General features: G+C 44.1%; 3 protein-coding genes, 1 long non-coding RNA gene and 1 pseudogene across 5 annotated transcripts; all 5 read right to left on the bottom strand.

Moving 5' to 3' along the window:
* Nucleotides 1–21,650: 21,650 nt before the first annotated feature.
* On the bottom strand, nt 21,651–22,748 carry LOC120680977. Its single transcript, XM_039962539.1, has one exon. It carries the CDS (start codon nt 22,746–22,748, stop codon nt 21,651–21,653), a length of 1,098 nt encoding a protein of 365 aa, XP_039818473.1.
* A 7,137-nt stretch (nt 22,749–29,885) lies between these two features.
* LOC120683018 lies at nt 29,886–32,655 on the bottom strand. 2 transcript variants are annotated; one of them, XR_005678664.1, is made up of 7 exons: nt 32,439–32,655; nt 31,622–31,723; nt 31,483–31,549; nt 31,340–31,374; nt 31,160–31,250; nt 30,449–30,543; nt 29,907–30,276 (listed from the first exon to the last, which is right to left on the bottom strand). It is a non-coding gene; the product is annotated as an uncharacterized LOC120683018 (long non-coding RNA). The 2 variants fall into 2 exon arrangements; XR_005678663.1 differs by having other exon boundaries at nt 29,886–30,276; nt 31,622–32,652.
* Nucleotides 32,656–37,041: 4,386 nt separating this feature from the next.
* LOC120682223 lies at nt 37,042–38,999 on the bottom strand. Its single transcript, XM_039964030.1, has 2 exons — nt 38,434–38,999; nt 37,042–37,856 (listed from the first exon to the last, which is right to left on the bottom strand). The coding sequence occupies exons 1-2, from the start codon at nt 38,868–38,870 to the stop codon at nt 37,481–37,483; spliced, it is 813 nt and encodes a 270-aa protein (XP_039819964.1). The 5' UTR covers nt 38,871–38,999; the 3' UTR covers nt 37,042–37,480.
* A 3,892-nt stretch (nt 39,000–42,891) lies between these two features.
* LOC120680976 lies at nt 42,892–44,371 on the bottom strand. Its single transcript, XM_039962538.1, has 4 exons — nt 44,264–44,371; nt 43,589–43,784; nt 43,271–43,510; nt 42,892–43,111 (listed from the first exon to the last, which is right to left on the bottom strand). Exons 2-4 carry the CDS (start codon nt 43,753–43,755, stop codon nt 42,892–42,894), a joined length of 627 nt encoding a protein of 208 aa, XP_039818472.1. The 5' UTR covers nt 43,756–43,784; nt 44,264–44,371.
* A 3,199-nt stretch (nt 44,372–47,570) lies between these two features.
* On the bottom strand, nt 47,571–64,630 carry LOC120680975 (annotated as a pseudogene).
* Nucleotides 64,631–72,089: the final 7,459 nt, after the last annotated feature.

Here is a 72,089-nt window from a genome sequence, read left to right as displayed (position 1 = left end):
AAATCAACCACTCAGCACACATTCAATAGTAAAATCAGAAACAATTACACCAAATAGAAGGTAAACAGAGTGATCTACCCTGCAAATTTCATACCAAAACATGCAGCCATTTATCCAGGACAAATCATTTATTCAGACAACTCCTAGAACAAGATTGAATTATATAGGTTAGACCAGAGCAACCTAGAAGCTAGAAATTTAACAAGAGGTCTACACAGAGCTATCTTAGCTACTGTAAATTTTGTAAGATTTAATCTACAAAGAATTTATGGTTAGTTGGATCCATGCCACTCCAATTTCTTGAAATTGGATCTCATGTTGAAAATCATGCCATTGAGTGGCATGATTTTCAACATGACACCCAAATTCACGGAGTTGTGGTGGCATGAATCGAATTTTCCCAAGAATTTATTCTGACAAAATAAACAAAACTGACAGCAAACTAACAAGATTCATTTGTAGCTTCTGTTATATTAATGAACTGGTGCTGAAATTTTACAGACAGTAACCTATGACTAAAACAAGACTCTAAAAAAATTACCGGGATTTGCTAAGCAAGGAAACTGTTTAACATGATTAAAGCTCACTTAATAAGTATTAAATCAAAGAAATAGCTAAACAGAAGGAATGACCACAAAATTTTTATAGCAACACTAGAGTCACATGAGCATCTCACCATAAACATTTCAGAGCAAGATATTGTTTCAAACATCAGTTAAGGAAAAGATAAAAACAACTAGCATTTAAACACTAGTAACACAAATCTATTTCTACAGCAAAAACTCTCAACTAACACCCAACATATTATGATTCTACTGCAAATATCTCTTCAAGAGGATTCCAAAACATCAAGATTTATATTTTTCTGATTTTTCTATGGAATTTCAAATTTTACAGCAAAAATAACAAAGAAGTCCCTGCTGACACTATTCATATGAGTCTAGGGCTATTCAGATAACCCCCTAGAATTCTTTGAATTCTAACAGAGAGGTCCTTGGGCGTGGTCAGAGATGGGGCGCGGGGTTGACCGGCCAAATCCGGCGACGGTGCTCGCCGGCGGCGAGGGTGGAGGGGTGTGGAAGATTCACCAGACCCGTGCGCACCGGTAGATGCCCGGGATTGAGGTCGGGGTGGATTGTACCGGCGGCGCGACGAGAACAGGCGGGTTGGCGGCGGAGGAGAACGGCGGAGGCGGCGCTACGGTGAGTTCTGGGCGAGGAGGAGGGGTGGGTGAGCTGCGCGAGGTCGAGGCGCAACTGATGGAGGGGTCAGCGTGGGCGGAGAGGAGCTGCAGTGGCGGGTTCACGACGGCGTCGAGCTCGCCGGCGTTCCGGTGGAGCAGCGGCGGCGTTCTGGGGTCTGGGGTTAGGGAAAATGGTGAAAGAACGAGGGGAATGAGTTGCTGGGGTATTTGTAGTGCTGCTGCGCACGAGAGATCGAGCTCTGGGGTGCTACAGCGAGCTATCCACGGCGGCAGCGAGGTGGCGGCCGGCGGTGGACTGCTGCTGCGTGGCAAGGCGAGGAGGGCACAGCGCGAGTGATAGAAGTGGTGGAGAGCTTCGGCGCGACGCGTGGGACGGGCACGTCAAGCAGGAGGTGGCCTCCTAGCCATTCCACGACGGCGGCGGCGCTGAACAGCGGCGGCGGCAAAGAAGCAGAGCAGGCAGGCAGGCTGGAGGAAGGGGAAAACGGACTGAAACATAATTTCAAAAATTCTAGGGACCCAACTGTAAACTAGCAATAACTTTTAATCTAGGGCTCAAATGAAAAAGTAACCAACATGAAAGTTGTTCAACTTTTCAAGATCTACAACTTTGATGTTGTGCAAAAATTTATTTGATCAAAGGTTAAAGAGTTAGTTTTGAAAACATAAGGAGGATTTGAATTCAAAGGACTTTTGTCTTTTTCAATGCAAAATCTCTTTAAATCTAGGCTGAAATAAAAGATTTCCTGCCAAGTAATGATTACACTAGATTTTGCAAATAAACCCTCCACAAAAGCTATAATCATGCAACCTATTCAAATAAAACTATACAGTTGGGAGATAAGGAAGCATGTCCCATCCGTAGATCGAGTACCTTAGTAGTCGAGCAGTTCATCATCTCATGGATGAGAAAAAATCTTCTTTGGGAGATAGGGAAGCATGTCCCATCCGGGGATCCTCTTGGGAGATAGGGAGCATGTCCCATCCAGATATCGAATACCATAGTAGTCAATTAAGTTGTCGTCTCATGGACGAGAAGAAGTCCTCTTGAGATATAGGAAGCATGTCCCTCCGAAGGTCGAGTACCGCAGTAGTCGAATAAGTCGTCATCTCATGGACGAGGAAAAAATAGGGAACATGTCCCATCCGGAGATCGAGCACCGAAGTAGTCAATCAACTATCGCCTCATGGACAAAGAGTTCCTCTTGGGAAATAGGGAGCTTGCCCCATCGAGTACCGTAGTAGTCGATCAATTGTCGCCTCATGGACGAAGAGTTCCTCTTGGGAAATAGGGAGCTTGCCCCATTGAGTACCGTAGTAGTCGATCAATTGTCGCCTCATGGACGAAAAGTTTCTCTTGGGAAATAGGGATCTTGTACCATCGACTACTCGATTTGTCGTGCCTTTGACTCTGAGTGAACAAAGAAAGGTTGATATTCGAGGTAGTCGAAGGAGTAACCGCACATGTCTCTAGGTTCAACTCCTGGTAGAGAACTCATCTCTTGGGCCGCAAGGCACATGTCCCTTAGCCCCAGTTACTCGATTTGCCGTACCTTTTACCTTGAGTGAACAAAGAAAGGTTGGTATTCGAGGTAACTGATGGAGTAAAGACTCCTGAAGAAGTTACCCCTTGGGAGGGGGAGCTCATGTCTCCGGCGACGAGGTCTTCTTTTCCAATGCAATTTTGAAGCACTCTATTTTCCATTTTGTCCTTTATTGGGTATAAGACCATTGATTGTCTTGAAAAAAAAATCTCTTCTGCCAACTTGAGTGGTTTGGGAACTGAGTCAGAGCTCGGGCAAACCCCATCCTAGCCTTTATTGGGTATAAGACCAGAGGTGGACTTGAGTATTTGTCTTCTGCCAACAGGAGTACTGAACTGAGTCAGAGCTCGGACGAACCCATCCTAGCCTTTATTGGGTGTAAGACCAGGGGTAAGCCCAATAGATGACTTGAGTCAGAGCTCGGGTGAACCCATCCTAGCCTTTATTGGGTGTAAGACCGGGGGTAAGCCCAATAGATGACTCTTTTTAATTTCTGCTTTCTGTCAACACGAGTAGTGAACTGAGTCAGAGCTCAGGCGAACCCATCCTAGCTTTTATTGGGTGTAATACAAGGGGTAAGACCAATAGATGACTCGATTGCCATTGCGAGTAGTTTTGAGGTTGAGTCAGAGCTCGGGCGAACCCATCCTAGCTTTTATTGGGTGTAAGACCGGGGGTAAGCCCAATAGATGACTCAAGCCAGAGCTCGGGCGAACCCATCCTAGCCTTTATTGGGTATAAGACCGTGGGTAAGACCAATAGATTACTCTTTTGAGTAACTGGCATGCTGAATTCCTTGTTGGAAGGGTATATTGCTCGTGTTGACTTTCTCTTTGTTGTCTTTGTTGGCAGAAGGTGGAGGTGCTCCGAGTGCTTTGCGAAGAGTGCTGCATTGGAAGGTCGAGTGCTTTCCTTTTGGGTGCAGGAAGCATTTTGAGTGGATCTTCTGATGAGTAGAATCAGTCATCGACTGCTTTGGTTGAGAAGGAGGTGTTGTTTTGTCGCGATGCCTTTTTCGCGAATTGTACCCGTAGATATTAGGTATCCGGTAATTAGATGTCGGACTATAGGCTTCGACTTTCTCATGGTCTTCTCTTTTGTTGATGATGACTGTTCTTGCGTTGTGGCCAACGTTGATGACATTGTGCAAGTCATTGTTCGAGTGGTTGAACGAGTTGTTGTTGATGTTCTGTCTTGAGAATCATCTTTGGGTTGTTGTCTAGATGGACTGTGATTGTGATTCCTGGAGGGGGATTTTCGCAAGTGGCTGCTGCTGTTTCAGTTGTCTCCGGTTCAGAGAGGAATTCGTCGTATTCCAAGTCTTCCAAAGTTGTCGGATCACTCTCTCGGTTCGTAGCATCCGAAAGGAGAGCCATGAAAATTTCGCGATTGTGGTTGCAAATTTTTGAATTTAAGTTGTCCTCCTTGAGCGGAAGGCTTTGCTGGAATGGTAGTTCTTCGTCTTCTGAGAATTGCTCCACCTCTCTGGGCTGTAGTTCTATTTTTGTAGTAGCTGTAGAAGTCGACTCCTTATCGGATTCATTCTTCTTGTCCGGGTTGAGTTGTAGTGTGAGTCGGCTTCCTTTGAGGACTTGATCCAAAACCGGGTAAGTTTCGCTGTCTTGCTTGACTCGGGGAGGGAGTCCGAGGGTGTGTCGCAGAAGGTCTCCGTCGTGTGGGATGTGGTCCGCTGGGGGCCATCCGCCTTCTACTCGAACTGAGAGTTTGTTTATGAATTTGTTGTATTTGTCCAAATTGTTCCGTTTTTCCGAGAAAGATGTCTGCAGCATGCGGTGATCCTCTTGCGGGGTAGGGGAATTCGGAGTTTGGGCAAAGTTGCACCAGCGATTCATGTAATCTTCGATTGAAACAGAATCTTCTTCAGGGCGGGATTCAGACAAGTGTTGGTCCAATTGAGTTGGCAACTTGCTTTGTGAATCGTCCCAGAGGTTTTTTGCTTTGGACTGCTCCCAGAGAGCTTCAAGCTTGTCGTGATTGCTTAATCCTTCCATGAACAAGTAAATGTCATGTGACCAATCAGCTAATTCGTCTTCGGGAATTGGTTCATCCAATTGTTCGAGATATTTGATGAAAGCTTGATCTTGTTCTAGTTCTGCAGAATTGAGAGTCCATTGAGTGGAGGATTCTCCGAGGGTAGCATTGATGCTTAGTATGTCTTTAGCTTTTTGGAGGCAGTGCTCGATCTTGTCATCGATATCATGGATGTTTGAAAGAGTGTTTTTCGACTGCTTCTTTTTGCGAGTGGTTTTCTTGAAGTTAGTCCTTGACTTTTTCTTCAGAAAACTTAGTTTGGCAAAGCGAATGGAATTGGAAAGTGTGGTCTTTCCATTTATGGAGGTTTCCTGCTTGGGATCTTCTAGCAGTTTCTTCAGATCCTCTTCGAATTCGGAAAGTGTTTTGGTTTTGATTGCGTCGAATTCGGGTTGAATTCGGGCTTCATTGTTGAGGTCCGAAACTCCGATTTCTTCGAGTTGATCGATGAATTCGTCGAATTCACATCATTTTGCAACTTCTGAAACTTCTAGAGGATCCTGGTCGGTTGAGCAGCTTTCGAAGCCGCCCTATCCATCGGTGATGAAGATCCAAGAGTCGATGCGAAGGGAGGTGCCTTTTTCGAGTGCAGGATTGTCGTCGAGAGAAGCCATCGAATTCTTCTGACGATCTTTGGCGAGAGGCCCTACGGTAGGCGCCAGCTGTCGGTGTTTTACCGTCAAGTTCTCCAAGGGGTATCCCGAGGAGAGTGGTTATGAGTAGGGACTCGGTGAGATCAGAACACGATGGTTCAAGGAACACAAGGATTTAGACAGGTTCGGGCCGCCGGAGCGTAATACCCTACGTCCTGTGTGGTGGTTTGTATTCCCTCTGGTATTGTTTGATGTTTTGGAGGGGTCCCTGCTCACCCTTTTATAATCTGGGGGAGCAGGGTTACATGGGAAGTCCTAGTCGAGTGCGTTTAGGAGTCTAGTCCGAGAGGTTCGGCTAGTTCCCGTGTACGTCGACTAGTTCTACTCCTATTCAGGTAGATACAAAAGGAGGTAGGCCATATCCATATGCTACTCCCTACTCTAGAATATTCCACGCCCGTGAGCAGTCCTGCTGCCCCGGGTCTGATAGACTTGACGAGTCCTAATGCTTGAGCAATATACTCTTTGGAGTTTTTAGTCAGGAAGCTTGCAATCTTTTGAGGAGCCCCACGTAGACGGTCCGCCAAAGTCTAGCTAGTCGATGAAGCCTCCTCGACTGGATCTACAACATCAGCTACAGCCTGGGCAGCGGCCTTGAGCTCCGACAGCTCTTCCTTCAGGAGATCCCTTTTAGCAGAAACAGCTTTGCACTGCTCCAAGCTCTTGGATAGATTACTTTGGGCCTCCTCCAAGGACTTCTGGTGGTTCTCAGTTTCATCTGTTGACAACAAACATAAAACATCAGCAATCGGAACAACTTAACAACCAAATTCGCAAATGTTACAGGAAGTTACCTTGATTCTTTTGAATTACTTCCTTCAACAACTCAATTTTCTGCTCGAGAGATGCTTTTTCCTTTTTCAGGATGTCATTTTCCTTCTCGAGCAGCTTGATCCTTTGACGATCCGCAGCAGTCTCCTTCAACTTCTGTGACTTCAGATACGACCGATTGGCTAATTGCTGCATCAAAAGACTACAATCAGTTTCTGACTCTTCATATTTAAAAGAAGACGAAATTCGAATTGTCACTTACCACAGAAAACTTGGAGAATTCACGGATATTCGCCTGGAATTTCTTCAAATTGCCAAGCGTCAACTGCGGATCATCCTCAAGGTCTTGGTTGTGATGGTACTCACAAGGAGGAGGCGATGCTCTTAATCTATCTACCAAGTCATCATCTGATTCCCCTTCCTCGTCAAGCTCTTCTGGTGCACCTATTGGTTTTTCTACATAAACTTGTAGAGCAACTGGAAGTTTCACAGAGTCATTATATGGCGGCACGATGGGCTCCCCAGTTGGGATCTCTTGGGACGGCGGGCCTGCAACACCACCATTCCTTCTGGACGTATCCTACACATCAGGAACTTTCTCGGCATCTTATGTAGCAGCAGCTGCAGTGGGTTTTTCTTCAGTCTATTGCTTCCGTCTTTGCAACTCATTAGGACTATCAAGAAGGAATAGCACGAGTTGATATCAACAAAAAGGACTAGCACTTCAAGGGTAAAAAGTCTTATGGATCCACTACTTACCTGGTGACAGCACTGTCTTTTCTCTTCCGGACAGTTCTCCTCAGTTTCTTAGGTCAACTCGACCCGGCTCCTTCACCAGGAGATTCTTCACACTCAAAAGATTCGACACCTCCTGTTTTACCCTTCAACCTTTCTGCAAGGGTAGCATGATCATCGAAATCAGAATTGGACAGCGCTCTTGTTACATTGGGATCCAAGTTCTGACGATAAAATGGCTGATGAGCACTGGGTGTCTGATCAAGTGGTCTGAAAACTTCAGGCAAAGGGGTATCGCTTAGAAACACCAACAAATCATCCTGAAGGACAGATAACAACTATCAGTTTACAACAACGACCACAACTCAGTATAACTACTCGATGAGTCAGAAAATTACCTGATTTGGAAGATTTCTACAATGATACAGTTGCGGGATCTTTGGAACAGCATCCACCCCTTCAAGAACACCATGAACAACTACCATTGCTTCTTCCTCATAAATTTTCTCTGAAGAAAACTGGGATGGATCCGTCAGACCAGTAAACTCAAAGCCAAGATTACAGCGATTCTGTAGTGGCTGAATCTGCCTCCTAAGCCAAGACAAAATCATTGTCGCTTCAGTAACACCATTATTCCTCAAAGCAACAATCCGTTGCAACAATTCATCCTCCTACTCCCTATTCTGGCCATGAGCATACCACTCGGCACATTGCTGAGGAGGACCAGGAAGTCTTTCAGGGATAGAAGGAGCGTGATTATCTACATAAAACCACTCGGCTTTCCAATCTCCAATTTGACGACGAGGAGTATATGGAACATATTTGTTCGCCATCTCTGGGTGAAGCTGTAGGTCAGCACCCCCCACTCTGGCAATGTTTTTAACATTTGAATGGGGAATCAAGGAAAAGAGGCTCTTGAAAAGATCGAAATGGGGATGAATTCCAAGGAAAGCTTCGCACATGCACAAAATAGAAATATGGAGGATGGAATTGGGGGTCAGGTGATGAAGTTGGATTCCCCAATGAAACAATAATCCCCACAAAAAATCGCAGATTGGGTTAGCAAGGCCTTGTTCAACAAGAGATTTGAACAGAACCACTTCCGCAACCTTCTCAAATGGCCTGTTGTGCCCTTCCACAGATTGCCATTGGATAATGGATCGTGGTTGCAGCAGATGACGACTCAAAAGAGAACAAATTTCAGACTCTGATAACTTACTTTTCTTCCAGCCATCAGCCCTGGTTGCTTCCTTCCCCGCTCCCTGACGACTCAATTTCTTGGGTGCCATCTAGAATGTCACGAGCTTCTTCTCTCGCATATGCTCGAGGGTGACGGAGTGGTTTGGGGAAGTGATGGAATGCAAAAGAACAGACTGATTCAAGGAGATTCGCAAATGGCAGCTCGAATTGCAGAAGGCAAGAGCAAGTGCGAAATCCTAGATGGGTTTGCGCAGTTAAATAATTTGTTCAAGGGCAATTTTGTAAAGTCTAGGAAAATCAAAGGGCACGCACCAGTCATGGAGCATCTTTACCAGTAAAAAGCATGCCACGACTTTGGATCCTTAACCCCAAATCACAGGATTTAGATTCAAGGTTCAGAGGCTACGGGATATGTGTCATAAATGGCATAATTTTCAAGAAAGATTTGAATTTCAAATGAAGATTTGGAAGATTTTCGTAGACTGATTTGACCCGCAACCTGATTCTGTGATTCAACCTAAGGCTCGGGGGCTACTCCATATGGAGCGCGAGTACATCACGCACCATATATGAACAAAGATTCGGGGTTTGAGCACCTCATAGCCTCGATGCAGCCAAGGAAGTACTCGGAAGACTACTCGAAGCACTCGACGAAGCAATGGAGGATTCCAGAAGCACTCGAAGCACTCGGCAACGCCTTCAGAAGTACCCGATGCCTGCAGGACTCGATTATGAAGAGCTCGAGGGCATGTCAGACCCGGGCAGTGGGACTGCTCACAGGCGTGGAATATTCTAGAGTAAGAGATAGCACATGGAATATACCTTATCTCTTTGTAACTACTCGTACGACAGTAGGACTAACTGATATACAAGGAAACTACTCGACCTCATTGGAGTAGAACTCTACTAGTACTCGGCTAGGACTTTCCATGTAACCCTGTCCCCCCAGATTATATAAGGGCGGGCAGGGACCTCTCCAAAATGTCTTAACACCTAAGGCAATACAAACAACCACACAGGACGTAGGGTATTACGCTCTGGCGGTCTGGACCTGTCTAAATCTTTGTGTTCCTTACACCATCGCATTCTGATCTCGGCGAGTCCCTGCCTACAATCAATCTCCTCGGGGTATACCTCATAGAGCTTGGCGGTTAAACACCGACAGGTACGTTTGTGATTAACGATCACTTCGTTGTTGTATTATTTGATTCTAGGGCATCTCATACATTCATTAGTAAGCAGTGTGCAATAAGACTTGGGCTGGAGGTAGAATATATGCGAACTCCGTACAATATTCACTCGCCTGGGGGGCAAATAATTACCAACCAAATTGCTCGCCGAGTACCTCTATAGTTACAAGGAAAAATCTTTACCACACATCTTATAGTTTCATCAGCTCAAAAAGTGGATATTATACTTGGCATAAACTAGATGGAAAACCAGAGAATTCTTTTGGACACTCTATCACATGCTATGCACATTAATTCTCCCATTTATGGTTCCATGACCTTGTATCTTACGAGCCATAAATCAGTGACCCATATGGTTGTTGACGGTCCTTAAGTCATAAATAAAACCATCAACTCCTGCATCTTTTCATGACAATTAATCACCAAACTTAGTTTTAGGGCTTAATTCTAACCAATTCCACAAGTTTTGGTGATTCTTGATTTGCAGGCACCCATACGTAAAAGGAGATGAAAACATACACAAGGCGCAACATAAATGCACTGAAGATCACATTCTGCGTCACACTTACAAGAAGGGACCATTTGTCAGAACAAACCGACATACACAGCCCTGACACACACATACCAAGACAAGGACCCACCTGTCAGTCAACCAGGCAAAGGCGGTGACGAGAGGCGGTGCCAGGGGGTCGACCGACCACCTGGTTCGGCCGAACCTGTACTGAATCCAGTCCAGGTGGCCCTAGGCGAGAGATCTCCCCTTATCCTCCTAAAGGTGGTGCTTAGTGTTTCCATATGGAGAGATGGCGGGAACCGACCTTTCAAGTTATAAAAGGAGCACTACTTACCCCTCTCAAAAGAATCAACAAGATGCACAACACATTTGAAGAAGAAGGAGTAGAGGGACTTCCACTTGTATCATTAGAGTAGGGCGTGTGAGGAGGAGGATCGGAGAAGAGCTGGACTTGTCGGCTTCTCTTCGTGTTTGTACCTCGATGGATACGAGTCGTTTGAGTAAGTATCCAGAGTTCATCAACGGGTGAGTTCTTGGCTAAGTTATCCTTAAGTTATCATTCGTTTATAGGTTCATCGTCCGTTCTTGTAGAGGATACTCTGGTATAGGGCCCCTGATAATGATGGGTAACCCTGCGCAACGCTAGAGTAGTAATTGAAGGCATAAATATGGTGTTTAGGCCTTAGATTGCCTTTGTTTGCCTCGTGCTCCACAGAATTACGGGGTAGGCCGCGGGAGGTGACAGCCCCGTTAGTCCTCTACGAAGCTACTTTGTGGTTAGTGTAGTCCCCCCTATCCGAGTACGGCGTAGAGCTAATAGCCAGAGGTCCCTAAAAGTACCTAGGTCAGACCGGTGCCAGAAGTGAACGAGTGACATCCTAAGTTTATCTTACCTTGATCCTTATCTTTAGGTTAACCACGCTACCCAAAGCTCTGCTACCTCTTGTTCTTCAAGGGTGCACTAGTTAGAAGGTCGTTACACCTCCGTTCCCTGAGAAAATACGATACCCTGAATACTCTTCGGGTGAAGTGCTACAACGGTATCTTCCATGCGCTGGCGGATCTTATCTGTGAATGTTAAGAAATACCAACAAGCATTTCTGGTGCCGTTGCCGGGGAACGGTCACTGTAGTTATCTTCGAACCTAGTTTGCCCGTGTATCCTCTTCCTTTACCTTTCTCTTCTTTTATCCTTTTTGTTACCATGGAGCACATTTCGATCCAAAACCTTTCTGCTCCCAAGGGCGAGTTCGTAGAGCCACCACAATCATCAAAGACATTCATAGCTTCCAGCTTTGAGCTCTGCCCTGGTTTCATAGCCATGGTTTGGGAACAAACCTTCTCGGGTTATGATAGCGAAAATCCTTACCACCACCTACGAGGGTTCGAGCAGCTGTGCTCATGCCTGACAATCGCAGGCATGGCACAAGAAACACTTCGGTGGAAGTTGTTTCCCTTCTCTCTTAATGTGAGGGCGAGACAATGGTACACCCATAACATAGGAAAAGTAAACGGAGAATGGGAAGAACTACAGGATAGGTTCTGTCTCGCGTTCTTTCCCATTTCTCACATTGCTTCCCTACAAAAAGAAATCCTTGACTTTCATCAGGACGAGAAGGAGTCCATAGGTGCAGCATGGTCTAGGTTTTCACAACTCACTCACGCCGGCCCAGACTTGTCTATTCCCGACCACGTGTTACTTCAACACTTCTGGTTAGGGCTTAGCAAGGAATCTGCCCTACAGCTTGATATCACCGCTGGGGGGTCGTTCACACATAAAACCACAGCCGAAGGAGAAGCTCTCTTAGACTGTATTCTAGAGAACACATCCTTCACAGAAACCGTTCCATCAGCGGGATCCTCAAGCCATGAGGAAGTTCTATTGGTTGCTTCTACACCCCCATCACCTACTCACCTAGAACCAACCTCCAAACCTTCCCCCGAACCAGAAACAACATAGGAAGAAGAAATTCAACCTCCAGAGTTTCCCTTCAACATCGAGGAGGACATTTTCAAAACTTTAGAAACACCTCGATGTATCCTCATGAGAAGAGACCACCAGTTCCTAAAGACCCAATTGATCCTCTAAATAAGGCTTCCCTTAAAGAGGCAATCAAAGGGGTAATAGCTGTCATGAACAACGAATGGGTACACGAAGGGGAAATGTCACCCAAAGCAATTCGAATTCAAGCCCCCTCATACACCCTTCCATGTTTCATCCAAGGAACTGGTGTCTCAATTCTCTATGGCCCCACGGTTGGAGCAAACATCATGTCCGCATCTTTTGCGCTTAGCTATCTAAGCGAAAACCCTTTGCTCCCAACCTCAAGATCCCTATGGTCTGGACCATGTTCCACCATTGAAGGGATCGGGTTCTTGCACAACGTACCAGTTTGATACGAAAAAGTTGAGATTGCCCTAGACTTCCACGTCTTTGAAGTCCAAGACTTCGACGTTTTAATCGGGCACCCTATCGAGAAGTTGTTCCAAAACATCTCCCCTTTAGGAACTCTCGACGTAACCTTTGGGGGTAGAGCTTTGAGCTTGCCGATCCTTCGGTCAAAGGATTCCTTGGCCGAACCTATCCCCAAGAGGAAATAGTTGGTGAAGTGCAAGCCGTTCTCCCTACAGAAACTCCTGAGTCTGCTTTAGAAAAAGATGTTGAACTCTTCATTCAAGAAGAAGACGATTAGGATGAAACTCTTGAGCTACCTGCTCACGAATGGCCCACACATCAACCCATTGAACTTAAGCCCCTTCCTTCTAGCCTCCCGCTATGCCTTCTTGAATGGCGACACTGAAACTCCCGTCATCATTAGTGACAAGCTATCCGACGAAGAGATGACCAAGCTAATCACCATTCTAGAAAAGCATACAGCCGTGTTCGACTACTCACTCCAGGACCTCAAGGGAATCAGCCCTACTCTCTGTACACATTGCATCCCTATAGATCCTTCTAAAACACCTTCTAGAGAGCCTCAGCGAAGGCTAAACAATGCGATGCGAGAGGTTGTTAAGAAAGAAGTCCTGAAGCTCTTGCATGCTGGGTTAATCTATCCGTGCCACATAGCGAGTGGGTTAGGCCTGTTCAAGTTGTGCCTAAGAAAGGAGGCATGGAGTTCATTGATAACAACAAAAATGAGCTTATCCCTCAACAAACCGTCACGGGATGTAGGATGTGTATAGATTACCATAAACTCAACGCGGCCACAAAGAAGGATCACTTTCCGCTTCCGTTCATTGATGAGACGAAGAGCTAGCAAAGCATTCCTTCTTCTATTTCCTTGATGGGTACTCGGGTTATCACCAAATCCCCATCCATCCTGACGATCAAAGTGAGACCACGTTTACATGCCCCTACGGAACTTACACTTATCGTAGGATGTCGTTTGGGCCATGTAACGCTCCTACATCATTTCAACATTGCATGATGTCTATCTTTTTTGACGTGATCGACGAAATTATGGAAGTTTTCATGGACAACTTTTTCATCTATGGAAAAACTTTCGATCATTGTCTTGAAAATTTAGACAGGGTCTTACAAAGGTGCCAAGAAAAGGACCTGGTACTAAACTAGGAAAGGTGTCATTTTATGGTCCATGAAGGCATCGTCCTCAGGCACCTTGTGTCCAAAAGAGGAATCGAGGCGGACAAAGCTAAGATCAAAGTCATAGAACAGCTTCCACCTCTAGTGAATGTTAATGACATCCGTAGCTTCTTAGGTCATGCAGGATTCTATCACCGTTTCATTAAGGGCCTTTTACAGATCGCTAGACCCCTTACAAACCTGCTGGCTAAGGACGCACCTTCGAGTTCACTGATGAGTGCTTAAATGCTTTTCACGTTCTTAAGAAAGCACTCATCTTGGCTCCAATCAACCAACCCCTGATTGGAGTCTTCCGTTTGAGATAATGTGTGATGCTAGCGATTTTGCTGTTGGGGCGGTCTTGGGCCAAACCAGAGATAAGAGGCATCACGCAATCTCTTACGCTAGCAAGACACTAACTAGAGCTCAACTTAACTATGCAACCACCAAAAAAGAGCTCCTAGCTGTTGTCTTTGCTATATACAAGTTTAGATCTTTCTTGGTTGGAGTAAAAGTTATTGTTTATATTGACCATGCAGCCCTAAAATATTTGCTCACCAAGAAAGATGCTAAACCACTGTTAATAAGATGGATTTTCTTACTCCAAGAATTTGACCTTGAAATAAAAGATAAAAAGGGAGTAGAGAACACGGTTGCCGATCATCTATTGCGTATGCAGGTCACTAATTTGCAGGAACCTCCTATAAACGACCTCCAATGCGACGACATGCTTCTAAAGGTGACAGAATCCACCCCATGGTACGCAAATATTGTGAACTTTATGGTTTCAGGGTACGTGCCACCTGGGGAGAATAAAAAGAAGCTCATCTTTAAGAGTCGCCGACACCTTTGGGACAACCCATACCTGGGGATGGTTTGCTAAGAAGATGCGTACCAGTAGCAGAAGCCATACAAATCAACAAGAAATGCCACACTGCAGCATATGGAGGCCACTTTGGTGCATTCAGAACACAAGCAAAAATTTGACAAAGTGGTTTCTTCTGGCCAACAATGTATGAAGACACCAGAGAGTACATTCGAAGGTGTCAAAGATGCCAGATGCAAGGTGGCATAACATCTCGCAATGCAATGCCCCTCACATACAATCTTCAAGTCAAAAAGCCCTTATTTGTTGAGGAAAAATGAGTCCAATTTGTTCGACATATGGGGCATTGACTTCATGGAACCATTTCAAAAGTTCCAAAATTGTGAGTACATCTTGGTAGCTGTGGATTACGTATCCAAGTGGGTGGAAGCACAACCTTGCAGAGCCGTTGACACCAAACATGCCCGGAAGATGTTCCATGAAGTCATCTTCCCCCGTTTTGGAACACCACGATGGTAATAAGTGATGGGGGATCACACTTCGTCGACAAGACCTTCCAAAACTTTCTGAAGGAGTTGGACGCCAAGAATAACATTGCAACCCCATATCACCCACAAACCAGTGGTCAGGCAGAAACATCTAATAAGCAAATCAAGAACATTCTGCAAAAGACAATCAACGAGATGGGGAAGGAATGGAAAAGCAAGCTACCTGATGCACTTTGGGCATACTGGACAGCGTACAAATCCCCTATCGGCATGTCACCATACTAACTTGTTTACGATAAAACATGTCACCTGCTAGTTGAGTTGGAACACAGGGGCCATTGGGCCATCTGGCAATGGAATATGGACTTGAAGTTGGCCAAGAAGAACCGACAGATCCAACTTGAAGAATTGGAAGAATGGAGAGAGAAAGCCTATCACAGTGCCAAGATTTACAAGGATAGAACAAAACGATGGCACAACAAGAGGATCAAACCCGAGGAGTTTAAAGCTGGAGACAAGGTATTACTGTTTAATTTCAGAGTAAAGATCTTCTGTGAGGGAAAACTCCATAGCAAGTGGAAAGGGTTGTACACCGTCGTCAACACATCTTCACATGGGGCAATCACACTCTAGGATGACCACAGTAAGATCTTCAAGGTAAACAGCCAACGCCTAAAAGTTTTTCATATGCCAAATGATTCAAATGAAGAGTTCGATGTCATAAAATTAGTAAATTTTGACCTCTTCACCATGGCTTAGAAAACCAAAACCACTTGCACTTGGGCCACCCTCTGGCCCTCGACCCATGAGAAGAAAGCAGAGCCCAGGGGGGTTCGGCCTAACCCTAGGGTCGGCCGACCCCACCTAGCAGCCCGAGGCCTCTAATTTTCAAATTCAAACTTTTTCGAACGGCCTCTTTTCCTTTCCTTACGAGCTGGGCTAAGGAAAGGAAGGTTTCCTTTGGGATTGGCCTTTCTTCTCCTTAAAATGACCCTCACCATCCTCCTTTCACCCTCACCTCCATTCTTGATCCTCTTGCTCTCATCCTCTCCTCATTGCTGCAAAGATCCCATGGCCGGCAAGGCACTTGTACCTCTCAACGAAGCCTCGTCCACCTTCGCCCTCGAGGGCAAACCTTTGCCGGCAAACCACGTGCCGGTGAACATGGACATCGGGCAGGAGGCCGAACACATTACCACAACACCTCTGGCGATCCTCCCTGCACTAGTGTCTGAGGGGACGCTGTTGACACTTCTTAACATCGCTACCAGGTTTGTTACTCCCTGGCAACGGCACCAGAAATGCTTTGTTGGCATTTCTTATGCCCAATAGAATATTATTCCGCAAGCGCACGGAATCACCGCTGTAGCATTTCACCTTGAAGTATTCCAGGATATCGTAATTTTCCTCACGAAAGCAAGGTAAAGAGTATCGTAAATTGAATGACAACCTTACTGGTTCAATCAACCCACTATCTTGATGGGGGTAAGCCAGATAAAAAGATAGGATAATGGCCAGTCAATGACTGAGCGACACACTCGAGACTCAACAACTTAGAGAGGTAGAGCTGGGAGGACAACGATCAAGTAAAGACACCTGATACACTTCTGAACTATTGAGCTAGCCTCTCTAGATCAGACTAAACACCTAACTGGTTATCGGGAAACTAGAGCTTACTTCGGCGGCCTCAGGGAAGGACTCAGAATGGGATGAGAAGGGAGTCCAACGGCAGTCGGCAACTACTGCTATGAAAACACCCAAACGTGGTGGACTACAAGGGATGGACAGGGCTGTCACTACCTGCCGCCTACCACAGCAGAACCGTGGAGTGGACTACACTTTCTAGTTAACACTGAGCTCAGATACCACGTCCATACTCAGTGTTAGGATTTCTCTCGAGGCCTTCGAGAGAAATCCCCCTCAACCTAGAGAACTAACTTGAGCACTCTAGTCCGGGCGAGAAAACCCTTAAGGTAAGATCCCGATAAACAAGCAAGATAACTTAGCCTAAGCTAAAGGAAAACTTACTTTCGTGCACAAGCTCAACACTCAGACTTGAGTAAATAAGAAATGCAGAAGGTAAAGCTGACTCATATAAATAAAGAAGATAACCATATTTGATAAAGTCAAAAGAAAGACACAAGAGCTATACCAGACTTCCGACGACTTCGGGTCTGAGGTCCTGCAACACTCCTGCGTGCTGGCTCCTTCTTCTACATCTACAATGTTAGTCTCTTCACCGAGTAGAGAGAGAGTCTCGGGCATGGAAGCTTGATCTCCTTATCATACCCGGGATAACTGTTGACGCTCCTTAGCGCCCCAATTTATATACCGCAAGCGCACGGATCGTGGTAGCTTTTCCCTTAGAGTATTCCCTCAAGGTTTATCAATCCATGGATCAACAAAGAACTACCTAAGGTTTTCCATCTAGTCTAACGGATCTATCCTAACATGAAGCATGAATTGCACATATAGAGTAACCTTTAATAGATATGAGTGTTGTGTAAAGGTTGATCTCATCCATGAACATAGGCGTAACCATAGCAAAACCAAAGACATGACTAGGCCTATTGTCATCTAGTTGTAGTTCAAGCTAACGAGCAAATAAGTCATGCATCTCAATCAATAGTATCCTTAAATCAAAACCTCCAATCCAACCCCTCGGGAACCCTTCTACTCAGGCCACGCCCTGTCACGACGCTCCCTTTGGACAAAAGCACCCTGAAGCACGCTAGATGTGTCGAACCCCCTTGGGTAGATCAGGTATGAACTCCTAGCCACCATAGCTACAAGAACACGCCATGCAATCTATCTCGAGAATAGATCTAGGAATAAGCGCACCCAAGGCAAGAACGAAATCAAAAAGCAGAGACATGATCGCTAATAGATTCGGAAGACATGATTATCATTACTTACATAATAGATTCATTTGGATCGTCACCACCAAGTACATACCATTGACGACTCCAACTAGCTCATGAACTCCACCATGGCACAACCACGCAGGGAGGCCATGTTGGCTAGGGGCGGCCTAAGCCATCTCCTAGACAACTTCGAAGACTTGCGGCGGCCGTCGTCTCCCTTCGGTCTTGGCCCTAGGTTTTCGTCAAGTTCTGGGTGGATGGATGCCGCGAGTTGAATAAGATGCGAGCTATTTATGAGCCGAGGAAGCCATCGGTCGAAGGGGAGGCCGAACCGCCTCGGAAACGGGCTAGGCCGGCCGGCTCATGGGCCTAGGCCGGCCGGCCACCCTCTTTCGGGCCCGCCTCGGTCTCATCTTTCGCGTGTAGACTCCTCGCATCTTCTAGAGTTTATGTCCTTCATGATTGCACCCCTTTGGATGTCGTTATCTTGGAGATATCTTCGAGGAAAGGATAGGATAGGATAGGGAATCCTTCCTTAAATCTTTATTTGCTTTGCTTAATCCCAAAGTATCTTGATCTCATCTTCGTGGGCTTGGTCCTTTGGGCTCTCTTGGAGGATGGATGTGCATGAATGGGCTTCGAATCAACATGGGCTTTGGTCCTTCCTTTGGGCTTTGGCCTTCGTCTTTCTCCGTGTTAGCGCTCGATCATGGGCCTCGTCATTTCATGTTCCAAAATAGGCCAACAACCTGCAAAAACGAAGTTCCTCCAAAATATATGTGTAAATGTGAAAATGACCAATAATTAGGCCGGGGTTAGGACGGTTAGTGATTTTGATATTAAATTCATGCCATTATCAAGGGTAAACAAGGGATAAAATGGGTACTTAAGGAGCGCCAACAATAACACATGAATACAGAATTTCTGGGCCCTTCACGCACCATGTGACCCTGCACAAAGTGCTCTAAGCCGACCTCATATATGTACACCTCCGTCAGGGGCAAGTAGGTGACCTGGGCATTTTCCAACGCACCGACATAGTTTGCAATGCGAGTCACCAAAGAGGTGATGTCGATAGTGCTTTTGCCCGAGATCATTTTCTGCCAATGAGCGAGCATGCTCCTGATGGCAGAGTAGTGAATTTTGTTGGCCATAGCGTACAGACATTGCAGCTCAGGCAAGCTGCAGAGGTGGAGGTCTGTGCGGGAATGCACAACCATAGCAAGCCACTTGGCGAGGAACCTTAGAGTAGGATTATGAATTGAAACTATATTGTTCTTACTACTCACTGGTTCATCAAAAATTAGACTCCGCCATGAACTCCTTTCATAATGGTAGTTTGTAACAAGTGTGTTGGGGTCAAGGATGCATCTTTTGTGAAACCCCAATGCCACACTAAACTGTTTTAGGTTCATTTCAAACTGTTCATTAAAGAAACGGAAGTAAATTTTAGTTTCAGAACCGGTTTCTTCAATGTTCAGAGAGATAAGAAATTCCATGGTGAGAAGATGCGAACCTGCCTCGTCGATGTCAGCAAAATTATCCCAACCGGCAGCGGTGAAGGCTCGATTCATGTCTTGCTTGAGTCCTATCTTGATGAGGAAGCTTGACTCAAATACTTTGGCATGAGCATAGCTCTGCCTTCTTAGTAAGTTGAGGGCCTCCCGCTCATAGTGATTCCTGACTACGATTTGCTCGATCTACATCAGAACCCTGATGCGCAGACGGCATCTCGGAACTGGAGCTGCATGAATTTCCTCCTCCTCCTGGGATACATTAGTACGGCGATCGGAATCGACTGATATGTCATCTCGGGACGATGCAGAACTCCATGAGCTCTTCGATTGAGAGGAGAAGGTCCTCTTGATCTTGTCCTTGACGTTGTTCAGCATTGCTCTTGCAAAATGATTAGCACAAGCAAAATACCCGAAGGATAATAAGATCAGGGGTTAGCGGTTAGTCATTCTTATGGGGCGTTTATACCACCACAAATGTCCGTTGTTCAGCATTCCATAATTTTATTCAAGAGAAATGTTTTTGGTATTTTGGTTTAATGAACTTCACTACACTAAGTGCTACTGAATTTATTTGTTTCCGGTTGAGCTAGCACTTGAGTTCCTCACTTAATTAACTCAAAAGAGCTTGATTAAGGAAGAAAACTTCAGAGAAGGAGAAGGGAACTCGTGTTCAGGAGCTGAGCAAGCAAACCTGAGCTTGTGGTGCGAGGATAAACGTCGCGCTCGTCGGATTTTATAGGCGCGCGCAGAGGCCAGGTCGGCCGGCCAAAGGCAGGCCGGTCGGCCTCTGAACAATGGCGGGCGTCCCGCGGTGGTAGTCTAAGCTCCTAGGCTTGTAGGTGCTGATGCTCTAGTGGTTGGCGACGGGACGCGAGCGGAGGAGGATGGCCGGCTGGCCTGCATGGAGCCGATCGGCCTGTCTCCATCACGCTGAGTGCCCAGCCTTCCTTCCTTGCTTCACGTGCACGGTAATTCTCCCCATCCTTTGCTGCTCCAGGACAACTCAGTGGAAGAGTGGGGCCGGCCGGGCTAACATTTGGCCGAAAAATTTTGAAAATTTTTGTGAAGTTCTAGTGAATGCAGAAGTTCTAATTTTGAACATGCTTTGCTCTGAATTCAAACATGCTATGCAGAAAGGAAAACAAAATTTATGCAAGGAAGTAAACTATCCTATATGCAAATGCAAGAAAGGATACGTACCTTGTACCTCATGGCGAGGACTCGGGTTTTGAGTCCGGAGCGGGACTCTCCATACCTTGAGTATGATTGTCGTTGCTGGGTGGAGACCCTGATGACGACACCTTCTTACGCCACACTTTCTTGGGAGTGGGCTTTGCTTCGATCTCTTTCTTTTTCGAGTCCAGAAATTTCTTACGTTGAATTCTCCGTCTTGCATTTCTGTGGTTATGAAGCTTGATTTGCCCTGTCTCCTCTTGAATTCGAAAGCTTTCCATGAATACAATGAGGGCTTCAATAGGAGGGATGGATGGCTTCTCCGGCTCTTTATCGGATTTCTTCTTCTGGCTGAAGGTTTTGACTTGGGAACACTGCTCAACCTTCGGTATGAAGGCAAATTTCTCCTTCTATCCATTGATATTGAGCCAAATTTCTTTAGCTCCTACATCAATGTGTGCATTTGCAGTACTCAAGAACGACCTTCCCAGAATGAGAGTCGCCTTGGTGTCGACTTCCATGTTGAGAACGACGAAGTCTACGGGGATAAAGAAATTCTGGATTCTGACCGAAATGTTCTCCGCAATCCCCGTGGGGTAGCGGACCGATTGGTCTGCTAGCTGCAAGCACATGGCAGTAGGGGCAAGCGCATGATGGTTAAGTTTATCGTAAACTACCTTTGGCATGACGCTAATGCTTGCTCCCAAGTTGCATAGAGCATTGGTGAAGTGTTGGGTCCCGATTGAGCACGTGATGGTGGGGCATCCTGGGTCCTTCTTCTTCTCTAGGAGAGGATCGAGTATAGCTGCGCTACACTCTTTAGTTATCTGCACGACCTCGGTGGTGGGCATAGTCCTCTTGTTTCCAAAGATATCCTTGATATACTTGGCGTATGTGGGTACCTGCATTGCATCAAAAGGCAGTATATTGACATAAAGCTTCTTAATTACCTCGATGAACTTGCCGAATTGTTCGTCGGTCACTGGCTTCCTTATCCTCTCCGAAAACGGTAAGGCAGTTGTATCGTGGTAGTCCCATGAAGTTCTAGGGGGTTCCACAGAGTCTTCCTGGGTTGCAGAAGTGTTGGATTTGACTGCCTCCTCCTGCACTTTGTCCTCAACTTTGGTATGGCTGGCGGTTACGGTCTTCCGCCGAGTTCCTGCATCCTATAGGAAAGGTGGCTCTTGCGTGAACTTACCACCACGTGTAGTCACCGCACTAATGTTTTCCTTCGGAGTTACTTCCAATTGCCCGGGCAGTTTCCCCATGTTAATGTTAGGACAAGATGAGGCTAGCTGGGCTACTTGAGTTTCTATTATCTTATTAAAGCTCAGCTAGTTTTTAATAACAGAATTAAAGTCCTCTAGTTGGGCGGCCAAGGTCTCCAAAATTTTATCATTAGCAAGAAGCTTCTTACTAATGTTATCATTAATTTGTTTTTGGCTGTAAACTAGGTCTTTTAGTGTGGGCTGAAAACTGTTATTGTTGAAGTTCATACCTTGTTGTTGACCGAAGGGGAGGTTGGGCTTCGAATTCCAACCCTGCTGAGGGTGGAATCCTGAGTTATTGGAGTTGTTGTTTCCAACTAAGTTCGCGTCCTCTTGAGATAATGGGCAAGCATTGCCCGAGTGCCCAGTCTTGCCACATGTTTCACATGTCATCCGAGACTCCATAATCTGGTTGACCTCCTGGTGTGGAGATTCCAGCTTATTCATGAGAAGATCCATTTTGGCGGCCAGCATATCGACACTGTCGATCTGGTGAACTCCCTTGGGTCTGGCTGGCTGCCTTTCTCCTTTCCAACTCCGGTTGGAAGCAATCTTGTCAATCAGTGTTGTCGCTCTTGAAACATTAAGAGAGAGGAACGAACCACCCACTGTTGCATCAACGTGGTCCTGAGCTTGCTGAGTCAGGCCATGGATGAAATTCTGAATGATCAGCCATTCCTCCATGCCGTGGTGTGGGCATGCTGCGATGTAATCCTGGAGGCGTTTCCAAACTTCTGGGATGGTCTCATCCGAGAGTTGCTGAATTCCAGAAATTCTTTTCCGAAGGGCATTGGTCTTGCCCACTAGAAAATACTTGGCCAAGAATGCATTGGAACAAGCATCCCATGTAGTAAATGCCTCCTTGTTGGTGTAGAACCATGTCTTGGCCTTCCCGAGTAATGAGAACGGCAATAGCCAAAGGCGGACGTTATCCAACATAGTACCTTTGGAGTTGATAGTACTACTCACCTCTAGAAAGTTCTGGAGATGAGCATTGGCATCCTCAGATGCCTTGCCGCAGAATAGACTTGATTGGACCATGTTCACTAGTCTAGTCTTTAACTCAAAACCGTCATTGCCGGCTTGGTCTTGATTCAGTCCAACAGGAATGTGGCTGCTGGACGGGGCTGAGAACTGACGAAGAGTCTTCTGGTTCTGAGCCATTGGTGAGGTAGTTGACTGGGACACAGAACTTGGAGGCCACGTAAGTCTTTTCTGAGGTGGGATGACTCTGTGTTGTACTATTCTTCCGATTCTTTCTGGATTTGGATTGAAGTTGTTTGGTAGGTCGAAACTGGTCATTCACTGCTCTGCATCGATCAGAAAGACAGAGAGAGCAATGATAAACCCGCAAAGATTAGCGGTGACAAAACTAATAAGGTTTGTCAACTATTCAACGATATCTTTAGCCAATTGCTTCCCCGGCAACGGCGCCAGAAATGCTTGTTGACACTTCTTAACGTCGCTACCAGGTTTGTTAGTCCCTGGCAACGGTGCCAGAAATGCTTGTTGACACTTCTTAACGTCGCTACCAGGTTTCTTATCCCTGGCAACAACGCCAGAAATGCTTTGTTGGCGTTCCTTATGCCCAATAGAATATTATTCCACAAGCGCACGAAATCAACGCTGTAGCATTTCACCTTGGAGTATTCCATGGTATCGTAATTTTCCTTGGGGAAGCAAGGCAAAGAGTATCGTAAATTGAATGACAACCTTACTGGTTTAATCAACCCACTATCTTGACAGGGGTAAGCTAGATAAAAAGATAGGATAATGGCCAGTCAATGACCGAGCGACACACTGGAGACTCAACAACTTAGAGGGTAGAGCTGGGAGGACAACGAGCGAGTAAAGACACCTGATACACTTCTGAACTATTGAGCTAGCCTCTCTAGATCAGACTAAGCACCTAACTGGTTATCGGGAAACCAGAGCTTACTTCAACGGCCTCAGGGAAGGACTCAGAATGGGATGAGAAGGGAGTCCAATGGCAGTCGGCAACTACTTATATGAAAACACCCGAACATGGTGGACTACAAGGGACGGACAGGGCTGTCACCACCTGCTGCCTACCACAGCGGAACTGTGGGGTGGAACACACTTTCTAGGTAACACTGAGCTCAGACACCATGTCCGCACTCAGTTTTAGGATTTCCCTCGAGGCCTTCGAGAGAAATCCCCCTCAACCTAGAGAACTAACTTGAGCACTCTAGTCCGGGCGAGGAAACCCGTAAGGTAAGATCCCAATAAACAAGCAAGATAACTTAGCCTAAGCTAAAGGAAAACTTACTTCCGTGCACAAGCTGAACACTCAGACTTGAGAAAATAAGAAATACAGAGAGTAATGTTGACTCAGATAAATAAAGAAAAAAACTATATTTGATAAAGTCAAAAGAAAGATACAAGAGCTATATCAGACTTCCGATGACTCCAGAATTCCGAGACAAGCTCGACTCAACTCTAACTCCCAAACTACTAACCTGCTCTAGAAAGTAAAGTGAAGAGAGAGCTCCTTTGGTGTGTCTCCTTTCGTGTGTGTCTACAAGTGAGGATGAGCACTCTATTTATAGCATTTCAGGGTCGGTAATGAACCCGGCGTCAGTTGCAAGCAGGTAAGGCGGTTGAACTTAACTTCCACGCCAAGACCGAGCTTCAGAGGCTGCAAGGTGGGGTTGGCTGGCCTCACCTAGGGCAGCCGGCCTGGGGATCCTGCCACGTGGCCACTGACCTTTGGACAGTGGCTCTGATCTGCTCCTAGAGGCGGTTGACAGTTGCTTGGCTTCAACGCAGGTAGTACCTAGGCCAGGCGACCTGAGGTAGGCCGGGTGGCCTGCCTTTGGCGCCTGTTGGCCCTCTGTTCCACCGACATTGCATCTTGACGGTTGTGGATACTCTAGGGATGTGGTTCACTAACTTGTGCTTGAATTGGTGCTGACTTGTGGGCCCTTTGATCCATGGTTGTGCCTTTCGGTCCATTTTATCAAACTGACTTCCAATCCATGACTTAGAGGTATTGTAGACGTGTCACATTACCCCTGGATCGAAGATGTGGCCCTGTGTATGGAGGTGCCAGGCCGGCCGGCCTAGGATAGGCCGGTCAGCATGGGTTTTTACCATTTTCGTCCAATTTTGACACATGTTCACCTGAAATCAACACTCATCCAAAACTTGTAGAACTTGTTAGAATTAAATAAAATATGAATGAAACATAGTGTAAAGCTCTGTTTATTCCGAGAAGTTGATGGTCGAAGTGTGAAATAATGGCCGTCAACAATGCCAAGAGGAGCCAAGAGGGAGGCCCCTTGGTCCCCCGTTCGACGCCGCGCTCCTTCAAGAAGATCCTCACCGGGAGAGGCAGGGGCCGGAGCGTAGAAGCATCCACAAGGCCGACTACAGGCACATTGGCGCCCAAGGACGTCGTTGTGCGCCTCTTCTCTGACCCACTCCTGCCGAAGCCGTTAGAAGAGGGGCAAGAATATGTGTACTCGCTAAAAACAAAGAGTGGCAATGTAGTTAGTCATAACTATGTAACCACACCTACACGCACTTCCATGACCCCTTTGCCCCCACAACGTTTTCACGTTATGGGCATCCGTACCCCAGGCGGTGGGTACGAGGGGCTGATGCTAGGGCTGTAATGTGCCCCATTTTATAATTCAATAAAATTATAATGCTATGGGCATCACGTTCTGGAAATTTTGTAATGCTATGGGTATCACGTTCTGGAAATTTTGTTTTCCAGAATTTCCTTTCAACTGTAATGTGCCCCCATTTTATAATTCAATAAAATTCAACTCCCCGGTTTCCAAACCGGCAGAGTTTTGTTTCCATATGTCTTGAAGAAAGATCGCATGTACAAATTCAGTGTGGGGAAGCAGCACGTACCCAACATAGTAGGCAAAACTGAGACGAGACTCACGCAAAAGGAGCAGGACCAGCGGGGCCAGCCTAGGGTCGGCCGACCCACAAGCAGGCCACTGTGTCCCAACTTCCTCCAGGAACTTGGTTTGCATTTTCACTCCTGTTACCTCCCTATTCCAATCAAAATCCTGCGCTGAAACTTCATGAATAAAATTTAAAAAGAACCTCTCACTCCATGCGTTTCTATGAACAAATTTGCATACTTTTTGTTCCTTGCACTTTTCTAAATTCTTGTGAACAATATTCTCTATAGGAAACCCATGTTATCTAGGTAATTGATTGATGAGATATGCCTGGACAAATGGAACCATGCTCTACTTTGCAAAGGACTTGGGATTTCTTTTAAAATCTGAAAAACAAAAGCTTGCTCCTCAAACTTGAAATACCCACAGGAGCCAAAGTTTAATTCAATAAAAACACCTCTCATGCAGCTTGTCTTTACTTTGAGCCTTGTCAAAACCAGTGACCCAAGTTAGAAACTCTTCATGCTCTCATGATCAAGATCACATACACTCCATGTTTGCCGACTCCCACATTGGAAGTTGCGCACATCATGCCATTCACAAAATAAAACTCCATGTCATACTATGACCACTCTCTCCCAAGTTATTGTTATGAGATAAAGATATGGGCTATGCAAAAATAAATAAACAAGCTCAAAGCATGATGAGAGAGAGAGAGAGAAAGAAAAGATGCATGCCCAAAGAAGGCATGCCACATGCTCACAAGGCATGTCAAAAAAAAGAAGAAAAAGAAAGGATAGCCCATATCCCAAAGAGAAAAAAAGAGAGAAATGGTTCATAAAAAGGAGTTCACACACCGTACACCAAAAATATCCACACACTCGCACATCTTGATCAGATTGTATGACTTATTTCTTCCTGGATCTCGCTTTTGACTCAGCAATACAAGTAGAGCAAGCATGCCTCATCTCTCCTACCCTGAGTTCCACAAAAGCATGAAAATATAAAAAGAAGATAGGAGAAAAAGAAGGCACATCTCTGCCTTGGTGAGGACCATGAAAATATAAACAGAGATTCGAAAGATAAAATTGAGGAGCACAGCTATCTTCTTTTTCAAAATATAAAAACCCCAAGTTCCTAAGCAGGAAGAGCTCAGAACCTGAAGTCTATCACATTCCATTCTTCAATTACCCAAGAGAGCATGGTAGACACTAAAAGAAGTTCACAGGAATGAAGAAAGGCTTGGAATAACTTGTATGCAGGTTACATTCAGGGAACAGCGACCACTTTAGCCCTCGCACCTTTACTCGAGGACGAGCAAAGGGCTAAGTGTGGGGGTGTTGTTGACGGTCTTTAAGTCAGAAATATAACCATCAACTCCTGCATATTTTCATGACAATTAATCACCAAACTTAGTTTTAGGGCTTAATTCTAACCAATTCCACAAGTTTTGGTGATTCTTGATTTGCAGGCACCCATACGTGAAAAGAGATAAAAACATACACAAGGCGCAACACAAATGCACCGAAGATCACATCCTGCGTCACACTTACAAGAAGGGCCCATTTGTCCAAACAAACTAATGTACAAAGCCCCGGCACACACATACCCAAGACAGGAACCCACCTGTCAGTCACCCAGGCAAAGGCAGTGACGAGAGGCAGTGCTAGGGGGTCAACTGACCCCCTAGTTCGGCCGAACCTGGACTGAATCCAGTCCAGGTGGCCCTTGGCGAGAGATCTCCCCTTATCCTTCTAAAAGTGGTGCTCAGTATTTCCATATGGAAAGATGGCGGGAACCGACCTTTCAAGCTATAAAAGGAGCACCACTCACCCTCTCAAAAGAATCAACAAGATAGACAACACATTTGAAGAAGGAGTAGAGGGACTTCCACTTGTATCATTAGAGTAGGGAGTGTGTGAGGAGGAGGATCGGAGAAGAGCCAGACTTGTCGGCCTCTCTTCGTCTTTGTACCTCGACGGATACAAGTTGTTTGAGTAAGTATCCAGAGTTCGTCTACGGGTGAGTTCTTGGCTAAGTTATCCTTAAGTTATCATTCGTTTACGAGTTTATCGTCCGTTCTTGTAGCGGATACTCTGGTAGAGGGCCCCTGATAAAGATGGGTAACCCTCGCAACTCTAGAGTAGTAATCGAAGGCATAAACGTGGTGTTTAAGCCTTTGATTGCCTTTATTTTGCCTCGTGCTCCACAGAATTGTGGGGTAGGTTGCGGGAGGTGACAGCCCTGTTGGAACACTACGAAGCTGCTTCGTGGTTAGTGTAGCCCCCCCCCTATCCGAGTACGGCATCGAGCTAATAGCCGGAGGTCCCTAACAGTACCTGGGTCAGACCGATGCCCGAAGCAAACGAGTGACAGCCTAAGTTTACCTTACCTTGATTCTTGTCTTTAGGTTAACCACACTACCCAAAGCTCTCCTACCTCTTGTTCTTCAAGGGTACACTAGTTAGAAGGTCGTTACACCACTGTTCCCTGAGAAAATACGATATCCTGAATACTCCTCGGGTGAAGTGCTACAACGGTATCTTTCGTGCGCTTGCGAATCTTATCTGTGAATGTTAAGAAATACCAACAACGGTGAACCACACTGAGGGCAAAAACATGGCCGAAATACTGGTGATTTAATGCTCTACCATGCATGCTCTAGTTATTTATGCAAATATTAGTCGATGATTACTCTACATGATCATGCAGCTAAAATGTTGAAAATAAGGATTCACCATTAGTTGCTTTTTGGCAAAACAAACCTACCAGCCAAAAGCCTTGCATATTAAAAGTCGGCTAAGTATATACCACTAGTAGGGTAAGTTTTACTGAGTATTAATTGCTCAGGGCTTTGTTAAAAAATTGTTTCAGGACCTGCAGACGTAGATTTCTGCCCTTACTATGCTAAGTTCATCCGCCTCAATGCGAATGGCTGGGAGGTTGCTGGTCCAGAAGCTTAGTCTGGCTACTGATTGCACACTCATGGGCAAAGTGTGTAATTCCTTACCACGCCTTAGGTACCGTAGTTGTTGGATTTTATATATGTTTATCAAACTCTTGTTTAAATGACAGTCAGACTTGTAAATTATTTATGTATTTGAACTCGGTTTGTAAACATTAATATACCATACTTCGTATTGTATTTATATTTTCAAGTATTCATCATGTTTGTATCATCTGTGCTCACCTTTGCGTGAGATTACTGGTGTTGTTTCGATCGGGCGTGGTTTGAGAAAGGACTGTTAAATTAAACAATTAAGCTAATGTGTCTGATGTGTTCAAATGATGGCCATTACACTTAATTTAGAGTATTAATTTGGCAGTTCTATCACAAATCCCCTCCTCGCCCTGGCCAGTGGCAGCGGCATGGCCGGTCTGATGGGTTTCCTAGCTCTCCCTCCTCCCCGCCGCCTCGGCAGGTTACTCGAGCAGCAACCTGCACGGGGAAGGGCGGGTCCGGGCGGCCGACGGCGCAGGAGGCTCGCGGCAACAACAGGCGGCGCGATGCATGGCAGCGCGGGTTTGTAGAGGTGGCGTGCGCAGAGGTGGCACGGCACTGCCAGACGCGGGCGGCTAGGAGTGGTGCAGTAGGGCGGCGTGCGCGGGAGCCGGTGAGGCGGGCGCGGCGGCCAGGCAAGAGCCGAGCAGCGGGGCTGGTGCGGCCGGCGGCCACTCCGGCGGTCGAGGATGGAGGAGAAATGAGATAGGAAGGAGAGGTTGAAGATGAGGGCATTTTGGTCCAAATTATTTCATAAACACGTCGAAAGATTACGTAATGGCATATCTTCAGGAAGTTTGAAATTGTAATGGCATGCTCTTGATATCCCAAATAGTAATGGTATATCTCGAAAACGTGACAATTGTAATGTGATAGTCTGATAGATCCAATAAACCCAAAACAAAATCCTACCAAAGCATAAACCCCAATCAGCGGGAAGGGGACAAGGGGTGGAGGAAGGGGACGGGAGGGGAGGGGAGGGGATGGAGCGCGTACTACCTGGTGTGGAGGGGGCGGATGGTGGCGTGTGCTGCGTGTTGGTCGTTTTATAGCGAGGGTGGGGGTGGCGCTGTTTTTTTTTCCAACTGGGGTGGCGCTGTTGGGGGAGGGGAAGGATTGGTGTGTTGTTCTTCAGTGTCAGGGTATATTCTGAGGTTTCAAGCTGATTTTCGTTTACTGTAAGTATTCTTTTTTCGAGTTCCATCCTATCGGCTCGTGCGTTGGGCCTGTTGTATAATTTGGAACATTAAAAATTTCATCTTTGTTACAAATGTTTTGGTACATCTCACAGACTCACACGTTTGCTGAAAAGAAAAATCCTGAGCTCATTTACGGATTTGAGATGCTAACATTCCATTTGACAAAAAAGGATTTGAAGATATTCACGGAATTGGTCGAATTTTGTAGTTCTGCGGCTTCTTCGACAACACAAGCTCATTGATTTAGGTCAGTCTCAGCTAGTTTTATTACTATGATTTATAGGTTCACCATGCGACATAAGTACAACTTACAACCATTTCTTCTCTCTCTCTCTTTTTTCTCACAGAGGTTTGGGTGTTGATATTCGTCCCACAACTGCACAAAAGTTACAAACTATGCTTTGAAGCTTCAGGCTGAGATCTGGGGAAACCATGCGCCACTTTTCTGCTGCAACTCAACTCCGGCAACAGATCCTACAGGTAGCAGCCGAGGAAGATGTGTTGAGCCTTCTAGATCCACAAGCTTCTGAGCCTGCAGGGTGTACTGCTTTTGCAGATCCCTGGTCCTGTCTAGGAGCTCTAGGAATGAAGGGCATTTTTGTGGGACGCTGCTCAAAGAAGGCACTTGTCAGAGAGGGAGAATCCCTATCTAATCATCGGACTGAAACGATAACATTGCCCAAGAAGACTCAGGATTATATGATCTTCAAACGTAGGCTCAACATATACATACAAGCCTGCAAATTGTGAACAGTTACTTAGTAAAAACTGTATGCTTACCTATGCTGACAACTCTCAGATCATTGATGCCCATTGAGGATCTGTCTCTCTTGGAATGTCCAACTCTTAGCCATGAAACCCAGAGCTCCAATAACCTGCAGATTGATGATCAGAAAACTGCTTGTATGATCAACAAGGCTGTATAAACTGCAAATGGTGATGATTTCTGTTGGATTTATGGGCTTGGCCCATATAAATAATTCTAATAAATCTCAAAGGCCTATTAGCGCTAAGAGGTGGTACATCATCTATTAGTCCCGTATTGCTAATGGACGGGGGTGTAGGAGGTTTTCCTCCCAATAAATACGGGAAAAAAATATCCCTGGTAAGCTGAAGTTTTCACTTTTGCCAAAGAGAAAAACAGAGAATACAAGGACAGAAAAAATGCAAGTTGTAGTTTAAAGAACCTTTTTTCAGAAATAATAACCAAATAATTATACTCTGAAACAGCAAAACCGTGCACTAAGCCACTGATAAGAGCACTAGAGTGTTCATTTTGCAGGTAGGCCAAAAGGACAGTGCAGATAAGAAGCACAGGATCATTAAACTTTGTTCGTTTGTTACTGTTTGTACCTAGTTGGCTATTCTTCAAAACCAAATAACTTACTAATTTTACCCACAAAAGCAAAAAAAATGCACCAAAACAATATGATAGGAAGTCGGTGCATGCATGCTTGAAGACGAACAAACAAATGCATAGCTAAGATGTACCTGCATCGTATTAGATTAGCCAGAATATCTTCTGAGTAGCAAGTTCCCAAAGATCAATAACACCATAGCTGTACACAACTACACATCAGACCTACATTAACAAGAACACTATCAGTAACCACCAATCACAAAATGGATACGAGGTGCAACCATATTCAGTAATGTCTGTGTTGAACTTACTTTCCATCTTAAGGTTCTGGAGCCACCAGCTGTGGCTGTAAACAAAAAAATAATTATCAGATTTTCAGTGGATAAGCACAAAAACGTTATAGACCAAAGTTTATGACAATTACACTCCGGAAGCAAAACTTGCTCATACTTACAGTTCCTTTTCCAGGTTTTGTTCTTAGATTAGAAATGTTGCATGGTTCAGGCGTGAAAGACCAAAATCTGCAAACAGATTGAACATCGCAAATTAGAGGAGAAAACACGGTGATTGGATAAACAGAATTCCAGAGTTACCTTTACAGTCTAGTTCTTGCCAACCAACAAAATTGATGATTTTAAATCACGGTAAAAAAAAATAGGAGGGTCATAATGATAAAGATAATCCAATCCCCTTTCCTGCAAAAATGGAAACAAGGTCTTTTAAAACAAAAATAACAACACAGGCATACAGCCAAGATATTACGCACCTGTACAAACTTGGACCACCAATATTTCAGAGCAAAACCAATTTAATTAAGTGTCTAGCTTTTGAAAGTCGAGTAGCATGGCGTGAAGTATGACAAATACCATGTTACATGTTTTAATAGACATAAGGTTTACTGATAATGTAATGGCTAATTTTTTTGAAATTGGACTTTACTGCTGCACTCTTGTTGACAATAAATGGAGTAACAGCCTTTAAGATGATGCAAATTACAAATGCGGTGCTCCATGCTAACATTCTCAACCAAATCACATTTGGGACAATGCAAGCTTACACAAATAGTGCATCCTTTCAAGTTTACCATGTATATTAGCTTGCTTTACATACAGTACAGTACTTCACAAAAGAAAGTATTATACATAACCAACACAAAAGTCACTGCCTTGCGTGTCCACTCTGTGACCCGATTGTTACTAGCTCTAGTTCATTTTCACAAAATAAAATTCTGATATTTTTACCAAAAACTCCCTCCCCTGTTTTATTTCTTTGACGTTTCCGACCAATTAGTAATGATGCACGTAGTTACCCTTTTACCCATGATATCAAGCAAGGCAGCAAGCGTGCGTCCCGCTGCCGCTAGGCAGGAGTCTCCATAGCCGCCGCTGGACAAGAGCACCCAAAGCAAACCTGAGCGCGAACCGACGGCACAGCGCGGAGAAGCGGAGGAATTGAAGTGGGGGCCTCAGATGCAGCCTCCACTCGCCGGAGAGGCCCCGGCGGACGGCGGGCGCCTGCGACGAGAGCGGAGGCTGCGCCGGCGAGCCACGTCGGAGCCGAGGCCGCTGCGGCTGTTCCTCCGTCGCTAGCGCGTTGAAGGTGGACTTTGTCCGGTAGAATCGGAATATTCCTCCCGCGTCATTGCAAGGGTCCAAATGTCAGTGACAGTGAGCAGAGCATAAATTTACCAAACTGCCCCCGCGTGGTGACGGGAACTCCGCCGCCGCGGGATAAGGTGGAAGAACGGGAATATTCACCTAGCGCTATAGCGAGGCCCCACACATCAGTGAGTCCTATTTCTAACTTCTAGTAGTCTTCTACGGTGGTCGTGATGGCCCTAAATTATAGGAGTATACCAAACACTGAGCTTCAGATTGTTCGTCCAGAGCTATCTTAATTGGTGGATACACGTTGTCAGTCATTTTTGTTATGCTTCAGTTTGTCTTATAAATCATGTTTGTTTCCAATTGATTACTTCATGAGTTGCATCTGTTTTTAACTCGTTATCTTGTATTTGGCTTTGTTTTGAGTGTAGTTAGTGCAATGGCAGAGTTGCGACCGCCTGTGGTGGAATGGAATACACATAAGAGCATTGGATTGTGGGTAAACGCCCTTCTCCCAGAATTCTCAGAAACGAACAGTTATAATGCGATTGCAGAAATGGTGAGTTATACTGCGATGTGGGCAGGCGACTAACAAATTATACGCTCCCGTTGCTGAATACAGGACGAATGGGAACCTAGCGAAGAGAGAAATCTAGAGTTATGATCACCATTCAGTATACTTTGCAAAGCGGCTGGAGAAATCTCAGTTCCCAAGTGACATGGCATCTCATCAATCTAAATCTAGGCAGCACCCCTGACAATCTTTTTGGATGAACAGCCTTGTCACGACCCCAAATGTAAAAACATGCTTAACACTTAAAAAACATCATCATAAGCATCATTAAGGCATCAAGGAGCATCATGTGCATGTGTGCCTTGTTTTGAATTCAATTTCGTGTTTGTTTGAATTTGAGCTTGTTAAGAAAGATCAAAATTTATTATGCAACTTGGCCTCCAAAAATTTTATTTAAATACTAGATTTTAAATTTTTATTTTAATTTTTTTTTTTAGGATTTTATGATTTTTGAACCGAGCCACAAAATTCAAGGAAATTTCAAAAATAGTCTCTTTATTCTTTTTGCCGCGACCAAATTACAAAAGCTTTTCAAGTGATTCTTATTGCATTATGTTCTTGGTGATTTTATCTATCTCCATTAAAAATTTGGTGAATTTTTGAGCCCACCTTCATTTCGAATTTCAAACTTAATTTCTTTTTTCCTCGCCCGGGCCCACCTGTCAGCCTCCTCTTCTCCTCCTCCTCCCTGCTCTGCTCTGCCGCGGCACGCGTTGCCACGCCGCTGGCCAACCTCGTGCCACGTGCCTGCGATCCTCGTGCCGCGAGCGTCCTTATCCGCCCTCCCTTCGCCCTCTCCTTATCCGCGAAGCCGGCCCCTTCTTCTTCCCCCAAACCCTAGCTCTTCTCCCCCATGGCCGCCGCCCCCAGCTCCGTCGCCACCGTGATTCGCCGCCGCCGGTGAGGTCCTCCCCAATCTAGCGCGCGCCACCTAGCCCTCCCCATCCTCGATCGATTTGGGCCCTCACCCGGCCTCCTCCTCCTCTCTGCTGGGCCGCCGGCGGAGCTCGCTGTCCGCCGCCGCCTAGCGCCATTGCGCCGCCCCCTCGTCGCCATTCTCCGCCCACGTCACAGCCGGTGAGGCTCGCCTCCATCCCCTCCACACCGTGCTCGCGCCCCCGGCCTCTCTCCGGCTTCGCCTCGCCGCGTCTCTCGCGCCGCCGCCGCTCGCCGTCGCCGCGCGACGCGCGCGACGTCGTGGCCGCGCCCACGCCGCAGTCAAGGCCAGCTTTGCCTTGACCCGCCCTGGTGGGCCGCTGGCCCGTGGGCCCCGCCTGTCAGCAGCTGGGTTGGCTGGCTGTGGGTGCATCTAGCATTTTTTAGGGTGTTTAGTTGAGCAGCAATTTTGCAAAATTCGTAGAAATTCGTGTATAGCTCAGAAAAATATGAAACTTGTTTTGTTGTATTCCTCTAGTTTAGATCTATTCAAGAAAAATATTGTTTTGCATGTTACCTTGTTGTAAATTTATCTTTAGTTTTATCTTACAAAAGTGATTAAAATGCTTATTTATTTGTGTATTACTCTAAAAATTCCAAACTAAATTTTGTTAGGTTCCTTATGAAATGTTCTTTATAGTGGTGTGACTTTCTCATATGTTTCCTTGCTGTTTGTTAGGGTTTATCTCGATCTCGTGCTTGCTGTCCAAAATATGGTTTATTGCATAACCAGTTTTGTTAGCTTTGTTTTCATGCCTAGTATCTATGATAATTTTCTTGGATTTGTTTAGTTAAGTTTGCATGCCTTTTATGATTTATCTTGTTTAGGGTAGTTGAAAATTGACATATTTATGATTAATTATAGAAAAATGCCTTTGCTGCAAAACTAATTTTCTGGGGTTCTTTGCAATGTCCTCTGCATTCTCAATTTATTCCATGATTTATGTTTACGGTGTATGTTCATTTCTTAATTCTTGCATCGCATTCATGCATTATAGTGACTGAACCATCGGAGAACGAACCCGTGGAACCCATCGAGTCCGTTGAGCCTGAAACCGGAGTCCAGTTCATGGTCGAGCCCGAAGCTATCCAAGACAAGCAGCTAAGCATAATCTCTTGCACCTATTTAATTTGATTAGTTTAGTTATCTCACTTGGGTATTATTGGGTTATATATATACTATGTATGTATTGCATTCTTGTACCTATTTTCATGCATTATCCTTCCTTGATTCGTTTATCCATATCCTTGGCACCGGTTAGATAGTTAATAACTTAATCTGACTAGATGCTTAGCCCTACTTAGAATACTCATATTGCTTGCTAGAAATGAATGGTTTGGAGTATCACACTTACCTGATTATCCTTGATCGCACTCGAGCAACTAGGGCAAGTGGAATGCAGTATCGAGGTTCGAGCGGAATGGTAGGGCCTAGAGAATGAAGTCACATGGGCATAGTCCGCTTGGATCGATTAAGAACCGAGTTGATGTCATCGGCCTTGAGCACCTTTCCGTGCTACCACATATCCAATATAATGGTACGGATGAGCCAATTACCTTCTTTGACTTGATCATTTGGGGTCCGGTCCCAGATACGTGGCCAAGGGCTATGCAGGGAGGCTTAGTGTGTCCCCGGGTGGACCTATGTGTAGGAAAGTTTAGAGATGTCCCCGGTGGAGCTAAGTCTCCACGCGCAAGCTGGGCGTACCCTCAACGGTTAAGCCATGTTGGGAACGGTTGACGTGAGTACCCCCTTGCCCGGCGTGATCGGTTGGGTGAGCCGCATGGTCCTCGCTTCGTGTGGGTAAAGTAGTACACCCTTGTAAGGTTTAAATCAATTCGAATTGCCGCGCTCTCGGATATGAGCAAGCTCTTGGTTCGTCGAATTCTTCATAGAGAGTTTCGGTATTGTTGGCTTTGGTTGTCACCTCTATGATCAGTTATATGTTACATTTTGAGCTTTTAACCAGCTAAAATTGTTTGGGGTTGGGCAAGATTAATTAATTTTGCTATGTGATTGTTTATAGAGCTTATGCTTATACAATAATTACTTAACCCTAAAGCTTTCGTTTGAGCTTTTGCATAATCTTTGCTTACTTAATCGCGTAAGTCTTGCGAGTAACTTTTGTACTCAGGTTTCTTCTCAACCTAGTTGCAGGTGAGCCGGAAGTTGTGTTCGGTTGATGTGGCCGCAATGGTGCCCTTGAGCAAGACGTCATTGCTTGTTATGCTTTTATCGATTTATCCGCTGTGTAGTTTATCTCCGTGAGGGTATGTAAATATAATAATCTTTAAGTTTCTGTATAATATGGCATTCGTGAGCCCAAGGCTTGTATTGGAAGTTAGTTGAACCCTCCTATATCGAATTTGTAATATTAAATTTCAAACTCTGGTAATATAAAACTCCTCTTTGTGGTTCTTTGGTGATGTATTCGATTGTAAACGGTATGTGCATATGCTGCTTCTGGGCGTATGTTGGAGCACATACCGGGACTACCGGATTTGATATTATTTTGGATGAATGACGTGTCGGTTATTCGTGTCTCTAGATGTGGGATAACACGTGGCACGCTCTCCGGCAAGCACGTGTTAACTCTCATCTGAATGATAATGACCGGCGGTTCGTTTAAAATAGTATCAAATTGGGCGGTTCTCACAGCCTAAATAAATTATAAAGTGTTACAGCTGAATGGCCGAAAGCAGCATTACCAAGTTGGACGTCGAGTGTATCATCATACCATAAAGAAAATGACAATAACAAAGCATGCAAATTAGGAATACAATCAACAGACTGCAGTTAGTTCATCAAACACGATGGCTGTGAGACAGGGAGGGAGATCACTGACCACATACAATTTCATAGTAAGAACAAGGTCACAAGTTAAGCAGTCAAGGCATAGCAAGTGAACTGAATATCATATATACGCCCAGAAAATCTTCATCATGTACCATCAGAGAGGGGCATCAAGAAGTTCAAGTTAAGTGTAAAAAGTTACATACATCATAAGAAGCACATTCAGTGCTCATCCTCATTAGCTTACTATGAATCGTAACGTCTAAACAGTTACGGATTCTTATTCACTTTTCAGGCATTCAGACAGAGACAGGACTATCACTTTTCAGGCATTCAGACAGTGTTCATTCAGCTGAACTTTCATGAAGTTGGTACCATGCATACCTTCAGATCCCAAGTGTGTAACATTGTATAAAGTTACATACATCATAAGAAGCACATTCAGTGCTCATCCTCATTAGCTTACTATGAATCGTAACATCTAAACAGTTACGGATTCTTATTCACTTTTCAGGCATTCAGACAGAGACAGGACTATCACTTTTCAGGCATTCAGACAGTGTTCATTCAGCTGAACTTTCATGAAGTTGGTACCATGCATACCTTCAGATCCCAAGTGTGCTTTGCCAGGTACAAAAGATCCATCTCTGATCATGTTGTTGCAACCTGCAGCACCACCAATCTCGTCACTCTCATCCATTTCGGCAGTGGGAGCAAACCAATCACCACAAATCATGTATTTGTCCTTAATGCTTTCCACCCAGTCGACAAGAACAGCAGAGTCCTCAAAGCTTGTCACCAAGTCGGCCTCCTTGGTCTTGAGGGTTGTCACCCAGTCGGCCTCCTTGGCCTTGAGGCTTGTCACCAGATCTTTCATGTGGCTGGAAGCAGCACTGGCGACATATGAAGTAATGTGTTCTCTGATGAAGAAAGCATGAACCGGTAGCAAGTTAGCAGTCAGTTGCAACGAAGAATCAGGAGGGCTGCATATTAGATTGATTTCAAAAAAATAGTATCGTCACAGATGGAATGGAAATCTCAACAAGGAGAAGAATACTGAAGAGCCCCGCTGCAGTCGTCTCGATTAATCCAAAAGCAGAAGAAAACAAGAGGACCCTACAATCTAGTTTGACATGCCCCTTTGTCTCATTTCTTTTACTATGTTATTACCTAGTTGACCTAACCCACACATCAGGAAAGAGCATTGGAGAGATTCCTGAGGCAACCTAACAAGGCAAAAGGGCAACCTAATAACAAGGCAAAAAAGGCAAAAGGGACGGTTGATCCCTTCCGACATAATGGATTCTATTCTAGAACCAAACACCAAACAACAGATACAACTTGGATGGATAACGAATCCCTGGAATCGCACAAATCTATACATATTCTGCCTATCAGAGAAAGCAATCTGTTGCTAAGGATGATACCGGATATTTGGAATCGCAAGCAGGAAACACACCGGACTGTTGGTTAAAAAAGAGCAGAAGGGGAAATTACCCTGGCGCCGCCGGCGAGGTATGTGGCGCGGCATCTCCGGTCGCCCACAAGAAGCGCACCTTATAGAAGCAACCTTCGGCGATCGCGCCGCCGACCCGCTCCCCTCCCTTAAACAGCTCCGCGCTGTTCTTGCCGAAGGTTGTGCGTATGTCGTCGCTTGCGAGCTGATGAACACTGACCAGATTCTTCTTGAGCTTGGGTACCAAGTACACACCTTTCAGTTTGATATATTCCGTGTCTATGTCGCCAATCGCAGTGACACTCACTTGGTTGCCATCTGCCACCTCAACGAGTATCTGGGATGGCGGATCCTGAAGGTTGCAGAGCAAATCGGAATCGCGCACCATGTGGTCGGTGGCGCCGGAATCCAAGGTGAGATCCAGCCACCACCTCTGGCCCGAATTGGGCCTCGATCGTGCGGGCAAGGCTTCTTCCATCCATCTCAGGAATAGAATTGGATTCGGTGGCGGCGGCGGCGCTCGGGCAGAGAGAGCGAGAGGAAGGCTCGTGGGGATGGCTCGATGGGAAGCCTCGAGATAACTGCCGGGTTATCTTAACTGTCTTTTCGTCCAAGGGTGTGTTTAGATCCCACAAAAACTCCAAATTTTCCATCACATCAAAATCACATCGAAATATTAAATATAACAAATGACCCATATATGAAGTACTAAATGTAGATAACTAAAAAAATTAATTGCATAATTTTGATGTACGTTGCGAGACGAATCTTTTGAGCCTAATTAGGTCATGGAAGGACAATATTTACCACAAACAAATAAAATGTGATACAGTATGGTACAGTGTCCGATGTGACTTTTTCTACCCGTTTTCCAGAAATATAAACACAGCCCAACTTGTTTTCGTATGGCAAAATGGTAGTCAGGCTTAAGAGCTGTGGAAATGGATTAGATATGGAATAATTTATTATGGATATAAATACAAATAATATTTTTTTATTTATTTTGGATTCGAATCTTGATAGTGTTAATAAGGTATTATTGGATATCAACATCATATTTGTCGGACTTTGAGTGTCAAAATTTAGATACGGAGTAAATAAATATCCAAACGCAGGCCATGTTTAGTTGGCAAAAAAAATTTCTATAGTACCCGTCACATCGAATCTTTAGACACATGCATGGAATATTAAATATAGTTAAAAAAATAAATAATTATACAGTGTAACTGTTTTATTTGAGATTAATTTTTTAAGCCTAATTTATTTATGATTGGACATTAATTATCAAATAACAATGAAATGTGCTACAGTACTAAAATACAAACTTTTTCGCGAACTAAACACAACCTACAGACAATTCTACCCGCAAAAAAAATACGGACAATTCTCAACTTCTCCAAACAAATCCAAACTCGGATAATAATGGGCAACATTCGTACCATCTGCACCCCTTTTTCCTGAGTTTCTCTTCATTGTGTTCCTCTCGATTTGCTAGCCCCAATATAGCTTTCTATCCGTGTTCATCTCACACTGTGGTTTAAAAGAAAAAGAAAAGGGTGCAACATTCGGTAAGATCATAGCCAGCAGTTTATTAAGCACTGCATGTACATTTTTGTGTTTCTTTTTTCTTTTCTTTTACAAAAAAAATCAAAACGGTAATTTCGACGGTTCAGCTGTGAGCAGCTGCAAAACCATGTTTTTGACCGACTGAACCGGACTTTTTTTTAGGGAGCTGTAAATACGGAAATGAAGATCATTGAAAATGAGATCATATTTTCGACAAAAAAAATTATCGTTTTCCACGCGAGAGAGAGAAGATTCTGCGGGCCTTGAATGAATGAAGGGTTGGATATCCAATCCAAACCCATCTCTCTCTCGCTCCCACGGCCCATCTCTATCTCCTCCGGCCGCCGCAGGGCGAGGTTGCGCTGCTTGGGGCGCGGGGAATCGAGGCACGGCGGCGAGGGGTGGCCGGAATCGGCACCGGCGCCAGCTCTGCTCGAGCTCAGCTCGACCCGCGCGTGAGGAAGGAGAAGGGGAGGGGGAAAACAGACACGGCTCTGTGGGGATAAGGACGGGCGCGCGAGCGCGGCGGGCAAGGTTCGCCGACGGCCGACGCATGGCATAGCCGGCGCTGTTGCCGGTCGACGGCATGGGCGCACGTACGGCGTCGCTAGAGAGCACAGTAACCGAGTTAGAACTCGTTTGAATTGATTTTGACCAAAGTTTGACCACCCAAAACTCCAAATTTCATATTGAAACCTGAAATTTGGCAAAAATAGAAGTTGTAGAGGACAAGATGATCTACAACTTTGGTATTGGGCGAAAGTTGATTCGGGGCTTGGATTAAGGAGAAAAACATGCTCGAACTCGGTTGAATGTAATACACTGTACAACTTGATTAGCACTAATAACCTTGATTAACCCCAGATTCGTTCCGCCGCCGAGGAACTGACTGACACTCTATTCATCTTCGCAGCGGAACACAAGCGGCTCATCCGGGAAGCAGCGATCCCCAATCGGCGCCTGAAGGCTCCAAAGAGAGACAGCAACGTCGATTTCATCCTCGACACTGTGCCCCCCGTGCACGCCACGCCCTGCGCGGACCTGCTGTCCGATCCAAGGCCTCCGGAGGAAGGCGCCGGCGCTAGCTTTCCCACGCGCGCCGGAGAGGACCACCCCGTCGATTCCGTGGGCACCATAGTCACGCCTGACTTCGTGCTTCCTGGTGTGCACCTTGTCCCGGGCCTCGGCCGTAAGCGCGCTCTCGTCTTCGTGCGCCAGCTCATGGAGCAGGGCCTCACCGTCACCTTCGGCCGCGACTCGTGCGAGATTAAGGAAGAGAACACCGGCAAACTCGTGGGGGAGGGGCGGCAGAGAGAGGACGGCTTCTTCTACATTACCTACCTCAGGATCCCTCAAATCTGAGGCCTTTTGCTCCCAAAGGCTTCTTCTCTTCTACATGGCCGAGCAAGCATGAAGAGGTACATCAACGGCCGTCCTTCACCACAAAAGCTAGTTACAGCTTAATTAATTGGGGGAAAAAACTAAGAGAGCTAGTTACAACTCGAGGTGCTATTGAATAACATGGAATCATGCGGTGATCTTCACCCTGCGGGGGAGGGGAGTACACATAAATAGCATGGCTGCTTGGCTTGCTAGAATTCATGCCGTGGGCTGTGGCATGTGTTGCTTGTACCGTCTTTTGAGTATCTTGGGAACTATCTAGAATAAGTATGCTCGAGAATTTGATTTTGGCTCCTAATCAAGGTTAATTTGACACATTTCGCCCGACTTTTTTTACATGTTGTATTCTCAGATATTTGCTGTGATACCCAGCTGCATTTTAGATAGGATTTTAAGCAAATATGAAACAACTCCAGTTGTCCCTGTTAAAATATGCAGTTGTTGATGATTTTAGTTGTTAAAGTCGAAACATTTCTGTTAAATTGAATTTGCCAATCTAGGCAAATTTCTGTCAATTTGCCCCAGTTAGCCTTCTGCTGTCTATACCTGTTTGCTGCTACGGGGTACCTGTGTCAATTACATACACGTTCAGGGGATTCTGAACTGAATCACTGTATTACTAAGTTTGAAGTTCCAGCAGATGTAATTTCATGAGTTATGCTTGTTCTATCATTTAACATATCTCACTCTGTCTCAATTCTACTAATCTACTATCAGTTCTTGATGCTTTGCCTCTGTTTTGAACTTGATGTTATTTTCTTAGGGTTCAGCTCTATTATACATACTTAGTGCGATTTCGACAGTTTTTTTGGTTCATTCAGGTCTATCTGTCATGACTTCGGGCTGTCATTGGCTGCCTCTCAACTTTTCAATAGCATATAGCTTGTCTGTTGCAACTGAAAGCTACCAATCTGGGCACTACTTACCATTCTGTTTCAGTATCACTCTGGTGGTGCCTCTCTCTGCTCCGAAGTTGATGTTGTTTTATTGGGGTTTAGCTCTGGATAGTTTTCAGGTTGACTGTCCTTGCTAGTTGTCCGTTGTAATGGCCTCATGCTATGAATGGTTGCCTTCAACCTTTTGGATTGTTGGCACTGTTCTTTTGTTCTATGTTACAAATCCAGGTGCAGGCTCCATAAATTTTACAAACCTAGAATCCTAAAATTGATTCTATGCAGCTTGTTTTGTTTGTTCATGAACTGGGCATGTTTCAATAATTTGGCATCTTAAAACTTTGTTTTGAGCTAGGATGCACGGATACGGGTACGTGTATCGGATACGATATGTATCGGATACATGGATACGCTATTTCAAGAAAAACACCAATACGCGGATACGGATACAAATTTTTTAATAGAAATAAAAACATACAGCAACTTGCAGTCTTATAAATAATTTAAAACTTAGTTCCAAACAAGCAAACATAATAGTCTCATAAGTCATAAATAACTGAAATCATAGTTCCAAACAAGCAAACACAATAGTAGTAAATAACATAACAGCAAATTGCATCCTCTAGACTAGATAGATCTTCAATCCGCATCCTCGTCGACCGTCATAATCTCATCTTCATCTCCTGTTCCTGCATCTTCAAAAGACACACTCTCCAACACAGGTTCTTCAATAGATAAATCAGCCACTTCTAGAATTCCAACACCGGTCAATGATTCAAATGCATCCCCTCCTACATCCCACATTGTTGATGGACCGGTCTTGTAATCTTCTACCTTTCTTGATAAAAGCCTTAGATTGCTATGGACAAAAAATAGATCTTCACCTCGCTCAAGAGTTAGCTTGTTCCTTTTCATGCTATGCATGAAGCTATAAGTGCTCCAATTTCTTTCACAACTGGAAGAGGAGGCCGGCTGATTGAGTAGCTTAAGAGCTATTTTTTGCAATAGAGGAACAAACTATCCATGGTTTATCCACCATTTAACTGGATCCAACACCCATCTATCATAAATGGCATCAGAATCATTGAGTTCTTCTGAAGATGTGGCAAACTTAGAATACTCAACCTTCACCTGATTTAGGTCTTCAGTGATGGGGAAAAACTTCTTGAAACACTTCATTCTCATTTGTGATATTTCAAGATCCTTGTGTGGGGGTTTACGTCCGGCACGTTCATTGAGCCAATTCTCATGATAGTATCTGCAATATTGATTCAAAATTCAGTTCATGACGAGGTATATAGTGAAGGTGCAGATATTGATTAGAGAAATATAATACCTTGGGTTAAGTGAGTGTGCAAGACAATGAAGTGGCGTGTTGCTTTTTGTCCAACGACCAATCAATATGTCATAGACAACTGTGAAGAAAGAAGATTCCTCATCATGTTCCTTCTTTTCTTTATTGTATATCACCTTCTTCACATTCTCTATCATTGTATCCCACATCTCATAAACCAAGTGAAGGCAAGGCTTATCTGTGTCAGCTAAACACAACATTTCATAGATGGGCATTTCATAAATGACACATTCTCCCACCACTGGTTGCAAAGAAATTTTTCCCTCACATGCCTTGCTAGACCTGAATTGTCATCCTTGTAACTCTTCCATGCATCACTAATTACCACGGTTTGGAGTGCCCTCTTGACCATCAGAAATCTTTTCAACATGACCACAACTGAGGCAAATCTTGTTTCAGCTACAGCTAGAAGTTTCAACTTACTAAACTCATTAAACATAGATAGCCTCATGCCATGGTTCATTATATAATTTTTAATCATACTAGCATCTTGAGCTATTAATTGAATCCAATTCAATTCATCAAAGACAACAGATTCTTCATTATTTCTAGGTACCTTAGCAGCACATATATTTTTCAGAGCAAGATTCAAAGTGTGAACAACACAAGGAGTCCAGAAAATGTTGTCATATTTCTGCTGGACAATTAAACCCGCACCTTTGCAATTTGCAGCATTGTCTGTTATGATTTGGACCACATTTTTGGCTCCAACTTCTTCAACTACAGCCACTAACTTGTCAGCAATGTACTCCTTTGTCTTCTCTTCACCTTGGCATTTAATGCTCGCAAGAAGATTGGTGAAGTCTCAAAAACAGCAATGAAATTGATTAGTGGCCTTCTTTGTGCATCAGTCCATCCATCTGAGCATATGGTAACTCCCTTTTCCTGCCATACACTCTTTGTCCTACTTAGCAAAGTCTCAACATGAGTCCTTTCTTGCTTAAGCAAAGTTGTTCTCAACTTGTTGTAACTAGGAGGTACATAACCACTAAGATTGTGATTTGCTGCAAATTTGAAGGCTTCCCGATAATATGGACTTCTTGCAATATTGAAAGAAAGTCCACAAGAGTAGAATAGCCTTGCAATCAAAGCATCCATGGTATTGCGAGTGTCCATGTCAAATGCCTTCTCAATTGCTGAACACCTCAACCGCTTCTTCACTGGATAACCAGTGCTGCTGCTGCCTGTCATATTTTGTGTGCTCCCTGTGGACAAATGGAACATCTCTGTCCTTTGATTTACTTGCCTCATCTTTAGCCTTTGCAACCTCACTGTTCAGCTGAGATAAGATGGACTTTGTGACCTTGGCACATATCTTGATTCCACCTCCTTGAACCCGAAGCAAGTGACTCTTTACTCTAGAGTAGCTTCCACCATATTCTTCCCCGCAATACTTGCAACGCCATCTAGCATTTCCTCTGGTCCCTGCCCTCTCTAATAGCACAACATGATTTCACAATGGATTCTTGTTCATTTGCTGCGCATCAATTTGAATCGGAGCACGTTCATCACGTCCAGCCATCTTCTAGAGTAGGTGCTAGTGCTACTGGGAGAATGCAAAGCCATAGGAAAAACCTATCACTATCAGATCAGAGGGTGAATGTAGAAGCATAGAAGGGAAGGGAAGAAGGACTTACCCAATAGTCAGGAGCAGAGGCGGAGGAGAGGCCATGGGGGAACAGGGACGGCGGAGGAGAGGCTGTGCGGGTGCAGCAGAGGTGGAGGAGAGGCCGTGCGGGAGCAGGACAGGCGGCCCGCGCGTCGGCGGCGTCGCAGGTCGCGCTTGGCGGATGCGGGAGTAGGGCACCCCTGACCCCTGGCGGCTGCTGCTCGTGGGATACTGGGAGAGTGGGAGGCCTTAGGGAGTTAGGGTTATACCTGTTTGTGGCCTTAGGAAGCTCTTCGGTCCAAAGGACAAGAATTGAAGAGACCTCAAAGAAACCAAGTCAAAGAAATCAAGACAGAGATACTTTAGTATCACCGGTTAAACCGACGCTGAGAAAATCATATACGTCGGTGCATTGACTTGGAGCACACCAGGAATTTTGGTTTCACCGGTTGAACTGACGTTAGGGAAGTTGAATACGTCGGTGCAATGGATCCAGAAGCTGAGGCAAGTTCTATACACCGGATGAACCGACGATAGGGTCTTGGTGAACGTCGGTGCAGTTGTCCAGAGAGTTGGTTTTTCAGAGTTCACAGGACAACTACACTCACCGGTTAAACCGACGTAGCATCGGTTGATTGCCCGTACATGTAACAGCTAGTTTTTGAGGCGGACAGTTTAGTATTACCGGTTGAACCGACGATGGCTATTGGAGGTGCGTCGGATTAACCGGCGTTAAGTATTTTTCTGGCAGCTTTTCTCCAACGGCTATATTTGCTTGAGCTGCCTATATATACCCCCAAGGCCGGGTCATTTGAGGTTGCTGGAGTTGCTGAAAGCTTACTACACTTGAAGAACACCTCCAACCACCATAGAGCATCATTGTACGTCATATAGGCTTAAGCACACTTGTGAGAGTGCTTAGTGCTTGTAATATGGATTAGTTCTTGCGAGAGCTCCCTTGAGAAGCCTTGCTGCGGCAAGCAATCATTGTACTCGTCGTGTGACCCTCCGACTTGGTGTGGAGTGGCAACGACACTTTGTGCGGGGAAGGAGACCCCTCTTGGTGAGAAGCTCCTATAGTGAAGACGGTGCCGTGGGTGACGCTTCGAGAGAGATGGTGGCGGTGGCCTTGTCTTTGTGACTTGAGGTCACTTAGCCTTTGCTTGCCGGGAGCCTTGGTGGCGAACACAAGACGGTGATCAAGCGGAGAGACTCGGCATCACACTTGTTCGTGTTGGACAAGTGGCCGTGGACGTAGGGATGGAATTGGTGTCCTAACCGAACCACGTTAAATCGTGTGTCTTGGTGTCTTCACGGGAGTTTGCATATTCTCTCACTTACCTCTTTACTTACCGTATTACGTTTCCGCATTTACTCTATCTTGCGTGCCTTTACTTTCCTAGTTAGTTTGATTAGAATTGGCTATAGGTTGCAAGTCTTTTAGGGGTAAGTAGAGAGTAGCATAGATAAACATTAGTCATAACTAGCATGTGTAGGACGTGTTATAACCCAGATACGATTCCTCAAATATGAATTATGAAATTGTTATATTTTGAAGTTCAATGTTAATGGCACAGTTGCCAGTCTCGATATTTCCCTGTTGACCTTGTACTGGTTCGTCTTCAGGATGCTGTCTGTATGCTGCTACCTAGGGACCTGCATCAATCAATTATGCATAGTTCTGGAATTTTAAACTGAACTTGGAGATGAAAAGTGATGATTTTTCAGGATTACATCTCCGTTTGTGTATCAATGTTAGTATCACACTAATGATTTTTGTCTGTGTTCTGAACTAATGTTATTTTCTTGGGGTTCACCTGCAATACATAGTTTAGTTGTAATTGCCTCAGGCTACAAATGCTTGCCTCAACTTCTAAAATAGTTGGGTTTCTACTAATCTGACGTCATGCTGACCTCCATCAGTTCCTGCGGATGATGATCGATGAGTATCCTGTCAGTGATTTATTAAAGGTTCAGGTCTAAACAAACAAGTATTTTGTATTGTAAGGAATGCCGTTTTGAGTTCCAATTTATTGGTCCAATGAGTTGTGCCCCTTCTCTATGTAACCTAATGTCACTTCCATCTGTTTGGTGTTCTATCTGTTTATTTTTCTCGTTGTTCAGGCTTATTTAACAGGACAGACTCATTGATTCAGGTTAACCTGCTATTTCTATGATTATATTTATAAGTATCAAACCGAGAAGACAGCTTATGAAGAATATCCCCCCATTTTTTGCATTGGAAGATGCAACTGAACTAGCCTTCCGGATTAGCATGCTAAGCTCTCGATGAACCACCCTGTTTGCTCTCTGGTCGCCGACAATGTTCACTGCCATGATCCACTAGATTTGGAGCTAGCAATCTTCAACGCTCATCTTTGCACCACCTTTTAGCGGAGCATCTACAGACGCTCGCTGCATCTGAGCCTGCAGGCTGTATTGCTTCTGCAGATCCCTAAGCCTGTCCAGGAGCTCTGGGGATGAAGGGCGCTTGCGTGGGCCACTGCTCATTGCTCAAAGAAAAGGACACTTGTAAGAGAACTTCATCTAAAATTACAACTTTCTCAAGAGATTTCCATGATCTTCAGACATAAACTCGACATATGCATGCTACTAAAAATTCAGTAGTCTTTTAGTAGGATAAAACAGTATGCTTACCTATCCCAACAATTCTCGATCATCTCGATGTCCACTGAGGATCTGTATCGCTTGGAATGTCCAACCTCTGATCCATAAAACCAACAGCTACAACAACCTGCAGCATGGCAGTAAAAAATTGCTTGAGTAAGCAAAGCACAAGGCTGTGTAAAATCAAGACAATTTTGTTTTCTAATTACTTTGAAAAAGAAGACAATTTTTTTCTAGAATATCAAGGGTACAACTACTAAAGAACCTATTTTCTTAGAAATCATAATTAAACAATTGGATTCTGAAACAGCAAAACTGTGCACTTATAAGAGCATTTGAGTATTGATCTTGCAGAAGAAAAGGAAACGGTAGTGCAGATAAGTAAAGTATCATTAAACATTGTCATTTGTCACTGTTTGTACCCGTTAAATTTTGTGAATGTTGGTTGTTCTACCTAACAAACTTGGCTGCCTAATTTTACCCGGTAAAGCAAAAAAATGCATCAAACCTTATGATATAAAGTCAGTGTATGCATATTAAAAGACAAATAAGGCAGTGCATAGCAAAAACGTACCTGCATTGTATTGAGATTATCCCAGGGTTTCTTCTGAGTAATAAGTTCCCACAGAATAACCCCATAGCTGTATACATCCGACCTGTATTTAACAAGAACAAAGCTTAGTAACTGTCAATCCTAAAATGGATACGAGGTGCATCCATCTTCAATATTATCTTCATTGAACGTACTTTTCATCTAAAGGCTCGTTACGTAACACCTCCGGAGCCATCCATTGTGGCTGTATGCAAAGGTAATTATCAGATTTTTAGTGGATGAGCAAAAAAGGTTGTAGATTAAAGTTTATGACAATCACATCAAGTAAAATTTGTTTGTACTTACCGTTTCTTTTCCAGTTTTTGTTCGCAGAAAAGTTTCGAGTTTCAGACGTGAAAGACCAAAGTCCGCGACCTGATTGGACAACATAAATGAGAAGAGAAAACAGTGATTGGAGAAATCAAATCCCAGCATTACCTTTACAGTCCAGTTCTTGTCAACCAACAAATTCGATGATTTTAAATCACGGTGAACAATAGGAGGGCTACAATGGTGAAGATAATTCATGCCCCTAGCCTGCAAAAAATAGAAACAAAGTAATTTAAAACTAACGAGAACACAAGCTTGTAGCCAAGACATTACTCCTTTTTTTGTATCCATTGGTTCAGAGCCCCAGTAGAAATATGGATCAAGATTAGGTTGTACTTGGACCAGCATTATTTCGTAGCAAAATCACTTTAATTGAACGACTGACTTTTGAAAATTGTGTAGCACAGTGTTAAATATATATATACACTGAAGCTAACAAGTTTATGTACAAGTTGGCTACTCTGCTACATGCTTGTCACCAACTAATGATACTGTAATGCTTCTATGTTTATTAATTGTGCTTATGGATATGCACAACTGAAGAATGTTTATTCAGTTCTCTCTAATGCAATGCGTTAATACCAAAAATTACATAATATTTACACTGACCAGAAATTTCCTATAACTTTTTGGAAAGATAAAAGGCACTCACAATGTCTATAGCCATATGAACTCGCCGCCTTGGGTCCAGCTTCCCGGTGTTCTTTTGAAGTAAGCGGAATAAACTCCCTCTGCAACATGGAAACAGTAAAGTGTGATACAGAACATGGGAACAAGAAAATCTTTGGGCTGTTTTGTGCTTGTAAACAACTGTAGAAGTTTGTTAAAACTCATTTTCATAGTACTGGCAAAAAAGTTAGTTCAGTTAGTGCAAAAATAATGCATAAATACTCAGAAACTATCATGAAAGTGGTGTACAAATAACATGATGCCGAAATACTATAGTGATGTAACACTGAAGAAACTGTTGGGGTTATTTTTCACTGAATTACCAATCAGTCTTCTCAAAAGGACTATAAGTAACTTATGGAAGACCATACATTCCTCCTAATGTTCCCATTTATACTTCCCCAGATAATGAGTGGCTACTGGCTACTTAACCAACTGGGGTAACAGGCCTAAGATCAGCGAATGTGGAAAGAACAATAAAAATATGGGTGGGATGGGCCAGATGTTATTAGTTTTTCTGTGTAATTGCATAAATAATAAATCCTCTAAATTAAGGATTTCCCCAAAGATCTGGTACTGAAATTACAAGCATTACATTTAGATCCATGGGCAGTAGAATAATGGCAATGTAAGCCAAGGATCCTGAAGTAATCCTTCTTAATATACTGATACCCAGTTCTCCTGCTTGTTCGAGGAAAAAAAAAATCCTGAAGCAGATCAAGGCTCATGGCCCATTGGTTTATCGATTTATGTTCAAATTTGGATAATGGATTTCTGAGGACTAACGTCGCAGCAAGGGACTAAAAGATGCAGCCATGTTAAGTTGAACTGATGAACATTGGAAGCATCAGATTGACAAACCATTTCTGTTATCAATTTAGAAAACCAGGTGATTACCACTCAGATTTCACAGCTTTGACATAGGCCACTGAAATCTCATCAGTGCTATTGTGCTAACATGCCGTGGCCGGCATCAGCTAGTGGGGGTAGTTGTTAGCCAACAAGGGTTTGATTCTCACCTTCTATATATTAATGCTACGGGGGACGTCTCTCCCCTATACCAAAATAATACTAGGCAGGTTACTACTATTACACCAACAGAAGAGAAAGTAACAACCACAAAAGAATGTGTACATGGTTCTTAAGCTTTAACTTGGTGTTTGACTCTTTTAGTTGTAAGAGATACAATGCACCGTGGAAGAAATTCTGTAACTATACAAAGCCGTTCTGGAGATGCAACTGCACCCATGAAGAGTATAATATTTGGATGGCGTAGTTTCTTCATCAGTAATACCTGTGCATATGACAGATATGGATTAGAAAGTTTAGCTATAGCCTAGATCCTAGCTACACAATCAGCGAATGATTTTTCAACATTGTACCATATCCTCTGTTTTATTTCTTCATGTTTTTTTCACAACATACAAGAGTGAAAAGATTATATACAGTTTGTATGAGTACCAACAAGTCCTACCATGGCTCCACTCCTCAGAAGCTTACCAGTCATAGTGGAAAGGGCACATTGCACTTAAGACAAAAATCAGTATAAGCAACTGGAAAACTTGGAATTTCAAAATTAAGGCTGAGCCTATGACCAAATAAATTCCAGCTATGCTGAAAGCCAGCTTTATTTCAACTCCAGCAAGATGGCAAGATTGACTGAATCAAAGCCTATAATAACACTAATTTATTAAACCTGTTGTCAACAACCATAAAGTCACCAAAAAACTCTTGCCCATCTTGAATACACAACCATCAGTAGACTTCCTGGCTAGTTTTAGCACATACATGCCATGCATATCCCACCCAATTATCGGGTGACTGTGGAACAGGACACCATAAGGTTATGTCACGAGCTGACACATTATTATTTCACGATGCTTCAAGCACTCACACCTTACCTCTTAAATTTGTGAGTGCATAAAAAATATGTGAGTTACTGTAACATCCTGCACCAATGGCTTCAAGGAACTGTTCAGCAAGTTATTAATTTCTGCTACTTGGTGATCAACCTAACCAGTTTCAGTATCTTTGTTACGAGGCCTGGTCCACAGTGACCGACTAGTCTAAGAATGCTTTGCTAGCAGCGTGACTCAATCCTTTGACATATTAGCACCATCCATGGATGAGCTAACCGCCAAAGGCTGTATCATTATAACATCCTACAAAGGCATCTACGTTGATAATACAACAGAGCTCCTTCACACTAAGAAACACTCAACTTCGTATGCCTACTTAGACATAGATGACTACCTCTTGTCTGAAGGTATCTATCATATCTTCTGAATATTCTTGCTTCGAGAATACTTTAACTGCCACATCCTACAAAGGCATAAAACAGGCATTTTAGAATCAAATGCTAAGAATAAATATTCCATGCATATTTACGCAACAGAAGTTACATACCGAGCCATACCACTGACCATGATACACTGTTCCGCAAGAACCTGCCAAACATGAAAATAGCAGAAGCAAAATATAACTATTAGAAAATAGGATGAGCAGGTAAACAAAAGATTTATTGGTATTAATATTGTCTATAATATGATTATATGCATGATCATACAGAGGCACAATGCAGTCACTGTCATGGCTTTGAAAATCCTGTTGGGTGGGTGTGGATGTGGATTCTGTGCTCGGGTAGGGTTTAACTGGACTTGTACGTTTTTTCTTCTAAATGATGTGTAGCTCTCCTGCGTCGTTCAAGGAAAAAAGGCCTTGAAAATCTGAAATTTAACATTATCATGATATGGGGTACAAATTTATGCCACCAATTCTTGTCTGAATCATGGAATTAATTAAAGCACTTTGAAGACTATAGGAAGCACAGCGATATAAACCATCATTAAGAAATTGTGAAATCCATATCCAGGGGTTCCGTTGTCCCCATTAGCAAATTTAGCATGTTACTTAAGTAAGGCCTTATGGATGCAAAAATCTTTCAAAGCACGTGTGAACAAGAGAAGTGTGTTTGTACATTTGCAGTCAAATAGAAGCATTTACAGAGTCAGAAGTGAATACCTTGACCTACTTGTTCTTCAATTACAAGGTCTTCCCACAGAATCTCATAATCTAGGCAATCCGCTTCATAATCTACTCTCTCAATAGCACTGCTATTAGTACTCATACTGCTACCCATTCTACTCAAGCTGTCATTGTTGAAAGACCACCAGGAACCTGTTACTTCATATTTGCTTTCCTGGACGCTCTCCAAATCTTGGTAATCTGGAATTACAATTGACTCTGGACCGGCCTGATGTATCTGGTCATTCTCTTGCTTCTCAAGAGACTGCGATGAGTTCATGTGACTCTTGCTAGGACCATTATATTCATGTGCTTTCCAAGGCCATGATATTCCATTCTTTGCAAATAATTCCTCTGCCTTTTGAACTAATCTTATAAAGCCTTTCGTTTCCTTCTTCTGAGTCATCACTACTTGATTTACTCGACTTCCCAGGGGAATTCTCTCCTTTAACAAATCCACCATGCAGAATATACCTCCTCCTGGGGTGTTTGTTCCACTAGATGTCAGTTCTTCCTTGGACTCACCTTCAGAGCATTGACTCTCAGAGCTGCCGCTATACTGCTCATTGCAGTTCTGACCTGTCTTGATCCTGGAACGAACTCTACTTGTAACCTTGGTAGCCTGTGGTGTTATTCTAAAAATCAAGAAAACAGTACACTAGGACATAAATTAAGAAGAAATGCCAGAAAAGAAACTTTCTACTGCAACTGAATAGTAGTCTTTTCTTTGACTATTCAGAAGTACAACTTACCAAAGTTGTTATCTTGGAGGCGATAGAAGATTGGACAGGTTTCTGAGAGTCAAAAGAACTTTTGTTTAACAAAGTGCCTTTAGGCCGATTGTTGACTTGAAAACGGGGCTTTGCTGGATGTGAATAGGATTTCATTGAAGTTGAAGGGCCCATTACATCCTCCAATGTCCGTGTATCAACTGAGAGACAAATGAGGCCCACCAAGCTACCATCATCATCATACAAAGGAGTGTTATTGACCACAATGAAAAACCGTTCTCCTGACTTCTTTTTAACAGGAAATTTCCCTCTCCAACATTTCCCCATAAATATATTCCCGATGATACTGTTTGCTGCATCAACATCATCAGGATGAACCAATAATTCAACAGCATCATGACCAACTGTGTTGACACCGTTTTTTGACACGTGTCAAGGAAGGTGAATTTTTGTGAAGGAAAGGTGGCCGATTTGGAACAAACCAAAAGATGCACATAGTTTGGATCGGCCGATAGAATCCGTCCGATGGACCAGAGGAATATGCTGCGAAGATGCTGATTTTTCCGTTCTGGTGCTCAGCCGATGGAAAGTTGCCGATGAAGTCAAGGAAGGAGAACAGAATCCGGACTCTACAAGAATCTTGATGATTCGGTTGTAATATTTAAAGTGGCTTATCTTTAGTTAGTCTTTTCTTTTAAGTCAAGTAATATTCGCCGTAATCGGCTAGGACTCGGTAGCGCTAGGCTATAAATATCAGTTGTAAGGGACCGGAAAAACTTGATACACATCCAATACAACAAACTTTACAATTTCTTTGCACTTTTTTCGGCGACTTCGCCTTTTCTTTTCTTTTTCGACGAGTTTTTTCAAGTTGACCAAGGATGGCTCACATTCGAGCGACTTGGTTTGCTGGTGAGTTTTCGTTTTACCGAGTATATTTGAGCTTTAGCTACCGAGCGCATCGCTGTGGCTTCGTTCAAATCTATTCAAATGTTATCGAGTTCATCTAGGCTTTGACTTCCGGGCGTATCGCTGTCGTCTCGTCTAGATTTATTCACCAATTATCGATATTGACTAGATTTGTAGGTTTTCCTATGCTTTTTGGCCATTATTACATCTAAAAACATATTAGATCAGCTTTAGGTTTTGCAGTAACACTCGTGTTATCTCAAAAGCCGGTTTAGATTTGTTTTTAGTTTACATCATCTAAGTTGCACATTCGTAGATTAGATCTTGTTATATACGCGCAAATCGGCTACCCTAAGCCGGTTTTGTCGTTTAGTGCATCGGCTAATCCTGCCGACGCGCTCGTTCACTACGCGCTTGCATTTAATATCCTTTTGTCGTCTACTGTATCGGCAGAGCTTGCCGATACGACTATCTGAGAGATATTCGGAATCCCAGCCGATACGCTTTCAAATTTGACTTTGTTTTCTCCCTTGTCAATTTCAGGTCAAATTGACTGGCACGCTTGGTCTACTTTCCGTGCTTGGCGAACACTTACCCTCGGATTCCAGTGTGTTGATTTTTGCGTCAACACATCTTTTGGCACGTCCAGCGGGACCGAAAGCTTCAACATGGTGGACATCACAGACAAATCTGCGGTCCGTGAAGAAAACCAGATTCCTGTTCCCGAAGACAAGCTCAAAGAAGAACAAAGGAAGGAATATGAGGAGCTGGTGGAGAAATTCAAACGTGAATGTCTCAAGTCGTAAAGCGTCAACAGATCTGGCGAGGTGATCAAGAAGTTTAATTTTTCATCTTTCCAGCCATTGACAGAGGCTCAACGTGAAAGCAATATGATGGGCGCAGTTGGCCAAGTTGTGGCACAAGCCTTCATCAAAAGTGCAACAGTCATGGGCAACACAATACACAACGCGGTAGTCAAGACCTTCACTGAAGGTACGTTTCCAGGATACATGGGTCCTTACTACATACAACCAGATCAGATACAGTATGTTCCCTTGGAAGTGTCTATGGCAGCAGCTCTGTCGGCTCAAAATAGCCAGACAGGGACGAGTAACAGTCAGGTGCCACCACAAACTACTACTACAGCATCGACGGCTACAGCAAATCTTACCTACTCAACTACTCCGCCTATTGCTACATTTGTGCAAGTTGGATCTGCGTCCATCGGCCACCCAGCCGATGGGTGCTCAGCAGGATGCATTGGCGACACAGCTGAATGCGCAAGGTATTTGGAGTCCGCAGATGGCTGCACAAGTTAACGCATTGGCGCCACCGCCGATGACCCCACAACAGCGTCTTGCTATCCTGCTTCAGCCCTAGTCTCCTTCAGAAGTGTTGATTTCACAATCTCCTCATCAAAAGGGAGTCAATTGAGTTTTCCATAATCAAGCAACTGGACAGATACGGTGTGTCAGTATACCGTACATGGAATCTACTGATCAGCAATCGGCTAGTCCATCAGCTCCACAGCCGACGATGACTCAGCAGACACCCAATCGGGTAGCTCAGCAAGCACAACAGATGCAATCGGCTGGACAATCGATGATGCATATACCACAACAACTTGCGATGATGACCAACACAGCGAGTATGGCTTCTCCTCAGCAGACGCCAATAGTTGAACCGCAAGTTGATTGGAGCACAAAGATAGCTGAAGTGATGAGGGAGTAGTTTGGCTTGAGGCCAAAGCAACAATCTGTTATGTAGAAGACTCCCTATCCTCCGGTTTATAATTAGATTCCTCTCCCACACAAGTACAAGATGCCCGACTTCACGAAGTTCTCGGGGCAGGGAGATGTTTCCGCGATGGAGTATGTTAACAAGTTCCTTCTACAGTTGAGAGAAGCGGGTAATCATGATGCACTTAGAGTCCGTTTGTTCTCCTTGTCTTTGTTTGGATCGTCCTTTGCTTGGTTCACCACGTTGCCAGCAAATTCCATATTATATTGGGCCGATCTAGAGAGACAGTTTCATCAATTCTTCTACTCTGGGATTACTGAATTGAAGTTGACCGATTTGACTGGCTTAAGGCAAAGGAACGATGAATCGGTCGCTGCTTTCATTCAGAGGTTCAGAGATGTCAAGAACCGTTGCTACAGTCTGGTTTTGTCTGATCAATAGTTGGCAGAAGTGGCATTTAAAGGGCTCCTGCCGCACATTAAAGATAAGTATGCGTCTCAAGAATTTGAGAGCATTAGCCAGATTGCAGCCAGGATGTCAGGAGAGACTCGATCCTATGAGTCTAAGAAGCCTTTTCAGAAGAAGATAAACTATGTGGAGTATTCTGCTAATGATGATTCTGAAGAGGAGCAGGAGGCTGTCGCATCGGCTAAGTGGATACAGAGCAGCAAGAAGTCGGTGACGTGTCCATTTGGGAAGAAAGACCCTGAGTCATATGGGTTTGATATTATCAAAGCCGACAAGATCTTTGACTTATTATTGTCGGAAGAGTTGATCAAGTTGAAGCCATATCACAAGATCCCATCGGAGGACGAGCTCAAGAACATGAAGTATTGCAAGTGGTATAATGCCACGTCGCATGACACTAATGAGTGCAAAGTCTTCCGACAACAGATCCAGATGGCTTTCGAACAAGAGAGGTTGAAGTTTGAGGCTCCCAAGAAGACGATGAAGATCGACGGGCATCCTTTCGCCATGAACATGGTTGATGTGGCTAGAGATAAAAGTTCTTCTCAAGCCAAGGTCTTGACGCCATCATCGGCCAAGAAGTCTAGGGCTGTTGATCCTAGAGCGCAGACAGCGGCCGATGAAGTCGAAGGGAAGGGTTCGCAAGGGGATGCTAGACGATCATCGGCGCCACGTAGACGTGTTACGTCTCAAATGCTGTTGAACAAGTTTCAGCGTGATCGCGAAAGGCGGCAACGTAGAGAAGAGGAGGAACGACGCGAGCAAGATCATTGATGGTGTCCTTTCTTTGTCTACTGCTGGAAAGAAGGGTTGACATTGCCATCGGCATATGATTGTCCCGAATGCAATGGTCAAGGCAGCCGATCATATGAAAGGCCACGTCACAAACCCTATCGACGTGAGCGCACTCCTGTACATGATCGGATAGGAAAAAAGTATTAGTGCATGATCGACTGGGGGGCAGGATCATGCTACGTGATCATATTGGAAGAAGAATATCTGCACACGATCGGCTAGAACAGATGGCCGATGACAGAGTGCAAGATGATCAGCCGATGCGAAGAGATCCCGAGCCTGAGCCTGATCGCACAGATCAATCTCAGTGATGTCCAGGAGGTTTGACCAGGTCTCAGAAGCGACGTGTTCAGAGGCTACGCCAGCTGGAGATCATCGAAGAAGAGCAAGAACATGTTCTGAACAAGAAAGAAGTCAAATCACAAGTTTGGCGTGCTAAGCCCAGAGCCAATGGTGATCAAGATTCTGAATCATCGGCGGCGCCAATTAATATGGTTTTCATAATGCCAAAGGAGTTTATAGCACCATGTGGTGAAGATCATGAACCAGAATTAGAGGAGGCCATGGCACAGTTGAATTTGGAACCGTTACCTGCAACGTCTGAAAAGCCAGAAGATGACAAGAGGCAGCATCTTAAGGCACTGTTCCTGAAAGAATTTGTCGATGGCAAGCCTGTTACAAAGATGTTAGTTGATGGAGGTGCAGCTGTGAACATAATGCCCTATGTTATGCTACGCAAGCTTGGAAAGAATCAGGACGATCTGACAAAGACTGATATGATGCTCAAGGATTTCGAAGGAGTCGTGTCTCCTGCTTTGGGGGCATTATGCGTCGATCTCATAATTGGCAGTAAGACCCTTCCTACTACTTTCTTCGTTATTAATGGCAAAGGTTCATACAGTTTGCTGCTGGGTCGGGATTGGATACATGCCAATTGTTGCATTCTGTCTACTATGCATCAATGTTTGATTCAGTGGGTTGATGATACTGTTGAAATAGTATTAGCCGATTCATCATTCAGTGTGGCATCGGCTGAAGCCCATATAGTGAGTTATGATCGGATGAATTGCCTTTCTGGTCAAGCATGGGAGAAGGATTTCTTTCGGATGGCTGATTATGAAGTCACGTCAGCGAAAGCAGGAGATACTTCGGATGAGTCTTGATCAATGAAGGATATGGCCGATTGTAATATCGGTCGATTTCTTAAGTTATAGCCAATACTAGAAGGTATTGCCTTTAGTGCAAAAAATATGTAAGAGCCGATCTGCCAATCGAGTGCATCGGTTGTAACATGGCCGACACGATACGAGTCGCCCTCAAAGCAATAAATCATAAAGACATTGTTTCTAGAATTGGATCATGAGATGAATTCTGGAGACTACAATGTGTGGATTGTTTCTACAGTAATCCTAGAGCTTCCCGGATTACTTTTATCACACGCAGGCGAATCTGATCGATGTTTTCAATTACTTGATTATTGTCTGCCAATGAACCGGAGATCGGCTGCAGACTCTTGTGAAGTTGATATGCTTGGCGAGCATATTTCTGCTTATCTTCTTCAAGTCTAGCAATGGCCGGTGGGATCTGAGAGAGATCATGATCTGCAGTGTCTATTGCTTGATTTACTTGACTGAGCTCCTGCAGAAGACGATCACGTTTAGCCTCCAATGCAGCCTTGTTTCTCAGAATGCTGGCTTGGGTGTCATTCAGAGATTTGATCTCGCCGATGGCCGATTCTGCCAGAGCTTTGAAGTCGTCCCTCTGTTTGATGACTTCTTCCTGCTGAAGACGATCGGCGAATTGTTTCTGAGCCTTGTTGAATTGTGCACGATGACTCTCAATGAAGGCTGCATGAGTTAATACTTCTTCAATTGATTCTGGAAGCTTGCCCTCCAGTTCTTCCAAAATGGCGCGAATCGGCTGTGCATTCTTGATCAGTTGGCCGATGTCTTGATTCAGGAACTAGAGGGATTCTTGGAGTTTGGCCTTGATTTCATCCGATAGTACGATTGAATCGGCCGATGTTGCTTCTTCTCCTTCTTCCTGAGAAGTGGCTCCAATTTGAAAAGAGAACAGACTATTGTCTGAGGATTCTTGTGCCTAAAGGGAAGATCAGATTAAGATGGCCGATGGAGACAAAAGAATGTTGGAATCGGCCAGAGGAATGATGTTTACCTGCTTCAAACGTATTTCCTCTAAATTGGAGTCAGCAGGAATAGAGAGTTGCGATGAAGAACTTGGGATTGCAATGTTTGGCTGGCCAGATAATTCAGATAGCGCATGGTCGGCAAGCTGAAGGGTGATTGTCAGAATATGCAGAATGTATTTGTAAGCGAGTTCTGAAATCATACCTGTGTCAACGGAGAATTCATCCTGGGTTTCCTAGGGGCCGAAGGTGAATGCTGTACCTGATGAAATCAAAAGGAAATAATACCAGATTCAGGATCATGGGATAATTTGAATACTCGCTGAGTAAACAGGATCATACCTAAATGGTGGGTGATGGAGAAGGTGTGCGTTGAGAATTTTCTTCTCCTCCAGATTGATGTTCAGGGGCATCTTAATCATGAAACAGAGATATGATCAGCATTCAGATCAAATAAAATTACTAGGATTCAAGATCTTACCTTCTAAAGAAGAAGAGGGAAGTTCGATCAAGACATCTGTTTGAAGTGCTGCTGCTGCAGAAGATTGGCCTCGGGATTTCTTTTTCTTACGAGTTGTCACTTTAGTGTAAGACACCTTACATTTTCTCCCAGTGGCCACATCTGTCAAAGTTGGAGCATCATGGCCGATATTGGGCTTATCGGCCGGCAGAGCATAATTGATTGGCTGGCCACTCCTGCTGATTGTTGGAGAGTTCCGATCATCGTCCTGCAAGAAGTAGAAGTCAAAGGCTGCAAACAAAAGATGTTAAGAGACGTTGTGAGAGGTAATTTGATTTGTATCTCGTTCTCGCCTGATTGGTAATTGTTGTCCAGAGCCATGCAATATAGATTGGCCGATTTGCAGAAGATATACTCTTGCCATTCAGACCACCATTGGATGAAATCAGTAATGGCAAAAGGTGCAATCTGCCAATCGGCTAGAAGTGCCATATCTACATCAGGCTCCAAGTCTTTCAGCCGACTGTAAGAGAGGCCGTCGTTGAGAGCTCCTCTGAACTGAACTTTGCTAACGAAGAAGAGAAAGAGTGGCACTTGGCCGAATCCCAACTATCTGGCTGCCAATGATGGGTTATAAAATTCATAACTAGGAACATCTTTGCCAGCTGTGAAGTTGATCGGCAGAATTCTTGGGGAGATTATTTCCTTCATAATCTTGGTGGCTTCTTCATCAGTTTTCCATGATTCGAGCTGGAGCTTGAAGGGATTTTCATACATAACTTTTTCATCCTAATATGCAAACCAGATTGTGGAAATTTCTGGGAACCCATTGTAGAAGGACTTGAAAAAATCAGTAATGCCAAGGGTCTTGGGATCATTGGCAATCATGATAGCTGCTTCACCAAATGATGTACATCGGCGAGTGACGATTTCTTCTTCTTCAGAGAAATTTTCTGATGGGAACTCCATCTCCGACAGCTCGACCACCATGGTTTTGTGCATATACATGTGCAACCACAGCTGGAAAAACCACCAAGGACCTCCCAAGTTGGTAATCGGCTGGTTCTTTCTGAGTCTGGACGACACTTGGTGGAGCAAATAATAAACTGATCCCAAGAGATGTTTGCCGAGAGGGACAGAATTGCCAGTGGCCAGAGTTTCTGCCAGTTTAAGGTTGTTGCTTGTTGGACCGACAGTTTTGCCGCAGAAAATAAATTTCTCGAGACACATATTGAGAAATGCAGCATGTTCCCTGGCAGATACCGATCCAGTCTTTATGTTTTTGTTGATATATCCTTTCCATCCGCCGATGTTCTTTGTTTCGATCCTGAAAGAGTCTTTCTCTAGCAGATGGAAAGATCTATCAGGAGCATGAATGTTCAGGCCAGTGAGCATCACGACATCCATCAGGGTAGGTGTCATTGGCCCATGATTGAACATGAACGCATTGATGGCGTCGGACCAAAAGTGAGAAGCCGATATTAGCATCGGCTCATTCCTGATCATCTCCGATAAAGATAAGTTCAGACATTGGCTGATATCATACTGTTCCCAATTGGTTCTCTAAGAGTCGGCTATCCTACGGAACTAATTTCTCCATCCGGGAGTGACGCTCGATCAAGATCTAAAGGCTTGAGACCAATCTAGATTCATATAGGAAGACTTCAGAGGTATCCTGTTGGTTTCTAGATTGATTATGCTGGTCGGATCTGGATTTCCCATAGGGCCTAAGCAGATCATGCTAGGTTGACTCTCTAGCGGAATAATCATATTACCCCTAAGATTCTGAAAGTAAAGGCGGAAATGAGAAACGCGATTGAAGAAATCAGAAGGGGAATGAAAAGCAAAAGTGCAGATTGGAAAAGGAAACGTACCACTAGGATCTCGGAGATGGACGCCATTGCAGGAGAAGATCTTGGGCTTGAATCTTTGAAACCCTAGGAGGGTGTTTTGGCTGTGACGGCGGCAGCGGAGCAGATGTGTTCTTGAGCAGAGAAAAAAGCAGACATGCTACAGGGAAGATGCCAGTGGAGAGAAAGACGGAGATATTTATAACCTTTGCCCAAGGGTAAGATGGGAATTCGGTGTGCTGTCTGTTTGGGAGATGAAGATCTGTTTGAACGTTAGTGATAATGATTAACGATAATTTTGGAGCAACAAATCTATTACTCCGAAACTGGGGGGCATGTGTTGACAACGTTTTTTGACACGTGTCAAGGAAGGTGATTTTTTGTGAAGGAAAGGTGGTTGATTTGAAAGAAACCAAAAGATGCACAGAGTTTGAATCGGCCGATAGAATCCATCCGATGGAGAAGAGAAATATACTGCGAAGATGCTGATTTGTCCGTTCTGGTGCTCGGCCGATGGAGAGTTGCCGATGAAGTCAAGGAAGGAGAAGAGGATCCGGACTCTACGAGAATCTTGATGATTCGGTTGTAATATTTAAAGTAGCTTATCTTTAGTTAGTCTTTTCTTTTAAGTAAAGTAATATTCGCCATAATCGGTTAGGACTCGGTAGCGCTAGGCTATAAATATCAGTTGTAAGGGACCGAAAAAACTTGATACACATCTAATACAACAAACTTTACAATTCCTTTGCACTTTTTTCGGCGACTTCGCATTCTCTTTTCTTTTTCGACGAGTTCTTTCAAGTTGACCAAGGACGCCTCACATTCGAGCGACTTGGTTTGCTGGTGAGTTTTCGTTTTACCGAGTATATTTGAGCTTTAGCTACCGGGCGCATCGCTGTGGCTTCGTTCAAATCTATTCAAATGTTATCGAGTTCATCTAGGCTTTGACTTCCGGGCGTATCGCTGTCGTCTCATCTAGATTTATTTACCAATTATCGATATTGGCTAGATTTGTAGGTTTTCATATGCTTTTTGGCCATTATCACATCTAAAAACATATTAGATCAGCTTTAGGTTTTGCAGTAACACTCGTGTTATCTCAAGAGCCGGTTTAGATTTGTTTTTAGTTTACATCATCTAAGTGGCGCATTCGTAGCTTAGATCTTGTTATATACGCGCAAATCGGCTACCCTAAGCCGGTTTTGTCGTTTAGTGCATCGGCTGATCCTGCCGACGCGCTCGTTCACTACGCGCTTGCATTTAATATCCTTTTGTCGTCTACTGTATCGGCAGAGCTTGCCGATACACCTGTCAGAGAGATATTCGGAATCCCAGCCGATACGCTCTCAAATTTGACTTTGTTTTCTCCCTTGTCAATTTCAGGTCAAATTGATTGGCATGCTTGGTCTACTTTCCGTACTTGGCGAACACTTGCCCTCGGATTTCAGTGTGTTGATTTTTGCGTCAACAAACTACTTCTGATGTAGAATAGCCATACATTTGCTCGGCATAACGGTTCCTAGAATACAACAAACACTGGAGTGTTTTGTAAAATAGGTAGTAGCCATAGGATTAAACAGTAAGGGAGTAAGTATATGTGAAATTGCAGATTACATTAACATTAACATACTTCCTGATCCAGCTAAGCAACAATCTGAGTGAAGGGATCTGCTGTAACTACATATATGGAGCTATACCATGCGTTTAGATCTAGATGTACTAAGACAAGACAGACCAACATTTTATCTACACATTCTGTTAGTCCCATACCATACATTCAAGCTGTTTTCTATAAATCCGTGCAATTTTGCAAGGAACTTTTGAAATATATAACGAAATATTGCATCTTTTGTGTATAACTTAGATATTTTGGTTAATATCCATAGCAAAGTCATAAAAGCTGCCTGATAAATCGTCAAAATTACCACCCAGGTTGACAAAGTAAGCAGCATAGAACTTTAACTTGTGATGTTCTAATTAATCAAAAACATATAGACCAACAAAACGAAGCATGATGCTTTCATTTTTACCCACTTGTACCATATAAAATAACCTATGCAGTTAGCCACTAACAAGCTGCAAGTGATGCATCACGTATCTTTGACAAGGTAAATAGCCAAATGTACATGAAAAACTAAAGCAATTAGCCAAAAAGTATTAAGTGGTATGTCAAATATATATATTTTTGACAAGGTCCTGACTCCAATTTTATGGCATAGATATTAAGCCAATCTGATTCTATTTCCAGTGAACTCTATTTTCTTTTTTTCTTTTTTTCTTTTTTGAGGGGGCTACTTCCAGTAACCTAAACAGAGTTCAAATACCCCCATTAGTTTGATTTCAAAAGCCACAGGCCATATACTGAAACACTGTGGCATGATCACTGAAACCAGCTAAGGGACATAATTTCCATTCCAGTATTAAAGTATGCTTAATGCTGTGACAGATTTCTCCCCCTACAACTCCAGTCACTTGTACATTTCAATGGCTAGTGTACACAAAATCAGTTGATACAGCCCAAGGGAAAAGCCATTAGAAACCAGGCTGCTTAAATCCATGCACAGTAGAGTGGCTACGCTACAAACGGGCATGAAAACATATTTTGACTTCTGATCACTAAATGGGTACCTCCATTATTTGCTCACGCCACAGTAGAAAGAATGCTTACAGTATTTTACACTTGAATCTTTGCATAACGGTTGTCTGTCATTTCGTCAAACATCCTGTGTGCAGACACAACCGAACGAAATAATGCAAGAGGTCTCACCAGTACAGGAGCTTCCCTCCGGGGGCGATGTTGTGCGCGGCCTGGCCCAGCGCGTGCAGGGCTCTGATGGGCTGCCTGTCGGTGAGCCCGACGCGGCCCACGCGCTGCAGACGCGACGACGAGGAAGGGAGCGCGGTGACGGCACGCCGCGCTGACGAAGGCGGTGGCGGCGGCGGCGGGCGGGCGGCGCGACGAGTGGGGCTGCGCGCCCTGGCTCTCTGGCACAAGCTTGGAAATCTCCCGCTTAAGCTCGGCCTGGCCCTCCTCCAGCTCCTGTATCTTCCTCAGGAGCTCCTCCGCTGCCATCGCCAGCAGAGCGGTAGCTGCTGTATCAAATGGCAAACATCAGCGTCCTCCCGTCCTCCCGAGCCGCCCAAACATGGCCAAAACTGGCGCCTTTGAGGCTTCCGCGATCCAGGAGTCCAAAAAAAAAACTGTGAGAACCGCCCATTTTCACTCGATTTAAGTAAAAATTATTGATTAATCCATTAAGGTGAGAGTTAACACGTGTCCATCTCTCGACACACCACATGTTAATCCACATCTTAGAGGCATTTAATCAACATAATTCACCTAAAACGGCCGCAAATCTGGTAGTCCCGGTACGTGTTTGCCACATGCCCAAAATTAAGCACACGTACCATTATACAATCACGTACTAATACTCCTAGAAACTCAAAACTAAGACAACCCATTCACATCGTTATTCGTCTAGGGCCTACCCCTTTAAAAAAGACGAGGTAGAAAAAAAACATTTTAAGAGTTGCATGAAAAGACAGTTGTAGTAGTTCATATCCACACATACTTAAGCACCAGCGCGCACCCAGTAGCACAGTCGTATGGCTGCAATCCATACGAGGCCTAGGTTCCATCGCGGCACTATAGTTCGTGGAACAATCACTACTACGAAAGGAAATCACAGGGAGCAACCCATGTAGCACAAATTGAGTGATAGGTTTTTCAGATTTCAAAAACATCAAAAGCTTTACGCAGACATACGGGACACATAACGTTAGTTAACCTGCCACTCAGGTTTCACCATGTCAAACCCACACCTAAGCATTATATGATTATGCCATGCAACAAATATGCGACCTTATTCAGGTTTATTCGAGCAAGAATGTAAGAAGATCGGAGTTAGGTGTATGAATCAAGGCGATTAGAAATGAACGAATATGAACACTAGAAGAACAACATGATGCTTCTAGTCATCAAGAATGACCGGAATGGATTATCGTCGAGCATTCGAACGAATGACCTAGAGACAAGGACGACATGTAGATTTCTCCAAACCGTCGTTGAAGCTAACAGTTGTAATGGCAAGAAATCTCAGGAAGGTTTATAGAACCTTAGGAAGAGAAACCTAGATTCAAAACTCTGCACGTCAATTGTTTGAACAAGCAAATAGATTTTGTTCAAATACACGCATTTGTTTTCCTACGTTTCTAACCATACTGGGTCTATCGAAAGTGAGATGTGCAATGGTGTGAAGAAACTTATACGAAAATATTAGCAAACATCCAAAGCAACACAATATATATGATATGATGCATGCATGCGAAGTATGAATGCAACATGACGTCTCCTCACATCGTGAGCACGCCTTAATGTTCTAGCACTCACTCACGACCCAATACAACCGCATTGTCCAGTAGTGCTATAACCCTCCTACTAGCACTCAGGACAATGGGTGATTCCCACCCTCTCAACACCGGTAGATGGCTCAACAGGTTTCCAACAGATGAAAGGGTTTTCCTACGCGCCCGCTGCCCATGAAGACAAGAGGAGTTAAGCATATTTTAATTAAATAAGTGAAGCAATAAGAGAGAATTAGCTCTAAGACGAAGAAAGAAAGGTACCATTTTACCTTAAGTTCAAATTTTCAACAAAACAAATCTTAATAGAAGTAATCAAATTTTATTTTACTCTCACCCCACTAAGCAAATTTTAAGTTCACTCCATGGAACCTCGGCTCTGATACCCATTGTGAGAACCGCCTAATTTGCACTCGGTTTAAGTGAAAATTATTGATTAATCCATTAAGATGAGAGTTAACACGTGTCCATCTCTCGACACGCCACATGTTAATCCACATCTTAGAGGCACTTAATCAACATAATTCACCTAAAACAACCGCAAATCCGGTAGTCCCGGTACGTGTTTGTCACATGCCCAGGATTAAGCATACGTACCGTTATACAAGCACGTACATTGCCGATGATCCACAAAGAGCAGTTTTACACATTTAATATTACAATTTCGATATAGGTGGGTTCAAACTTCCTTTACAAGCCTTGGGCTCACAAAAGACATATTAAACCAAAACTTAAAGTTTATTGTATTTATATACTCTCATGGAGTTCCACTACGGTACAAACATACTAAGATAATGATGTCTTGCTCAAGGATACCATCACAGCCACAACGACCTACTCCTCCCCCGTATTTGGATCAGCGGAGTAGAAGTGGCCGAATACCACTTTTGGCTCATCTGCAACTAGGTTTAGAAAGCAACCTGAGTACAAAAGGTACTCGCAAAACTTACACGATTAAATAAGCAAGAATTATGCAAAGGCTCAAATGAAAGCTTTAGGGTTAAGTAATTATTACATAGCAAGAGCTCTCTAAACTATCACCTAGCAAGATTAATTATTCTTGCCCAAACCCTAAAAGTTTTAGTTGGTTAAGAGCATAATATATGAATGATCATAAAGGTGGCAAGAACCACTCCAACATATCCGAAACTCTCTACGAGGAATTCGACGAACCAAGAGCTTGCTCATATCCGAGGGCGCGGCAATTCGAATTGATTAAAACCTTACAAGGGTGTACTACTTTACTCACATGATGCGAGGACCATGCGACACACCTAACTGATCACGCCGGGCAAGGGGGTACTCACGTCAACCGTTCCCAACAAGGCTCGATCATTGAACTTCACACCTAGCTTATGTGTGGAGTAACTTAGGTCCACCGGGGACACCTCTAGCCTTTCCTACACATAGGTCCACCGGGGACACCCCTAAGCCTCCCAGCATAGCCCTTGGCCACGTATCTAGGACTGCACATCAATGATCAAGTCAAAGAAAGGAATTGGCTCATCCATACCATTATATTAGATATGTGGTAGCACAAAAGTTGCTCAAGATCGATGGCATCCACGGACGGTCCTTAAATGATCCAAGCGGACTATGCCCATGTGACTTCTTTCTTTAGGCCCTACCATTCCGCTCAGATCTCGATACTACCAAACTCTTACCACCAAGCCGAACCAGTGCGATCAAGGGTAACCGGTAAGTGTAATACTCCAAACTATTCTTTCTAGTAAGCAATATGAGTATTCTAAGCAGGACTAAGCATCTGGTTAAATTAAATTATTAACTGACTAACATGTGGTAAGGACATAGTTAAACAATTCAAGGAAGGACAATGCATCAAAGTAGGTATAAAAATGCAGTACGTACATATCATAATATATAATTCCACAATACCCAAGTGAGATAACTAAACTAATCATATTAAATAGGCACAAGGGATTATGCTTAGCTGCTTGCCTTGGTTAACTTTCGACTCGACCACGAACGGGACTCCGGGTTCAGGCTCGATAGACTCGGCAGGCTCAACGGGTTCGACCTCCGACGATTCGGTCACTATAATGTATGTCTGAGATACATGCATTAGTATGGTGCGGTGACATGAAAATGACATGCTATGAATGAAACATAGATGAAACACTATATAAAAGCACATGAACGAAACACATGCGATGATGCACAAACGTAATACTAATGAACATGCGAGCAACGAACTAGAGCGAGAATTAAAAAAACTACTACAGCAAGCATAAATCACAAATTAAATTGAGCATGCAGAGGACAGTACAAGGAACTCATGAAAATTGGATTTGCAGTAAAAGCATTTTTCTATAAATACTTACAAACATTACAAGTTTCAGCTGTCCTATAGAAGTAAATTCAGCAAAGACATGCAAAATTAACTGAACAAATCCAATAAAATTACCACAGATACTAGGCATGAATACAAAGCTAACAAAACTGGTTTCAACATTTTATCATTTTTCTACAAAGACCTATGCAATAAACAATATTTTAGACAGTAAGCATGAAAACACACTAAAACCTTAACAAACAGTAGGTAAACATTAAAACAAGCTGCAGTACTGGAAAGAACATTTCACAAGGAACCTAACAAATTTTAGTTTGTATTTTTCTGATTTTTCTATGATTTACTATGATTTTTCAAATTTTCAGCTGATTTATTGCAAACGAGCCCTTCGCAGCACTATTCACCTGAGTCTTGGTTTGTGTAGTTAGCCCCATGGTCTTGTTTGAATTGCTGCACGAGGTCCTTCACGTGAACTGAAGCAGAGGAGGTACTCAGGGAGCTCGATTTTGACAAGGGGAGGTCATGCCGGCTGCAAGGGAGGGGTGGGGGAGCATGAGGGGGATGAGGGCTACCTATAGGTGTGCTCGGTTAGAGCTGCGGTGGTCGGGGGAGGTCTGGCGGCGGGAGCAGCACCTCGGAGGCGGTGGTGGCGGCGTGCGGCGGCGCTCCGGTGAGTGGTCGACGACAGGGCGGCCATGGGAGGGTTCAGCAGGGCCGGGCGGAGTGGAGGCGCGCGGCGCCGCAGCACAGACTATAGTGCCGCGATGGAACCTAGGCCTCGTATGGATTGCAGCCATACGACTGTGCCACTGGGTGCGCGCTGGTGCTTAAATACGTGTGGATATGAACTACTACAACTGTCTTTTCATACAACTCTTAAAATGTTTTTTTCTACCTCGTCTTTTTTAAAGGTGTAGGCCCTAGACGAATAACGATGTGAATGGGTTGTCTTAGTTTTGAGTTTCTAGGAGTATTAGTACGTGATTGTATAATGGTACGTGTGCTTAATTTTGGGCATGTGGCAAACACGTACCGGGACTACCAGATTTGCGGCCGTTTTAGGTGAATTATGTTGATTAAATGCCTCTAAGATGTGGATTAACATGTGGTGTGTCGAGAGATGGACACGTGTTAACTCTCACCTTAATGGATTAATCAATAATTTTTACTTAAATCGAGTGAAAATGGGCGGTTCTCACAGTTTTTTTTTTGGACTCCTGGATCGCGGAAGCCTCAAAGGCGCCAGTTTTGGCCATGTTTGGGCGGCTCGGGAGGACGGGAGGACGCTGATGTTTGCCATTTGATACAGCAGCTACCGCTCTGCTGGCGATGGCAGCGGAGGAGCTCCTGAGGAAGATACAGGAGCTGGAGGAGGGCCAGGCCGAGCTTAAGCGGGAGATTTCCAAGCTTGTGCCAGAGAGCCAGGGCGCGCAGCCCCACTCGTCGCGCCGCCCGCCCGCCGCCGCCGCCGCCGCCTTCGCCAGCGCGGCGTGCCGTCACCGCGCTCCCTTCCTCGTCGTCGCGTCTGCAGCGCGTGGGCCGCGTCGGGCTCACCGACAGGCAGCCCATCAGAGCCCTGCACGCGCTGGGCCAGGCCGCGCACAACATCGCCCCCGGAGGGAAGCTCCTGTACTGGTGAGGCCTCTTGCATTATTTCGTTCGGTTGTGTCTGCACACAGGATGTTTGACGAAATGACAGACAACCGTTATGCAAAGATTCAAGTGTAAAATACTGTAAGCATTCTTTCTACTGTGGCGTGAGCAAATAATGGAGGTACCCATTTAGTGATCAGAAGTCAAAATATGTTTTCATGCCCGTTTGTAGCGTAGCCACTCTACTGTGCATGGATTTAAGCAGCCTGGTTTCTAATGGCTTTTCCCTTGGGCTGTATCAACTGATTTTGTGTACACTAGCCATTGAAATGTACAAGTGACTGGAGTTGTAGGGGGAGAAATCTGTCACAGCATTAAGCATACTTTAATACTGGAATGGAAATTATGTCCCTTAGCTGGTTTCAGTGATCATGCCACAGTGTTTCAGTATATGGCCTGTGGCTTTTGAAATCAAACTAATGGGGGTATTTGAACTCTGTTTAGGTTACTGGAAGTAGCCCCCTCAAAAAAGAAAAAAAGAAAAAAAGAAAATAGAGTTCACTGGAAATAGAATCAGATTGGCTTAATATCTATGCCATAAAATTGGAGTCAGGACCTTGTCAAAAATATATATATTTGACATACCACTTAATACTTTTTGGCTAATTGCTTTAGTTTTTCATGTACATTTGGCTATTTACCTTGTCAAAGATACGTGATGCATCACTTGCAGCTTGTTAGTGGCTAACTGCATAGGTTATTTTATATGGTACAAGTGGGTAAAAATGAAAGCATCATGCTTCGTTTTGTTGGTCTATATGTTTTTGATTAATTAGAACATCACAAGTTAAAGTTCTATGCTGCTTACTTTGTCAACCTGGGTGGTAATTTTGACGATTTATCAGGCAGCTTTTATGACTTTGCTATGGATATTAACCAAAATATCTAAGTTATACACAAAAGATGCAATATTTCGTTATATATTTCAAAAGTTCCTTGCAAAATTGCACGGATTTATAGAAAACAGCTTGAATGTATGGTATGGGACTAACAGAATGTGTAGATAAAATGTTGGTCTGTCTTGTCTTAGTACATCTAGATCTAAACGCATGGTATAGCTCCATATATGTAGTTACAGCAGATCCCTTCACTCAGATTGTTGCTTAGCTGGATCAGGAAGTATGTTAATGTTAATGTAATCTGCAATTTCACATATACTTACTCCCTTACTGTTTAATCCTATGGCTACTACCTATTTTACAAAACACTCCAGTGTTTGTTGTATTCTAGGAACCGTTATGCCGAGCAAATGTATGGCTATTCTACATCAGAAGCAGTTTGTTGACGCAAAAATCAACACACTGAAATCCGAGGCCAAGTGTTCGCCAAGCACGGAAAGTAGACCAAGCATGCCAGTCAATTTGACCTGAAATTGACAAGGGAGAAAACAAAGTCAAATTCGAGAGCGTATCGGCTGGGATTCCGAATATCTCTCAGACAGGCGTATCGGCAAGCTCTGCCGATACAGTAGACGACAAAAGGATATTAAATGCAAGCGCGTAGTGAACGAGCGCGTCAGCAGGATCAGCCGATGCACTAAACGACAAAACCGGCTTAGGGTAGCCGATTTGCGCGTATATAACAAGATCTAAGCTACGAATGTGCCACTTAGATGATGTAACCTAAAAACAAATCTAAACCGGCTCTTGAGATAACACGAGTGTTACTGCAAAACCTAAAGCTGATCTAATATGTTTTTAGATGTGATAATGGCCAAAAAGCATAGGAAAACCTACAAATCTAGCCAATATCGATAATTGGTGAATAAATCTAGATGAGATGACAGCGATACGCCCGGAAGTCAAAGCCTAGATGAACTCGATAACATTTGAATAGATTTGAACGAAGCCACAGCGATGCGCTGTAGGGTCGAGATGGCGGACTAGAGGGGGGGTGAATAGTCCTTTCTAAAAAATAATTGCGCCGGCTAACCGAAACTTATGCGGAATTGAAACTATTCGCTTAGCCAAGACTTCACCCCTCTAACTATGACTCTAAGGCACCTCCAAAAAGATCCTACACAAAGCAAATGGAGTGCCAAGCTAGTAAGAGCTCTCCTAACAATTCTAATACCAAGTCATACAAGCCTAAGCACTAGTACTTCACAAACCGGGGGAGCTCCTCAATTCTAATGAGCAAAAGCACAAAGCCAAACCTAAGCACACTAGATGCTCAAGGACAAGGATACACAATCCAAATCCAAGAG

The sequence above is a fragment of the Panicum virgatum genome, chromosome 7N (genome assembly GCF_016808335.1).
Source record: "Panicum virgatum strain AP13 chromosome 7N, P.virgatum_v5, whole genome shotgun sequence".
In the NCBI taxonomy this organism is placed as follows: Eukaryota; Viridiplantae; Streptophyta; class Magnoliopsida; order Poales; family Poaceae; genus Panicum; species Panicum virgatum.
The sequence above is the reverse complement of the archived record's forward strand: the minus strand, read 5'-3'. Positions and strand labels throughout refer to the sequence as shown.

Bases quoted from the DNA above. Each gene is read 5' to 3' on its own strand.
- LOC120680977 (XM_039962539.1), bottom strand. From the start codon at position 22,748: ATGGCTCAGAACCAGAAGACTCTTCGTCAGTTCTCAGCCCCGTCCAGC.
- LOC120682223 (XM_039964030.1), bottom strand. From the start codon at position 38,870: ATGGAAGAAGCCTTGCCCGCACGATCGAGGCCCAATTCGGGCCAGAGG. The intron at 37,857-38,433 runs GTAATTTCCCCT...TTTCTTCATCAG, and splicing joins ACCTCGCCGGCGGCGCCAGG to AGAACACATTACTTCATATG.
- LOC120680976 (XM_039962538.1), bottom strand. From the start codon at position 43,755: ATGTGGGATACAATGATAGAGAATGTGAAGAAGGTGATATACAATAAA. The intron at 43,511-43,588 runs GTATTATATTTC...TCAATATTGCAG, and splicing joins GCACACTCACTTAACCCAAG to ATACTATCATGAGAATTGGC. The intron at 43,112-43,270 runs GTTTGTTCCTCT...TTTTGTCCATAG, and splicing joins TGGTGGATAAACCATGGATA to CAATCTAAGGCTTTTATCAA.